This window comes from Papaver somniferum, unplaced genomic scaffold (assembly GCF_003573695.1).
Source record: "Papaver somniferum cultivar HN1 unplaced genomic scaffold, ASM357369v1 unplaced-scaffold_117, whole genome shotgun sequence".
Classification (NCBI taxonomy): Eukaryota; Viridiplantae; Streptophyta; class Magnoliopsida; order Ranunculales; family Papaveraceae; genus Papaver; species Papaver somniferum.
In genome coordinates this window covers 7,332,622-7,396,079 of record NW_020620714.1, presented here as the reverse complement: position 1 = coordinate 7,396,079, position 63,458 = coordinate 7,332,622, and the positions used below count along the sequence as shown (strand labels likewise).

The window sequence follows — 63,458 nt, the reverse complement described above, 5'->3', positions numbered from 1 at the left end:
AGAAAACAAAAAGAAAAACATAAATACTAAATTTTCTTTTCCTAAAGCGCAAGTGTGCAAAAACTCTTATCTCTTGAATTCGGGCACAAGAGACAAGATGCACCTTCAACACAGTTAAGATGTGTCGGGGTGGACAATAATTTGTCCGCTATATTAGTTTTGTACGGAAATTTCCTTCCCCTGTTTCATGGATCGTTTAGACTTAGTTATTTGTAGAGATCTAATTATTTCTTTAGGAATTAAATTCTTCGGAGATGATTTAAATTTATATACCTAATATGGATTTGACTTTAGAACAAGTTTGAGCTTCTTTGCTAGCCGATTTTCCCTCCATTGTAGTTTGTTTGCATATATTACTTTATGTTTGTACATAAAACACTTAGAAAGTTTGTGGCCATTTAAAGTAGAATAAGAACATGTGAATGTGGAGGAAGGTTCCGACATGGTATCTTAAAAATTGGGGGTCTAACAACACCTCCCAATATTTATCTTAGCAATCTGTATGGACTAACTCCGAAATACTTTCTAGAGAATCAACTAGACAGTCAGACTCAATCTAAGTAAAATTATCTCAAGGAGTTAATATCTCTCTCTTGTTTTGATTTACTCGAGCTAATATAAATCAGCGAGTCTTTAATCAAACAAAAGGAACAACTTGGATAGTACCAAAGACTAATATCCAAGGATCAATCAATATCAATCAACAACCAAAGGTCGGATTTCCAATTGATTGATTCAAATGCACAACCTGTATTATTTCAATTATATAAACAAATATAATGCGGAAATAGAAATAACACAGACACCAGAAATTTTATTAACGAGGAAACCGCAAATGTAGAAAAACTCCGGGACCTAGTCCAGATTGAAAACACACTGTATTACGCCGCTACAGACACTAGCCTACTCCAAGTTAACTTCGGACTGAACTGTAGTTAAACCTAATCAGTCTCCCACTGATCCAAGGTACAGTTGTACTCCCTACGCCTATGATCCCAGCAGGATATTGCGCACTTGATTCCCTTATCTGATCTCACCCACAACTAAGAGTTTCTACGACCCAAAGTCGAAGATTTAACAATAAACAAATCTGTCTCACACAGACAAGTCTATCAAGGATCAATATGTCTCCCATAGATAAACCCTAAAAGATTTTGTTATGTCTTTTGATAATAATCAAGGTGAACAAGAACCAATTGATAATCTAGTCTTATATTCCCGAAGAACAACCTAGAGTTATCAATCACCTCATAACAATCTTAATCGTATGGTAGCGAAACAAGATGTTGCGGAATCACAAACAATGATACGAAGATGTTTGTGATTATTTTTTATATCTTGCCTATCGGAGATATCAATCTCAATCCAATCAATCTGATTGTACTCATAAGATAGAAGATGCAAGATAAAATGACACAACTACGATAAACGTAGTACCGGTCTGGCTTCAAAATCCCAATGAATTATTTGAGTCGTTAACATGGTTTTAGTAGAATAAAACCAAAGGTTATAGGAAAACCTACTCTAGTATGCAAACTAGTATCACACGTGAGGTGTGGGGATTAGTTTTGCACAGATACTAGAGTTCCCTTATATAGTCTTTCAAATCAGGGTTTGAAATTAAGTTACCTTGGTAACAAAGGAATCAATATCCACCGTTAGATAAAAAGTATGATTTATATTCAAGATAATATTTCTCAACCGTTAGATCGAAAACTTAGCCTGTTATACACACTTGACAATGCCGTACCCAAACGTATGCACTTGTTGGTTCAACAATTGTTAACCAAATGGTTAGAGATGTGAGCATTCCATATCAACCATGTTCTTCTTCACCATAACTAGTTCAAATGAATTCAAATGAACTAGTTAGAGAGTTGTTCAATTGCAAGGAAATCTCATGTACTACACATGACACAATTGAAGCAAAGATGATTTGATTCACTCGAATCCGTTCATGAACTTTTATAGCCACGGTTTAAAAACTGCATTCCTTAGTCTTTTTAAGTTTAAGTTCAGAAATCATCTTCAGATATATAACCTTCTCAAGTTCGCAGACTAGGTTGGCGGACTTAAATTACCGGGCAGAGTTTACAAACTCCACCAGAAATTCTCGGGTATGAGAACTTCGCCAGTTCGCGGAATGGGTCCGCAGACTGAGTTCGCGGACTTAGTTTCACGCAAATAGTTTGTCAACTCCAGCAGAAATTCTAGGGTTTGAGAACTTCGGCTGTTCGCGGACTGAGTTCGCGGACTTGGCTCATGCCATTCTTCCGGTTCTCTTGATCAACAAAGTTCGCAAACTATGGTTCAAGGAATATGCCTTATACATAAATGTGTTTCCACAACAATGCTTATGTCCACCATTGGTTATGTAATCTAGCTATCTTTTCAATCATTAAAACATTCTTAGAGGATGTTACATAGTTGTTACACTATTTCTCGTCAAAGCAATTTTCAAGATGATTGAAACATATCATGACTTTCGTCACATGTTAAAGATAAACTTGGTTAAAACGAAAAGCTTACCAACTCATATTTAGAGATATAGATAGGCGAGGTATACTCGGCTCCAGATACAAAATGTGTATAATCAAAGTCTATATATATAGCATACGACTTCTTGTCTTAAAGAGTAGAAGATAGAGTAGATAGACTTTTGAGTGATAGATAAGTTCAAGTCTTCACATACCTTTTTGTCGAGAAGTTCCACCGGTTCCTTGAGTAGGTCTTCTACTTGTATGATGAATCGCCATGAATTCCTTGAGCTCCACTACACTGTCTATCCTAGTCCGAGGTTTAGCTATAATAGACTAGAAATCAAGACTTATAGTTTTGATCACTAACATTGACAAACATGCTTGAGATAGCAACGCATGCGAGTTCGACCGAACAATGCTCTAAAAGTAGCAAATAATGCTGCTAAACATAGTGATTTACCTAAAACTTGTGACAAATACTTTTCGTCAGATAGTGTAAAATCCATTTCATCTTCCAAGGTGGTCGAAGAATATTCTCTATAAAGAATATCAAAATTGATAAGAGTATTGATGCAATCATCAAAATTGATATTTTCACAAAGGAGTGCTATACTTGATTTTTCGTCTTCAGTCGAATCATAGTGATCAGACGTTTTTACAGCAAAACCTTGTTTCCAATGTATTATCTACGATTTGGGAACTCATTGGAAAAATGACCAAACCCTTTACAATTGAAGAACTGTGGCATATCCTCGTCATAGGTGTCCACAATATCCTTATTTTTAGAAGGAATGATATCGTGAGGCTTGACTGATGTTCTGGGTTTATCCTTGGTGAATCGTTTACTCCTCTTTAGCAAAAGATCTCTAAACTGTCTTGTGATCAGAGAGACTGAGTTGTCAAGATATTCATTTGATGATTCAGTCTCAATTGGATCATTCATTGGGTTTCCAACACTTTTAATTTTATCAAGTAGTTTAGTGTTCTTTTGTACTTTGAAAGCAATATCCTTTATAACTTCGGATGTATGCTCAGGAAAGCGTTCCAAGGTTATTTCCTTCAACGATGTCATGTTTCTTAGAATCGTATCTAGCTGGCAGAGATCTGCGAATTTTCATCACAATGTCCCTTTCAGGAATAGTTTTACCCAATGCAAAAGATAAATTAACAATTTCAGACACTTTGTGATTAAACTCATCAAATGAATCTTCATCATCCGTACAAAGGTTTTTCCAATCAAAATTTAGGTTTTGAAGCCTACCTTCTTTTTCAGAGGTATTCCCTTCAAATACGGTTTCTAAGATATCCCAAGCATCTTTAGACTTATTGCATGTAGTTATATGGTGCCGAAGATCTGGGGTAATATATGGCATGAATGATAGCATTTAAACCATTAGAATTTTTCTTTGCAGCAAGAATCTCTTCAGGTTCATATCACCAATATCCTTTGAAATAGTTACACCATTTTTCTTCACTTGGTCATCCATTTTTTCTTTTAGAAATGGCTAACCATTATCCATTCGCAATTAAAATAGATAATTACCGTTGGAACTAGTCTTTTCCCAGACTGATGTGGAAAGGAAATTAAGAACGACTTGATTATAAAGTCGTACATGAAAATAAATTGATGACTAGTAGTCTGGGTGTTGATAGATTAGAGATCTTGACGATCTTAGTGGCAATGCCATTTTCCGAGAAAGTGAGTAAGGGACTGGATAAAAAAACTGATAAACTCATTGTTTGTCTGGATAATTGTTTATGAGGTTGCAACTTTTTTCTCGAGGGATGAAAAAAATGTATTGCGTATTTTCACATGCGAAAATGATATATATATCTCTCCATCCCTTCCTCCACCTACGTATCATATAGAAATTAGTTAAATCCTTAACAATGGAACCCCTGTATTTCCATAAAAACCATAATGAATTGGATCTATGGCACAGATGGTGCCACCTAATATATGGTGGAAGAGATCGGTGGGAATCGTTTGGGGAAACATAGCAGCTTCGATTAATTCACGTGGAACAACTGAGCTTTAAGGCTGTTCAGCCGGGACCTACCACTTTTCTATGAAAGTAGTATTACTATAAGTTAAGGAGTGAGTCATGAGTCAATAAAGTAAGTTCGTCGAGATTCACACCACATGCATGTACTTACTAGTATTTTATTAGGGTGTGATAGTGTGAGTTTGGTACCATCCTCGACTAGCAATCCGGAACAAACATGTACGTGTTGGTGTACCTAAAGTGTTTAAATTGTTCTCGGAAGGGAATCGACCGTAGGGGAGTATGTAGGCCGCTAGTCAGCTGGTAGATGGAAGATTTTATACCAACAGGGTCACTGCCCAGTATAATTAATGGCTAGGAATTTTGCATTTTTGCTGTTTCTGGAAGCTAAGCTTTGCCAATGGAGTTGAATAAAATTATAAAACCATATGCAAACATCACACGTTCTTCTATTTCAATGTACGTATGACGCTACATAGTTTCAAAGCGAACACCATAATTTACAAGTGCTTCCAGAAAAAGAACAAAGATTTTTTTCTTTTGTCATTTACAAGTTAATAATTCATCTTCAAGGTGACACCGATAATACGTATTTACATGGAATGCAAGGTACAATCAACAACTTAATGCGAAGATTTCACCTATCTTTAAGGTAATCACAGTATTAAGTATCGACAACTCAACATATGTCATACATCTCATCTCTTCCAAACATAAACACTATGTGAAGAATGTGTCGTCCAAATTAAATTCTATTAAAGCAGTGACGGACACAGGAAAGATAAATTTCTTTTTAAGACCCGGGCTAGAAGCTTTGGTCGAGCAAAAGACAAAAATCGGTTTGTGGACTGGGAAGCCTACCTGGACTAAAGCCCCCTTTAACCCAGCCGTAGGTCTGTCATTGTTATTAAGCACAAAACGGTCGTCTATTTATGAAAAATCTTTACTAGTATCTCAATTAAATATTAGAATCTCCAAATTTATCAGTATAGTTGGTGGTACGATCTTTGCACACTATACATAAATGCATTCTCTTAATACACTTACTTTTTGATTATTAACCCTAATTAATCATCTTTCCTTATTACATTAATTTCTGTACCTTCTATTCATTCACATAAGAAATAGTAATAAGAATTTGAAGATGAATTTGGCAGATAAGAAATTAATTACTGGTTAAAAGAGTAATTAATCTTCAAGAGTCGTGTGCCTATAAAAGGGGCCAAACCCCGACCACCAATTCCACAACATTTCTCCTTACTCATCATCATCCCGTTCAGGCAATCTACTATTCATCCATCCATCATTTCATCGATATCTGAATCTCTTCTGCTATCTTCTTAATGGCTGATAATGTTACTGCTGAGGATATAAAAAACTTCTATCTAGATGGCAGAGCGTTATATAGAGGGATGGTAGTTAAAGGTAGTAAGGATTTTGTGGCATGCATATATGCCATCGCACTATGGATTTCTCTGGAAGCAATGGGGTTTCCGAATCTTGTTCAAAAACTCCTAAAGATACATGATATGGTGGTTGACATGATCCTAGATGAAGCAATACTTTGTTTTCGATGGCTTCAGTCAGTTACCCCGCCTGCACCGGTGGTAAGTTTGTCTGATATGCCATTAACTGAAGAGTTGATGGGGGGAAAATCATTAAATTTGTTATTGGTATATAGGAACAGGATGAATGTCTTAGCAAAAGTGAACCAGATCGTATTTGAATCATTTTCCATCGGTTTTGATGACATAATCCAAGAAGTATCTGGCATGAGCTTTGCCCAGTTGAACCTTCAACCTTTGATGCAAGATCAGCATGATTGCCATGTGTATCCTTATCACTATCCGCAACAAGATGCACCTGCTGTTGGCGGACCCTCGGTATATCATTCTGTTTTTCAGTGCAAACCATTATATGGTTTGCAGAGAACTGATGGCGTCCCTGTCGGAATGTATCCCGTCTTTAAACCTTCGGCGTTGATGTTTTCTGGTGGTTCTGCATCTTCCGTACCGATGAATCTTCCAAATCACACACTGCTCGGTGAGGAAGACCATCTTTCAAATATCAAGCGTGGTATATTCTTTACCTTTGACCGGGAAAATCCTGTTCAACAAAGGGAACTCGAAGGTTTTCTGGAGAGGTAATCTTATTCAACAATCAAATACCGTTGATTAGATTAATTTGTGTGTATTATATATGTCTTTTTACATATCTTGGTCACCAGATTAATTTACTTTGCAATGCAGATCTTTTGGTGACGGATGTATTCAGAAAGTTACAATGCAACAAGTTCCTAACGAGCACCCATTATGGGCATCCGTTATCTTTTATTCGGAAACCCCTGTCCTTGCAATCATGAAAGGCAGAGAAATCGCACCGATGACTATAAACGGGAAAAAAGTTTGGGCTGGGAAAGAATGGATGTGATCCAAGAGAGGGGAAACTAGATTCTGCAGGGATGTATTTCGAGGATCAACAATTTGTATGTTTATGTTTCTTTTTTTTTTTTTTTTTTCTGTTTTTGTTTCGCTAATTGTTTGAGTTTGGATTTCTTTGTGTAGTTCTTTGTACAATCATATAATCCAAGTGAGGGGATACTACCACAGCAGTGGCATAACACTTTCGGTGTATTTCATTTATCGGATTAACCTAAATTTATCATTTCATATATCAATCTACATTGCATTCTTTGTTCTCTTACATTTCCTTCAATCTACTTATGTCATAAGTATAATTCTGTTTGTTCCTATCACATGGTGATTCGCAGTGTCCAGCCTATTTTGACGTGAAATCTTAGATTCAGAAGAAGAAAAGATGAAGATAACAAGAAATTATATTGCTTATACAAGAGTAATCTCCCCCATCAAAGGAGAATTAATTTATTTTAACGAGTTAACCTGGAACTTTCTGCCAAAGTTTTTTTAATGGGTAAGGTTTGGCGTTGAAGAGTTCGGAACTCAGTTCACCGGTATCAATGACTTTATCACAATGACCGGTTAACCCAAATCGAACCTATAACTGATGGACCAAGAAAAAACGATCATGGACAACTCCATCTAAGTTACAATAGACTAACATAAAAATAACCAAAAAAAAGAAAAGAAAAAAGAACGAAACTGCAATTGCTGATTACATTAATGTCCTATGCATGTTACTGAGTATCAGAGACAAAGGATCTCTATCGAATATTTTGAAACAATCGATCATTTATGAGTATCGATAAGTGTAATGTTATGTAAGTAGAAATATCGATAATTCAAACTCAATACCAAACCTAAACATAAACAATGTATGAAATTATTCATTAAGTATCGACAACTCAGCGCATGTCATCCAAATTAATTTCGCATAAACACAAAATGGTATCTATTTATTAGAATATATAAGTAGTATCTCAAATAAATATTAGAACCTCCAAAATTAGCAATATAGTTGGTGGTACGCTCTTTGCAAATTATACATAAATGTATTCCCTTAATCTAGACTCTTAATTTTTTGATTATTAACCGTATTTAGTCATCTTTCCTTATTACATTCACTTAGATCTCCCTAACGCCCTATTTATTATAATCAAAACCAAAACATTAAGAGAAACCATAAACCACATCCTTATTACATTCACTTAGATCTCCCTAATTCCCTATTTATTATAATCAAAACCAAAACATTAAGAGAAACCATAGCACAACTTCTGCATTCCCTCTGTGAAAAAAAAATGGAGAAACCAAACTCAAAAACCTTAACAGAATCATCTCAAAAGAATTGCAATAACACATGCATCATTGGTATAATCCTGATTACAGATCAAAACATTTCTTTTAACCCATCTGAAGTGATCAACCAAATCATCAAAGAGATGGTTAATCTTATCTCAACATTTTCTATAGTAGTGCTTGCTAATGCTTGTTTTAGTTTCAAGTTTGAGAATGAAAAAGATAAGAAATGGGTCATGGATTCAAGGCCATGGCTACTCTTCCAAAACCAGTATCTACTTCTTTTAAAAGAGTCGTGTCCGAATTTACCTCCTTCTGAAACAGAGTTTACTACTTGTCCATTTTGGATTCGAGCCTACAACATTCCTCATTCTGTATCTAATACAGCATATTTGGGATTAAAAATTGGTCAGATCAGTGGCTATGAGGTTTTAGAAGTTGAGAGAAAAAGGAAGAGGAATAACTATTTGAGAATTAGGGTTGTTGTGGACGTTACCAAGAGACTAGCAACCGGTTTTTGGTTATGTGTCTCTAGGGATCTGAATGAAGTCATTTGGGTGTTATGTAGGTATGAAGATTTGCCTAATACAAGTTATAGATGTGGTTTGATAGGACACTCTGTAAATTCTTGTGTTAACGATTATTTAGCTAATGTACCCATTGATGAATAGTGCATTGTTGACTATATATATGTAGCTGATACTAGTGCTTATGAAGGAGCCGATCCGTCAAGAGTGTTAGCCGATGCTGACGCCTTGGAGGAGGATGGGGTTGAAAGTCAGAGAGGTTATGGACCTTGGTTGAATGAAGTAAAGGTTTTGATGATGATGATGACGACGACAATGATGATGATGATGATGAAACTAAAGTAAGTGACGAGGATGGAGTCTATACTGGTGATGATGAAGAGGAAGATGATTTTAGTAGCATTAGTTCCAAGAGAAGTTACTAAAATCACTGATTCACTTGTTTATGTTGGAATATTTTCAACGCCGCTAACCAAAGGGGGGTCCTGGGGGGCATCGCCCCCGGAAGAATTTTTTGAACTGAAGGTTTTATTTGGCCGATAAAAGCCTGTTCGAAAATTTCGAATCCAAAAGACACCATTGATGTCTGTTGATGAAGGAACCTGACGTTTCGTGAATAGAAACCTGTTGGCGAATAAAAAACCTATTCCCAACAGGTGCAAAACCCTTTATAAATAGCTTCTCCCAGTTTCGGTTAACATATAAGAAAAATCAATCTGTTTTCTCTGTTTCAAAAAGCATCTTCAGAAATCAGAAATCTCTTTGTGTGTTCTTGATTGAATCAAGGGGTACAAACCTTGAATTCAGTTTTCGTTGCAGGGCTTTCATTGTATCCTGAAGGCAATATTTCGCATACCTGTTGTAATCGCCAATTGTTATTGGGAAGGTAGAAATATTTGTCTAAAAGAAATTTATACAAGCCTTGAAAGTTTTGGAGTGCAACAATTTCTTCTCTGTGTCATTCATCCTTTGTGAAACCCATTTTTTTCCAACAGTTTATTGATGAAAGAAGTGGCGACGATTTCGTTATAATGGCTACGGAGGTGGATTTTGTTTAAGGGTCCGACGATATTGACGGCAGGGTGGTTCAAATCCTAACCTTACTGGTTTTTCTGTCTAATTTTACTTGCTTCTTCAACATCATATTTCAATCAAAACCTTTGAGTAAAACATTCTTAACTTTTCTAAAGCGGTTTAACTGTGGTTTGATGGATCTGGTGTTGAAGACGGTGGTACCGATTATGGCAGTTCTTTCCAACGTCAATTTCAAAGATTGGGTCGCGGCGGCGGCAATTTCAGTTGATCCCTGCTATAATTTTCCTTTGGTTGATTTAGGGTTTTGGGAGGGTATGAGGTTTTTGTGGGCTTTCATCTATGTGGGTTTTCCGTGTGGGTCCTTTTAGGGACATCATCTATGTGATTTCCATCCTGTAAGTGGGTTTGGTACAAGAAAAGGTTGTTCAAAAGGTTTCCATCTTGTTAGAACCATGATATTGGGCATACCAAAAACTTTCAAGGCATAAAAAGGACTAGTCCTAATTTGGGTGACCTTATAAAGGGTATCCTATGGGGTGGTTCAATTACCTATATGCCCTTAGATCCTTTAAATTACTAATCTATCCCTAGCCCTAATACAAAAACTTATAATCAATAAACATAAAATCAGTTTCATAACCAAAATCAGTTTCATATCCCTAACCCCTTCTTCTCCCTCTTCGACAACAGCCGAACCCTTCTTCTTCTTCTTCTTCTTCTTCCTTTTTTTTTCTTCATCGTATCATCGCGGAAATTAAATCGTCGATTCGTGAAAATTTAATCGACGATTAAACTCATCTATATAATGGTTCGTCATAAGCCAGTATCTCGTTCAAATCAATCGACTCAACAACCTATTGAAGAAGAAGAAGATTTAGAGAGTGAAGAACAAACTCAAAATCAACCACAAAATCAACCGGAAGAAGAGATTGAAGAAGAACCAACTCCGGAAATGAGAATAAGAAGGTTAGTTCTACAAACCCATCTCGTATTTGATGTTTTAGATTGGTTTGGTCGATTTAATTCGTCAAAATCATGTTTCTGCGGCGGTGACAGTGTATAGTTCGGCGCAAAACAAATCTTAGATGTGCACCGAGTTGTTCTTGAAACTGAACCCTGAAAGTGCATATGAACGGCTCGGCGTAAATCTGAAATCCGTTTTGAGCCGAACTTAGTGACACAGAGACTTATATTTAGGATCGGCTTATTCGATGGTGTTAGTTTTGTGCCGAATATGTTTTGTGAATTTCAGAAATTTTGCGTGTGCGTAGGATCGGCTTGTATGGTAGTATTAGTTTTGTGCCGAATAAATGTTGTTTGAATTTCAGAATTTTTGCATGTGCTTAGGATCGGCTTGTATGGTTGTATTAGTTTTGCGCCGAATAAATGTTTCAATTCATAAGTCTAGATTCGGCTTATTCGATAGTATTAGGGTTGCGTCGAATATCATTGTTAAAATTTCATAAATTTTACAAGTGTATAGGATCGGCTTATTTATATGATATCATGTTGCGCCGAATACATGTTTGAGTTCATAATCATAGATTCGGCTTATTCGACGGTATCGGTTGTGAGCCGAATATATAGGATCGGCTTATAATTGTTTTGTGGTATGAGCCGATTCACTCTCTGTGTAAGCTAATAAAAATTTCAAGACATGATTCGGCTCATATGTGTTATTTCGAGTAAGCCGAGCCTTCTTATTTTCTTACAAGTCTTTGGCTTTCCAAATCTCTTTGTTGTTCGAATTAGTCTTATAACTTTCATACTTGTGTCAGGACCAATGCCGCGGGTAGGGAGATGTTGAAAAAAATAAAGGCCAAACTTGGTTGCAAAACACCAATGACCGTGGAAGAACAAAAATACCTTATCAACAAGTGGGATGCAATCATCAACCAAGGACAAGGACCCGAGAAACCCGAACAAAGGTGGTGCTACCGTCCAACCCGGTAATGATGCGTCGGAAGATGAAGACCAAGGTGGAAGAAGAGGTGGTCCTGCAACTAAGAAGAGGGGTCGTGGTTATGTGCCCTTTTATGTTTCCAACTTCCTTTTAATGTTTTTCTTAAGTTTTAAGTACACTTTTATGGTGTTGCAAACACCTTTGCTTTTAGGTGCTGAACTTTGTTTTTAATGGTGCTGGGATTGGGTTATGGACACCTTCAATTTCATGTTTCAATGAATAGCTTAACAGTTAATTAGCTACTTACTACCTGCAATTTATAAAGTTCGGCTTATCTTGAAGTTTGAGTTATGCGACGATGGAAGGGAAAGAATTTCAAATACAAAGATCATTACCACATTCTTAGAAGGTTTCTCATTACCCGTTTAGGATATTAGAAATTAATTGAACCTTGTGTTCATGAATCATGTCAGGTTCGGATTTCTTCAAAAATATACTACAAGACGGTCTTGAAAGGGCAATTTCTTTTCTTCGTCTTCGTCCTATTCTTTCTCCCGGTCTTGAATTATGTCTACTGGATCATGTTGATTTTCCATGGGTCCAAGCACGATCTACAACGAATATCACAAGGTTAAACACTAGAAAGGGAATATAATAACAAGGTTCGGCGCATTCGATAATCACATTATGTGTCGAACTATAAACATTTACAGGTTTCGGCTTATACGATATCCTCAATATGCGCCGAACCACGAACAATATTTTAACCCAAAAATTAACAAATTCACGTTCGGCTCAGACGATAATCATATTATGTGCCGAACCTTGAACATAAGAGGTTTCGGCTGATACGATATTCTCCATATGTGCCGAACTAGTAACAATATTTCAACCCAGAAATTAAAAAATTATGTTCGGCACATACAATTTTGGATTTATAAGCCGAATTAGTAATGATTCTATTCCGGGCTATTCAGGATGTTGTTCGGCTTACTATGAAACTTTCATATAAGACGAACTAGTGTCTAACAAAAGGGTTGGAATTGGAAATTATAGGTTCGTCGCATGCAGTAAACAGATTCAGTAAGCCGAACCGTTCATCAATTGGTAGATTCGGCTCATAGATGTGAGCCGAACCTCAACCTGTTTCGCCGAACCATGATTCAAAAAACCTAACTTTTGATAATTGAGAGCTATAAAAGTGAGATTAAGTATAGGATATAAGTGTACCTGTGTGGGTTCCTCATCAATGTCTTCATCATCAGGATTTGGCTCTTAAAAATCATCATCTTGAGTTTGTGTTTGAGTTTGAGCTTGAGTTTGAGTGGGTGTAAAATCATTCTCATAATCTAAGAAATCAGCCACTTCTAGATCATTGTTGTAGTTGATATGTATTTTCCTAGGTTTTTTAGATGAATGATGACCTCTATCCTCCATTGAATCAAGAATTAGAATTTTCTCACTTTCTCCTTCTCTTTCTCTCCTTCTTAACCAAACCAAAACTTTGATTTTTTTTTTCCTCAAATTTTTCTTCTAAACAACTCTTATAATTTTGAAAATTATTTTAATCACTAAACAAAATATTTAATCACTAATCAAGATTATTAACACTAATACGTAAAGGGCAGATTTGCCATTAAAAAATTTTTGGGTTAAGGGGTTATCTGATTTTGCTATTTCACAACCTTTTTTGTCTTCATTAAGTATGCCTTGGAAGATTTTGGTATGCCCAAAATTATAGTTCCTTGTTATGGTTAAATAACAAAATAGCTGATATTCGTTTCTTTTCAGGGATATCCACAAGTCCAGCAGCATCAGAAGCCATAACTATTCAACAAGCAGTGCAATGAGCATCAGAATTAAACTTTTCTTCTACCAAGATTAGAGCGGACTGCAAAGTTGTTGTCTCTTTTCTGAACAAAAGAACATCTGCTTGTGATTGGATAACGCAAACTATTCTAAAGGATGTGTCATCTTTTGTATGCAATAATAGTACTGTCGATATTAAGTATATACACAGGGACTTGAATGGGGAAGCCGACAAGTTAACTAAGTAGAGTCGTGTGAAGAAAACTTTTTTTGTTCCGATTACCCTAGATCTTATATGTTGAAATGTAAAGTCTTGGATGGTATCGTAAAGGGTCAAAATATTATGTTGTATAACTGTTGATCTTTAATAAAGTTCCTTTTTATTAAAAAAAAAAAGTCTTGTAAGTGGGTTTGGTAAAAGAAAATTATGTACACAAACGTTTCTGTATATAAATTTATACTGATCAAAAAAAAAAAAAGTTCCAATAGAACTACATCAGAGTAGATCATCATGTAATACACTATAGCTAGGTTTGATAAGAGTCTAAGTATAATATTTTATTTTTGGGGAGGGGGGTTTAAAATTTATATTGCTGTTATCTTTTGTGTTATGGGGTACCCACGGGATGCTTTATTGGAAACCCTTGAGTTTGTGTCAGGGATTTTGTTTTTACTCTTTGTGATTGTATTTGACTAATTTTGACGGAGATGGAAGGAATCCCAGATTTAGGTAGGACTGCATTAGATTTTGACCAGACATTAGAGTGGTACTAATAGCCTGCTGCGTATACCCAGTGTGCTGGGGCTGTTAAGTTTCGTTAATTACTGCATACAAGAACAATGTGCTCACATCCGTTACTGTTGTTAAGTGGTAACACCTTGCTTGTATAATGAAAACCCTTCGAAATGTTTCTGAGTTTTCTTTGTATTCTTTCAAATGAAAAAACAACATGATTGTATCTGTTATGAATTGTCAAGTGTAATTTTAAATGGACCCAGATTAATGTAATACAAAGTGTAGTTGCAGGGAACCCACAACTAACGCCCTTTAACAATTTCTAGATCTAAACTTATTTAACATGAAAATGAAGATAAAAATGATGGAAATGTAAAATAAGACACAAGATTTATGTGGTTCGATCAATATGATCTATATCCACGGGGTTAGGATTCACTATGATTGTTGAAATTACATTTGGATTACATTGAGACTCCATTAATGAGTATTTGGAGCTCTAAGTTGGTGAAGGAAGAAGAAGGAGATAATAATAATAATACAAATTATGTTTTCTCTCTCTACAAATGTGTCATCTCTCTCCTTATAATACTTTTTCTCTCATACCTTTCTCTTTATATAGGTGTTTGCATAGTTGATGAGAGCTAATATGTAGTGGGTACAGCTAATATTCTCCTATTTTCGGATTTGACATGCAACACTATCGCACGCTCATACTGACGCTTCTCGCACGTACTTTTTATCCTCGCACAACTTTCATGATTTATTCGTGAGTTGGTGACGTCATCTTTGACATGCTTTGTGCGATGTCTTCGCTTGATTGTGAAGTGATCATTTCGCTTAATAATAATATGTGCAATATTCTGCCCCTACATTTTGCCTCTTTTTTCTTGAATATTGCTTGAAAAGCGATCTTTAAGAAAAAATCCGTTGTTGTAGTAGTCTTTGATCTTTGTTGATGAAGGAACTACGCGAAAGAATATGTTTCTTGAATAGTACGTACTTGCTTCTATTCTTTTGTGAAGTTCCGAAGTTTTGAGAAGTATATAAAAAGTATCACTTCTTGAAGTATGCGAAGTATGAAATATCCTTGAAGAAGTATAAGAAGTACTAATCCTCAAAATATAAGAAGTATTGCGAATCAATCATGCGAAACTATTGCTCCATGTTCTATGCCTCATGCTATGCTGTAATGCAAATAGGAATGTAGATTAGTATTCAACATTTATTTTTTCAAAAAATTTCATTTATGTGCAAGTTCAAATCGTTTTTGTTTGTTTTGATTTCCTTTGAATGACTTGTTTCGTCTCATTCGATAAATATCTTCCATGGAAATGATCCTAATGAGGTCTTATGCAGCCTTTGTAAAGGTCTTACTTGCCTGTCTGTGAGGTCTTATTTTGCCCCCTACTTCTCTCCATGTTAAATACCATATCATTTGAAGCAAAGCAAATGTTCAAGAGAAATTCTAATAAATTGTAATTGTGAAATCTTTGTAATTGTGCGATTGTATCGCGTTGTAGTAAATCAAATCAAAAATCTTTTATTTTCTGTAAAAGTAAAATGTTCTAGGAAAGTGGTACTTAACTTTTGTGGTTTGCTATTGTTATAATGTATGAATCGTCGCACAGCAAAAAGAAGTGAGACTTGAACCCTTGACTTGCCTCTGGCATTTATCGCACCATACCAACTGTGCTAACCCTTTTATGCGAAATATCTATGCGAAATAATCACCAACTCTCTTCTGTGCGAACCGTGCTAACCCTCTTGCGAAGTAATCAAAGACCAACTGCTCCTCTCGTTCGCACACTAACCCTCTGCGAAGTAACCAAAGACCAACTGATCCTCTACTCTGCGAAGATGAAAAATATGTGTTTGTTGGGATTCGATCACGCGACCACGAACACACACGCTGCTGCCTTAACCAACTGTTCAAGCACCTTCGTGCGTAATAAACGTATAACATCTTTTTCTTATTCTATTATTCGCACTGCGAGCAACCCTAGTAAAAAACATGAGTATGGTGGGAGGATTAGAACATGCGATGATCAACTCCTTATCTTCGCTCGTGACCATCTGTATTGACTTCATGTGTGCGAAGGGAACTACTATGTTTTATCCTTATCTTTTATACGCCTCTGGAAATGAGAAAAAAATGAAAAATATGTATGTGCGCGAATTCGAACCCATGACCTATTGCTTGTTCGCTCAACCTTGAACCATCTGTGCGAGTTTCCGTTTGTGATAGAAATCACAGCGACAGCTTCCTATCCTTATCTTCGACTTCCTTCACTTCTTCCACATTTCCCTCTCTTTCCTGTTGTTATTGGATTTCTGCGAACTTCAACATCATTTGTCTTCTGAAGATGAATTTCTTCCACTGAAATTTCATTTTTTCCTCTGAATTTTATATATCTGGTAAGATTTGTTGCAGGTAGGATAAAATCCTTTATTCTCTCCCTGTTTCTGGACGCCAAAATGTAGTTGTAGGGAATCCCACAACTAACACCCCTTTAACAATTTTTAGATCTAAACTTATTTAACATGAAAATGAAGATAAAAATGATGGAAATGTAAAATAAGACACAAGATTTACGTGGTTCGATCAATGTGATCTATATCCATGGGGTTAGGGTTCACTATGATTGTTGAAATTACATTTGGTTTACATTGAGACTCCATTAATGAGTATTTGGAGCTCTAAGTTGGTGAAGGAAGAAGAAGGAGATAATAATAATAATACAAATTCTATTTTCTCTCTCTACAAATATGTCCTCTCTCTCCTGATAATACTTTCTTTCTCAAACCTTTCTCTTTATACAGGTGTTTATATAGTGGATGAGAGCTAATATGCAGCGGGGTACAACTAATATTCCCCTATTTTCGGATTTGACATGCAACACTATCGCACGCTCATACTGACGCTTCTGACACATACTTCTTATCCTTGCCTAACTTTCATGCTTTATTCGTGAGTTGGTGACGTCATCTTTGACATGCTTTGTGCGATATCTTCGCTTGATTGTGAAGTGATCATTTCGCTTAATAATAATATGTGCAATATTCTGCCCCTACACAAAGTGTATATTTCCTAATGTTATGTTCATTTATGTGTAAGTTAATCCTCTATCAAGGTTTGTTTTAGTAATAAGTAGAACTGTATTAGGTTTTAACGAGACATGAAAGTAATATTAATACACTAGTATCCTGCTGCAATACCCGATGAGGGCTGCTGGTAAGGTACTTCGATTGTGCAATGTTAAAATTAACTAACTGGTACTAAAAAATGCTTAAAAGAATAATGTGCTCACATCCCGTATCTCATTGTACAGTGGTAACAGGTAACACCTTGCCAGCACTAAATTTTTTATCTATCTGTGAAAAACTTAATTTGGAATCAAGCAGATACTAACTAGAAAGAAAGAACAGTCCCAAGATTTCAATGGAAAACAAGGTTTTCAAAAGGACAATGGAGTGGACAATATTGGCGACGAGCTCCTTCGTCGATCAGCAATAATCTTGTCAAACTTATCCGAAGTTGATGATCTATTATCAATTTTACTCATCTTATCTTTCAGTGCCGTCATAAAGGAAGTTTGTCGTTCCACACATTTCAACAGATTGTTTATTTGACTACTGCTACTACTCTCCATCTTCTTTAAATCAGGCAACCGAAAACTCAATGCATCGGTCCAAAGTAATCAGAAAAAATTTCCTGACCAACTTTGGAAGAACTGAATATCGACGACATCTCTCTTCGAAGAATTAAGAACGAGAAAGTTGAGATAAGGACAAGAACGAGAATTTCGCGATGAGTATCAATATATTTAATCGGATAACTTAAAGAGTGAAAAAAAAACCGAGCAACTTAAAAAAAGTAGGACCAGGAGGGCTGTCTTAATTCTAAAACAAGGATGAATTGGGGGCAATGCAAGATAATTAGGGGCCTCATCCAATTTATACCCATCCCATAGAAGATAGAGGGCTTCCAAAATGCTCGTGAAAATATCAATTTAGCCTTCTCTAATAACTATCCTAAAAATCTCATTAACCACTAACCTCCACCCCCAATCTTCATTTCAATCAAAACTTCTTCTCCTCCCATTCTTCTTCTCCTCCGCTCCCTCCCTCCCACTGTCTCCCATTCCATTAACAACTTCTGAGAAAAAGAAATTCTCACCGATTCATCGTCGTAAATGAACTAAAACGCCCTAATCTAAGTTGGGTTTGTGTTTAATTTGATTTTTTGATTGAAAAATAGGTTTTCAACTGCCAAATTGTCGTTACAGTTCCAGGGTCGTTAACCACGGTTTTTTATTGCTTAACGATTTTTTATATGCATATTGAATTGACGAAAAATCGTTAACCACTAGGGTGTAGTAGATAACGACCCTAAACCTGGTTTTCTGCTCTAGAATAGTATCGTCCAGGAATTTCTAAATCGTTAACGATTCTTCTCGACGACCCTTTTTAAATACGAACGACTCTGTCTTATGCAGAACCACCTCTCTGTCCCAAATACTGATAGAGTCGTTGGGTTCCAAACGTATTAAGTTAACGACTCTGTGTGACCTAACTAGCTGGAGTCATCAATTATATCACACTTGGCTGACGATTTTTCATAACCTGCAAAAGTTGCAGGTTTGAGTCGTCAAAGGTTGTGTCAAGTAATTGACGACTTCTTAGAGTCGGTCGTTTATTACCCTCTCAACTTAACGACCTTCACTCCGAGTAGTTGCATAGTGTACATGAATCGACCACTTGGAGCATCATTCATAGAATTTGAAGAGTATAAGAAGTTTACCTGATTGTTTTGAGCTTCGGTTTCTTCATTTTGAGGATTGGTTCATTCATCTTGAGCAATAGGATTCCTCCACTGGAATCACTCATTTCAAATAATCCTAAATTTTCCCCCCAAAACTCAATTTCTTCCTCTCCACAACACAAAAACACAATTTTTCTTTTATCAATATTTTATCCCTAAATCTGATTTTAATCTAACTAAACTAATTAACAATCAATTAACACTAATGATTTGGGGATAGTTTAGCCATTTTTAAAAAAGTGCGATAAAGGATAACTCCCAATTACTATTTCATGACCTTTTTTTGTCATGTAGCTAGGGTCTCCAATTATTTTCCCAGAACCTCCAATTCAACCTTGAATAATACCAGCCATTTCTAAACAAAGGAAGGTTACACCACAGGAGATAACTCCCTTATAAGAAAACGTTCTAGTAGAGTTTGTAATGTATTTTGGAATCGAATCCCCAACTAATATTCTCGTGAGATTTTTTATAGTCAAAAGCAGATAGTAATTTCTTGTGAAGTCCATGGTAAAAGAAAAGTGATCATCCGCCATAAACTATGAGTTACAAACTTACGATCAACACAGAAGTGTAATGTTTAGCGGACTGGAAAAAAAAAAGAAAAAAAGAAAAAGAATAGTTGGGACTATTTAAAGCATCCATGCACAATGGTGAACGCTAGTATAAGCTAAATATACCGTTCCAATTTAGCACGCACTGACTATGGTGAGGGGGTAAATATGCATGGCGTGGTAACTCAGCCTACCGGTGAGGAAGGGTTTTATGCCCAATGTCATCGCCCTCGAACAATTGGAATAGAATTTGTGTGTAGTTCATATCATCATCTCAGTTTTCAGAACCACTGCGTGTGAAACTGTTGGCCATGCCACGTGACCCTCAACTATAATTATTTTTAATCTATTTTTTGTAAGACCCGATACGGGATACGGCCACCATACTCGATTAGATAAGGATAAGAATCACATATTAGAATATAAAAATCCCAATAATTCCATAAATACAAACCCGACATGCCCGACACGCATTATAGCTGTCTTTTGCTTGATACACTGAATGTCTACATCCGCAAGCCAATCAACTAAGGTTATTCTCTTAGCACCGTAATATTATAGCATGGGCAATGCATGGGTTCACGTGGATACTTCGACCAAAATTTGTCACACTCAATAGGAGATTTTTTTTTCTTTCTTTTTCCTCAACAAAAATGAATACACTGAAAAAACGGATCACTAGTGTAGTAAATGGTTTAAAACACGTCTAGTAAATGGTTTAAAACACGGATCACTAGTGTAGTAAACGGATCATCGAGCAACGATTCTGAAAAGGGGGTTTCATTTTTGATATGTTTGGGTCGAGGAGTTTGATTTAAGTACTCTACAATTTCCAAACATTTTAGTGTATGTAAAATTTGAAACTGATACCGAAGGATGTTGCTGATATTCTTCATGTAACACCCCCCTCATCCCCCATCCCCACTTGGTCCAGTAAGGACAAGAACCATAAGATAAGAACTGCTTACACGCATTATAATGGCTGTCTGTCTTGATAATACACATTAAAAAATATCCACTAGGTTCCCGTCCTCCAACCACCATTAATATCCCAACGAGGCATTCCTTAACTTTCACCTATAAATAAAGGCATTGAATCATAGATATTGAAACACACAACTTTGAGAAATCCTAAAACAAATTCTTCGATTTTTATTTCCTTTCGTTTACATTTTTTTTCTCTTTTCTAAAGGCAATCCAATCTGAACTATGGCAACAAACAAGAGCTCGTTGTCTATACTAGTCACGGTTTTGATCCTCATGGCCATGGTAAGTGAAATGGCAAATGCAAGTACTATTACAGTATGGGCTGGACCAGGCTGCAACAATCGTGCTGAAAGGCATTTGAAATGTGGGTGCTCAAATATTAATCTACAAGGTGGTTACGAATTTAGTTACGGAGGTCAAAGTGCTGCCATGTATTGGCAATCTAATTGCGAGGGTGCATCTCAGTTTATACTCCGCGGTGATTCCCGTAGCTGTGACGCTTATACATGGAAGAGTATGTTTATCCAGTGTTAAGTAATATCAAATGTGGTGGCTCTACTATATAAGCCACCAAAATATCGTATTGTGTGTTCCCGTTTGCATCAATAAATTAGATCCATGCCTACAAATAGCATGGTGGATGGTATTTGTGTTTTCTAAGAACTTTTTGTAAATCCTCGATGGATAATACTAGGTGAAAGTGAAAGGTGTTTCGCTCTGTAATGTGCTTATTTGTGATTGCCAGTGTTATGTTCTCACTCTTTCATTGATTGTGAAAGTCCGATACTATTATTCTTCGGAATACTGTTATGAAGAAACAAAGCCATGTTTCATAAATTATTAGCCAAAGTAGAAACCATACTCTCTGTATTTTCATCGTACTATGTCCCTTATCGGTCTCGCATACTGCAATAGTTTGGTAACATAAGCCATTAATTAACTAATAAACCCAATATGTAACTTGGAGTCGTATGAAACAATTTTAGCCGTGCCGACATTCTTTTCGCCCTCCTCATTCTTGAACACGGCATCTTTCAAGATTAATGTCCATACATCGTTATAGAAATTATAGGTACTAGTTGCACGCCCGTGCTTTGCACGGGCCCAAACTGGTTGTCCCAAATCAATTTTTTGGGAGAACTGGTCACCTGTGGTTCCTTGATCACTGGTTCTTTTGCTCAAGAATAATATGTGGTATAACTATGAGATAGATCGGTTGACTCGAATAAAATAACATTGCATTAATAAAGATAAAAGAATGGCACAAGAGCTTCAAGGTTATGGAATGACCACCCTTAACCTCTGTATATGAAGCTTTTACAACTTAACGTCATCCGAACAGAAACACAAATTTGAACTTCAACAAACTGTACTTTTGGTACTAACTACTACTACAACTCAACAACTGTTTCCATAAATGGTAAATTAAATTCTTGTAGGAACTCTAGTTAATCGTTAATCCCATCTCAGATCAACATAGTTTTAATCTTTTGCGTAATGTTTTAGTCATGGGTTTTTCATTTTATGTTTTTTTTTTCTCGTTTTCTATTCAGTCTTAAAAATCATTCTTTTGCGTAATCTTTTGGAGCGTAAAAATCATTCTTATGTATCCGGCACCAAAATAACTCTGAGTATGATTTCAAACACATATTATCAAACACTTGCGGGAATAATTCTAAATGTTAAACAATTCTAAAATTGCCTTTTTCTTAAACATTGTTCCAATTTTAGTTCCCAGTTTGGTATTTCCATTCCCACTTTTTGACTTCCCAAACCCATGCTTAATTTTGTTTGGGGATTTTGAATTTGTGAGTCCGCATCATCACACCCTACAAACGATGTAAATTGATATATCAAACCACAACTATAAGTTCTCATTGTGTCCATAGATTTGTTCTTCTCTGAACTTTGTAATTCATCTTTTTTCAGAATTGTACTCCACACTGAAAAAGCAAACTAAGAGCATATAAACTTGTTTTAGACTCGAACATTGATGAAAATATAATCGAAGGAAACTGACATCTAAACAATCTGGACATTAAGTATTCATAATTGATTTGAATATAACAATAGTGGTATCCTTTCTTCTTATCTCTCCTTGAAAAGAGAGAGCACATAAGTTGCAAACATTCATAATGATACATTATCAATGGCATGTGAACACCATCGATGTTGACATACGGAACTTAAAAGCCAAAACATCAAGGTTAGATACTTATATATCTGAAATGAAAGTATTCTAAGACCACTTTCAAACATTTACCAAGATTCAATTTACTTAACATTGTACATGGTGGAACAATCGATGGTATGAGAACAACAACAATGTAGTCATGCAAACTTTCAAGGTAAGAGCTAACACATATTCAAAAGAAACATGAAAAATATATATGAACTAATTAGTATTGGTAATCACTAAAAGTGCACATGTGAAGTGAAAGTACTCCAACAACATTTTTGTGTCAAATTATTTGTTGGTCGAAATATTCAACATGGCCAAAAGGAGCATGAGTTTGAAGTTGTTTTGTTGTTTTCCTATGTTTATTGTTTTCTACTAATGAGTAGTCCTCATATGAAGGGTTACCTATGTTTCTAATTTCTAAATATTTTTGTTCTTTTCCCTATGGTTCATTGTCGGATGTGTGCTAATGGGTCAAGCCTCTAATCAGTGCATATTACAAATGAAACTACATCAACAGAAGATAATCGTGTTACAATTCTAGATCCCATCCCTAGTCCCTACTATATTTTTATCTCTTCCATGTAAAACCTAGGGACTAAAAAAAAGTTACAATCAATATGAAAGAATATATGGTGCAACTGTTGGTGGTTCCACCTAAACATTTTAGACAAAACTACATTAGATTAACAACTATACCAAACCAAAAACGACTTTCTATATTTCGAATGGTATAATTTCAAATTTAAACAGGTAACAATTATACCTTTCTTTTAGACATGTTCTCTGGTAATAACACTGCTTCTCATTGTTTTCGTCTGGATTTATTAACAACACCCAGTAATTTCATAATTACAGCTCAAAAATATGAACATAAGTAAACAAATATGTTAAGAATACAATTCAAATTTCATAGGTGTAATCATTGTAAAATCACCCATTGGAAAAAGGATATACCTCACATTTTGAGCATATAGGTAGCAAGCGTTCGAGTTACTACAGTGACGGTTTTGAATCAAAAGGTATATTGATGCCCGTTTGAACCAGGAAATAAGAATATGCCCTCCAGTTTGTATAGATAGGTAGCAAGTGCTTCAAGCTCCTACAATGAGCTGCATATACAACTTTCTCATAAATCCAAACAACCTATGAGAACAGATTGATTTTTATCCTTCCCTTTCGTACAAACAACAGACCATACAAAGGTTAGAATGAGCGAATCAATCCAATTTAGAAACTGCGGAAACTAAAGTAAACACTGATTATATTGGATACATAAAATTAATCTGAGTTAATTATGCATATAATCAGTGATCCCATGATGCCAATCTAACTTGTAAGCAACTGAGAATTTGTAAAATATTTTGATTTCCCTGATAGTAGAATCCAACAGTATCTTGATATTCACCAACTCAGTGTTGTGAACTACCAATGACATTGTTGAATTAGGTATGACTCAAATTGCTTATAACCGAAGAAAAAATGGACAATTAATAGTTTGATTTCCCTAATATTAACATCTTTTCCATCATAAGACATGATTCTTGTGGTCTCCATTCAACTATGAGATTGTGAGAGAAATACACAAAACTATCTCCACAAGCAATCTTTTGATAAAAAGAGTTTTCAGGTAGGAAAAGAATGTAGGGTTACATAACCTACATGCATAGTATGTAGGATTCTCGTAGAAGCAACTGTCAACCCTAGGAAGGATATAATTGACAAATTTAACCCTCTTTTAATGATCAAACAGGGTAAACCTTTTCGACACAATTTGAATATGAAAAGGTTAACAGAAAACAAAAAGAAAAACATAAATAATAAATTTTCTTTTCCTAAAGCGCGAGTGTGCAAAAACTCTTATCTCTTGAATTCGGGCACAAGAGACAAGATGCACCTTCAACACAGTTAAGATGTGTCGGGGTGGACAATAATTTGTCCGCTATTTTAGTTTTGTACGAAAATTTCCTTCCCCTGTTTCATGGATCGTTTAGACTTAGTTCTTTGTAGAGATCTAATTATTTCTTTAGGAACTAAATTCTTCGGAGATGATTTAAATTTATATACCTAAGATGGATTTAACATTAGAACAAGTTTGAGCTTTTTTGCTAGCCGATTTTCTGTCCATTGTAGTTTGTTGGCATATCTTACTTTATGTTTTTACATAAAACACTTAGAAAGTTTGTGGCCATTTAAAGTACAATAAGAACATGTCAATGTGGGAAAGGTTCCGGCGTAGTAGCTAAAAAAGCGGGGGTCTAACAACACCACCCAATATTTCTCTTAGCAATCCGTATGGACTAACTCCGAAATACTTTCTAGAGAATCAACTAGACAGTCAGACTCAATCTAGGTAAAAGTATCTCAAGGAGTTAATATTTATATATTGTTTTGATTTACTCGAGCTAATATAAATCAGCGAGTCTTTAATCAAACACAAGGAACAACTTGGATAGTACCAAAGACCAATATCCAAGGATCAATCAATATCAATCAACAACCAAAGGTCGGATTTCCAATTGATTGATTCAAACACACAACCTGTATTATTTCAATTATATAAACAAATATAATGCGGAAATAGAAATAACACAGACATTAGAAATTTTGTTAACGAGGAAACCGCAAATGTAGAAAAACTCTGGGACCTAGTCCAGATTGAACACACATTGTATTAAGCCACTACAGACACTAGCCTAATCCAAGTTAACTTCGGACTGGACTGTAGTTGAAACCCAATCAGTCTCCCAATGATCCAAGGTACAGTTGTACTCCCTACGCCTCTGATCCCAGCAAGATATTGCGTAGAGCTGTCAAACGGGCCAAGCTAGGGTCAACCCGTCCCTAGCTTGCCAACCCGTACTAGGGTTAGGGTCAACCCTAGCCCTAGTACGATTCACAAACAATCTCAAAACCCCAACTCTAGCCCTAGACGGGTCAACCCTAACGGGTTGGCGGGTTGGCTTGTTAGTGTTATCAATTTAAAAATTAAATTTAAAATTTAGGATTGTTTAACTGATTATGTTTCCATCTTGTAAGTGGGTTTGGTACAAGAAAAGGTTGTTCAAAAGGTTTCCATCTTGTTATGGTTAAATAACAAAATAGCTGATATTCGTTTCTTTTCAGGGATATCCACAAGTCCAACAGCAGCAAAAGCCATAACTATTCAACAAGCAGTGCAATGAGCATCAGAATTAAACTTTTTTTCTATCAAGATTAGAGCGGACTGCAAAGTTGTTGTCTCTTTTCTGAACAAAAGAACATCTACTTGTGATTGGAGAACGCAAACTATTCTAAAGGATGTGCCATCTTTTGTGTGCAATAATAGTACCGTCGATATTAAGTATATACACAGGGACTTGAATGGGGAAGCCGAAAAGTTAGCTAAATGGAGTCGTGTGGAGAAAACGTTTTTTGTTCCCGATGACCCTAGATCTTATATGTTGAAATGTAAAGTCTTGGATGGTATTGTAAAGGGCCAAAATATTATGTTGTATAACTGTTGATCTTTAATAAAGTTCCTTTTTATTAAAAAAAAAAAGTCTTGTAAGAGGATTTTTTACAAGAAAATTATGTACACAAACATTTCTGTATATAAATTTATACTGATCAAAAAAAAGTTCCAGTAGAACTACATCAGAGTAGATCATCATGTAATACACTATAGCTAGCTTTGATAAGAGTCTAAGTATAATATTTTTTTTTGGGAGGGGGTTTAAATTTATATTGTTGTTATCTTTTGTGTTATGGGGTACCCACGGGATGCTTTATTGGAAACCCTTGAGTTTGTGTTAGGATTTTGTTTTTACTCTTCGTGATTGTATTTGACTAATTTTGAGGGAGATGGAAGGAATCCCAGATTTAGGTAGGAATCCATTAGTTTTTGACCAGACATGAGAGTGGTACTAATAGCCTGCTGCGTATACCCAGTGTGCTGGGGCTGTTAAGTTTTGTTAATTACTGCGTACAAGAACAATGTGCTCACATCCTTTACTGTTGTTAAGTAGTAACACCTTGCTTGTATAATGAAAACCCTTCGAAATGTTTCTGAGTTTTGTTTGTATTCTTTCAAATGAAAAAACAACATGATTGTATCTGTTATGAATTGTCAAGTGTAACTTTAAATGGACCCAGATTAATGTAATACAAAGTGTAGTCGCAGGGAACCCACAACTAATACTGCTTTAACAATTTCTAGATCTAAACTTATTTAATATGAAAATGAAGATAAAAATGATGGAAATGTAAAATAAGACACAACATTTATGTGGTTCGATCAATGTGATCTACATCCACGGGGTTTGGGTTCACTATGATTGTTGAAATTACAATTAGATTACATTGAGACTCCATTAATGAGTACTTGGAGCTCTAAGTTGGTGAAGGAACAAGAAGAAGATAATAATAATACAAATTATGTTTTCTCTCTCTACAAATGTGTCATCTCTCTCCTTATAATACTTTCTCTCTCATACCTTTCTCTTTATACAGGTGTTTGCATAGTGGATGAGAGCTAATATGTAGTGGGGTACAACTAATATTCCCCTATTTTCGGATTTGACATGCAACACTATTGCACACTCATACTGACGCTTCTCGCACGTACTTTTTATCCTCGCAGAACTTTCATGCTTTATTCGTGAGTTGATGACGTCATCTTTGGCATGCTTTGTGCGATGTCTTCGCTTGATTGTGAAGTGACCATTTCGCTTAATAATAATATGTGCAGTATTTTGCCCCTACATTTTGCCTCTTTTTTCTTGAATATTGCTTGAAGAGCGATCTTTAAGAAAAAATCCGTTATTGTAGTAGTCTTTGATCTTTGTTGATGAAGGAACTACGCGAAAGAATACGTTTCTTGAAAAGTACGTACTTGCTTTTATTCTTTTGTGAAGTTCCGAAGCTTTGAGAAGTATATAAAAAGTATCACTTCTTGAAGTATGAGAAGTATGAAATATCCTTAAAGAAGTATAAGAAGTACTAATCCTCAAAATATAAGAAGTATTGTGAATCAATCATGCGAAACTATTGCTCCATGTTCTATGCCTCATGTTATGCTGTAATGCAAATAGGAATGTAGATTAGTATTCAACATTTCTTTTTCAAAAAATTTCATTTATGGGCAAGTTCAAATTGTTTTTGATTGTTTTGATTTCCTTTGAATAACTTGTTTCGTCTCATTTGATAAATATCTTCCATGGAAATGATCCTAATGAGGTCTTATGCATCCTTTGTAAAGGTCTTACTTGCCTGTCTGTGAGGTCTTATTTTGCCCCCTACTTCTCTCCATGTTAAATACCATATCATTTGAAGCAAATCAAATGTTCAAGAGAAATTCTAATAAATTGTAATTGTGCGATTGTATCGCATTGTAGTAAATCAAATCAAAAATCTTTTATTTTCTGTAAAAGTAAAATGTTCTAGGAAAGTGGTACTTAACTTTTGTGGTTTGCTATTGTTGAAATGTATGAATCATCGCACAACAAAAAGAAGTGAGACTTGAACCCTTGACTTGCCTCTGGCATTTTATCGCACCATACCAACTGTGCTAACCATTTTATGCGAAATATCTGTGCGAAATAATAACCGACTCTCTTCTGTGCGAAATAATCACGAACTCTCTTTTGTGCGAACCGTGCTAACCCTCTTGCGAAGTAATCAAAGACCAACTGCTCCTCTCGTTTGCACACTAACCCTCTGCGAAGTAATCAAAGACCAACTGCTCCTCCACTCTGCGAAGATGAAAAAATATGTGTGTGTTGGGATTCGATCACGCGACCACGAACGCACACGTTGCTGCCTTAACCAACTGTTCAAGCACCTTCGTGCGTAATAAACGTATAACATCTTTTTCTTATTCTATTATTCGCACTGAGAGCAACCCTAGTAAAAAACATGAGTAAGGTGGGAGGATTAGAACATGCGATGATCAACTCCTTATCTTCGCTCGTGACCATCTGTATTGACTTCATGTGTGCGAAGGGAACTACTATGTTTTATCCTTATCTTTTATACGTCTCTGGAAATGAGAAGAAAATGAAAAATATGTATGTGCGCGAATTAAAACCCATGACCTATTGCTTGTTCGCTCAAACTTGAACCATTTGTGCGAGTTTCTGTTAGTGATATAAATCAGAGTGACAACTTCCTATCCTTATCTTCGACTTCCTTCACTTCTTCCACATTTCCCTCTCTTTCCTGTTGTTATTGGATTTCTGCGAACTTCAACATCATTTGTCTTCTGAAGATGAATTTCTTCCACTGAAATTTCATTTTTGCCTCTGAATTTTATAGATCTGGTAAGATTTGTTGCAGGTAGGATAAAATCCTTTATTCTCTCCCTGTTTCTGGACGCCAAAATGTAGTTGCAGGGAATCCCACAACTAACACCCCTTTAACAATTTTTAGATCTAAACTTATTTAACATGAAAATGAAGATAAAAATGATGGAAATGTAAAATAACACACAAGATTTACGTGGTTCGATCAATGTGATCTATATCCACGGGGTTAGTATTCACTATGATTGTTGAAATTACATTTGGATTACATTGAGACTCCATTAATGAGTATTTGGAGCTCTAAGTTGGTGAAGGAAGAAGAAGGAGATAATAATAATAATACAAATTCTATTTTCTCTCTCTACAAATGTGTCCTCTCTCTCTCCTGATAATATTTTCTCTCTCATACCTTTCTCTTTATATAGGTGTTTACATAGTGGACGAGAGCTAATATGCAGCAGGGTACAACTAATATTCCTCTATTTTCGGATTTGACATGCGACACTATATCACGCTTATACTGACGCTTCTCGCACGTACTTTTTATCCTCGCACAACTTTCATGCTTTATTCGTGAGTTGGTGACGTCATCTTTGACATGCTTTATGCGATGTCTTCGCTTGATTGTGAAGTGATCATTTCGCTTAATAATAATATGTGCAATATTCTGCCCCTACACAAAGTGTATATTTCCTAATGTTATGTTCATTTATGTGTAAGTTAATCCTCTATCAAGGTTTGTTTTAGTAATAAGTAGTCCTGTATTAGGTTTTAACGAGACATGAAAGTAATATTAATACACTAGTATCCTGCTGCACATACCCGATGAGGGCTGCTGGTAAGGTACTTCGATTGTGCATTGTTAAAATTAACTAACTGGTACTAAAAAATGCTTATTCGAATAATGTGCTCACATCCCGTATCTCATTGTACAGTGGTAACAGGTACACCTTGCCAGCACTAAATTTTTTATCTATCTGTGGAAAACTTAATTTGGAATCAAGCAGATACTAACTAGAAAGAAAGAACAGTCCCAAGATTTCAATGGAAAACAAGGTTTTCAAAAGGACAATGGAGTGGACAATATCGGCGACGAGCTCCTTCGTCGATCAGCAATAATCTTGTCAAACTTATCCGAAGTTGATGATCTATTATCAATTTTACTCATCTTATCTTTCAGTGCAGTCATAAAGGAAGTTTGTCGTTCCACACATTTCAACAGATTGTTTATTTGACTACTGCTACTACTCTCCATCTTCTTAAAATCAGGCAACCGAAAACTCAATGCATCGGTCCAAAGTAATCAGAAAAAATTTCCTGACCAACTTTGGAAGAACTGAATATCGACAACATCTCTCTTCGAAGAATTAAGAACGAGAAAGTTGAGATAAGGACAAGAACGAGAATTTCGCGATGAGTATCAATATATTTAATCGGATAACTTAGAGAGTGAAAAAAAAACCGAGCAACTTAAAAAAAGTAGGACCAGGAGGGCTGTCTTAATTCTAAAACAAGGATGAATTGGGGGCAATGCAAGATAATTAGGGGCCTCATCCAATTTATACCCATCCCATAGAAGATAGAGGGCTTCCAAAATGCTCGTGAAAATATCAATTTAGCCTTCTCTAATAACTATCCTAAAAATCTCATTAACCACTAACCTCCACCCCCAATCTTCATTTCAATCAAAACTTCTTCTCCTCCCATTCTTCTTCTCCTCCGCTCCCTCCCTCTCACTGTCTCCCATTCCATTAACAACTTTTGAGAAAAAGAAATTCTCACCGATTCATCGTCGTAAATGAACTAAAACGCCCTAATCTAAGTTGGGTTTGTGTTTAATTTGATTTGTTGATTGAAAAATAGGTTTTCAACTGCCAAATTGTCGTTACAGTTCCAGGGTCGTTAACCACGGTTTTTTATTGCTTAACGATTTTTTATATGCATATTGAATTGACGAAAAATCGTTAACCACTAGGGTGTAGTAGATAACGACCCTAAACCTGGTTTTCTGCTCTAGAATAGTATCGTCCAGGAATTTCTAAATCGTTAACGATTCTTCTCGACGACCCTTTTTAAATACGAACGACTCTGTCTTATGCAGAACCACCTCTCTGTCCCAAATACTGATAGAGTCGTTGGGTTCTAAACGTATTAAGTTAACGACTCTGTGTGACCTAACTAGCTGGAGTCATCAATTATATCACACTTGGCTGACGATTTTTCATAACCTGCAAAAGTTGCAGGTTCGAGTCGTCAAAGGTTGTGTCAAGTAATTGACGACTTCTTAGAGTCGGTCGTTTATTACCCTCTCAACTTAACGACCTTCACTCCGAGTAGTTGCATAGTGTACATGAATCGACCACTTGGAGCATCATTCATAGAATTTGAAGAGTATAAGAAGTTTACCTGATTGTTTTGAGCTTCGGCTTCTTCATTTTGAGGATTGGTTCCTTCATCTTGAGCAATAGGATTCCTCCACTGGAATCACTCATTTCAAATAATCCTAAATTTTCCCCCCAAAACTCAATTTCTTCCTCTCCACAACACAAAAACACAATTTTTCTTTTATCAATATTTTATCCCTAAATCTGATTTTAATCTAACTAAACTAATTAACAATCAATTAACACTAATGATTTGGGGATAGTTTAGCCATTTTTAAAAAAGTGCGATAAAGGATAACTCCCAATTACTATTTCATGACCTTTTTTTGTCATGTAGCTAGGGTCTACATCCGCAAGCCAATCAACTAAGGTTATTCTCTTAGCACCGTAATATTATAGCATGGGCAATGCATGGGTTCACGTGGATACTTCGACCAAAATTTGTCAAACTCAATAGGAGATTTTTTTTTCTTTCTTTTTCCTCAACAAAAATGAATACACTGAAAAATCGGATCACTAGTGTAGTAAATGGTTTAAAACACGTCTAGTAAATGGTTTAAAACACGGATCACTAGTGTAGTAAACGGATCATCGAGCAACGATTCTCAAAAGGGGTTTCATTTTTGATATGTTTGGGTCGAGGAGTTTGATTTAAGTACTCTACAATTTCCAAACATTGTAGTGTACCTAAAATTTGAAACTGATACCGAAGGATGTTGCTGATATTCTTCATGTAACACCCCCCTCATCCCCCATCCCCACTTGGTCCAGTAAGGACAAGAACCATAAGATAAGAACTGCTTACACGCATTATAATGGCTGTCTGTCTTGATAATACACATCAAAAAATATCCACTAGGTTCCCATCCTCCAACCACCATTAATATCCCAACGAGGCATTCCTTAACTTTCACCTATAAATAAAGGCATTGAATCATAGATATTGAAACACACAACTTTGAGAAATCCTAAAACAAATTCTTCAATTTTTATTTCCTTCCGTTTAGATTTTGTTTCTCTTTTCTAAAGGCAATCCAATCTGAACTATGGCAACAAACAAGAGCTCGTTGTCTATACTAGTCACGGTTTTGATCCTCATGGCCATGGTAAGTGAATTGGCAAATGCAAGTACTATTACAGTATGGGCTGGACCAGGCTGCAACAATCGTGCTGAAAGGCATTTGAAATGTGGGTGCTCAAACATTAATCTACGAGGTGGTTACGAATTTAGCTACGGAGGTCAAAGTGCTGCCATGTATTGGCAATCTAATTGCGAGGGTGCATCTCAGTTTATACTCCGCGGTGATTCCCGTAGCTGTGACGCTTATACATGGAAGAGTATGTTTATCCAGTGTTAAGTAATATCAAATGTGGTGGCTCTACTATATAAGCCACCAAAATATCGTATTGTGTGTTCCCGTTTGCATCAATAAATTAGATCCATGCCTACAAATAGCATGGTGGATGGTATTTGTGTTTTCTAGGAATTTTTTGTAAATCCTCGATGGTTAATACTAGGTGAAAGTGAAAGGTGTTTCGCTCTGTAATGTGCTTCTTTGTGATTGCCAGTGTTATGTTCTCACTCTTTCATTGATTGTGAAAGTCCGATACTATTATTCTTCGGAATACTGTTATGAAGAAACAAAGCCATGTTTCATAAATTATTAGCCAAAGTAGAAACCATACTCTCTGTATTTTCATCGTACTATGTCCCTTATCGGTCTCGCATACTGCAATAGTTTGGTAACATAAGCCATTAATTAACTAATAAACCCAATATGTAACTTGGAGTCGTATGAAACAATTTTAGCCGTGCCGACATTCTTTTCGCCCTCCTCATTCTTGAACACGGCATCTTTCAAGATTAATGTCCATACATCGTTATAGAAATTATAGGTACTAGTTGCACGCCCGTGCTTTGCACGGGCCCAAACTGGTTGTCCCAAATCAATTTTTTGGGAGAACTGGTCACCTGTGGTTCCTTGATCACTGGTTCTTTTGCTCAAGAATAATATGTGGTATAACTATGAGATAGATCGGTTGACTCGAATAAAATAACATTGCATTAATAAAGATAAAAGAATGGCACAAGAGCTTCAAGGTTATGGAATGACCACCCTTAACCTCTGTATATGAAGCTTTTACAACTTAACGTCATCCGAACAGAAACACAAATTGGAACTTCAACAAACTGTACTTTTGGTACTAACTACTACTACAACTCAACAACTGTTTCCATAAATGGTAAATTAAATTCTTGTAGGAACTCTAGTTAATCGTTAATCCCATCTCAGATCACCGTAGTTTTAATCTTTTGCGTAATGTTTTAGTCATGGCTTTTTCATTTTTCATTCTTTTGCGTAATCTTTTGGAACGTAAAAATCATTCTTATGTATCCGGCACCAAAATAACTCTGAGTATGATTTCAAACAGATATTATCAAACACTTGCGGGAATAGCTCTAAATGTTAAACAATTCTAAAATTGCCTTTTTCTTAAACATTGTTCCAATTTTAGTTCCCAGTTTGGTATTTCCATTCCCACTTTTTGACTTCCCAAACCCATGCTTAATTTTGTTTGGGGATTTTGAATTTGTGAGTCCGCATCATCACACCCTACAAACGATGTAAATTGATATATCAAACCACAACTATAAGTTCTCATTGTGTCCATAGATTTGTTCTTCTCTGAACTTTGTAATTCATCTTTTTTCAGAATTGTACTCCACACTGAAAAAGCAAACTAGAAGCATATAAACTTGTTTTAGACTCGAACATTGATGAAAATATAATCGAAGGAAACTGACATCTAAACAATCTGGACATTAAGTATTCATAATTGATTTGAATATAACAATAGTGGTATCCTTTCTTCTTATCTCTCCTTGAAAAGAGAGAGCACATAAGTTGCAAACATTCATAATGATACATTATCAATGGCATGTGAACACCATCGATGTTGACATACGGAACTTAAAAGCCAAAACATCAAGGTTAGATACTTATATATCTGAAATGAAAGTATTCTAAGACCACTTTCAAACATTTACCAAGATTCAATTTACTTAACATTGTACATGGTGGAACAATCGATGGTATGAGAACAACAACAATGTAGTCATGCAAACTTTCAAGGTAAGAGCTAACACATATTCAAAAGAAACATGAAAAATATATATGAACTAATTAGTATTGGTAATCACTAAAAGTGCACATGTGAAGTGAAAGTACTCCAACAACATTTTTGTGTCAAATTATTTGTTGGTCGAAATATTCAACATGGCCAAAAGGAGCATGAGTTTGAAGTTGTTTTGTTGTTTTCCTATGTTTATTGTTTTCTACTAATGAGTAGTCCTCATATGAAGGGTTACCTATGTTTCTAATTTCTAAATATTTTTGTTCTTTTCCCTATGGTTCATTGTCGGATGTGTGCTAATGGGTCAAGCCTCTAATCAGTGCATATTACATATGAAACTACATCAACAGAAGATAATCGTGTTACAATTCTAGATCCCATCCCTAGTCCCTACTATATTTTTATCTCTTCCATGTAAAACCTAGGGACTAAAAACAAAGTTACAACCAATATGAAATAATATATGGTGCAACTGTTGGTGGTTCCACCTAAACATTTTAGACAAAACTACATTAGATTAACAACTATACCAAACCAAAAACGACTTTCTATATTTCGAACGGTATAATTTCAAATTTAAACAGGTAACAGTTATACCTTTCTTTTAGACATGTTCTCTGCTAATAACACTGCTTCTCATTGTTTTCGTCTGGATTTATTCACAACACCCAGTAATTTCATAATTACAGCTCAAAAATATGAACATAAGTAAACAAATATGTTAAGAATACAATTCAAATTTCATGGGTGTAATCATTGTAAAATCACCCATTGAAAAAAGGATATACCTCACATTTTGAGCATATAGGTAGCAAGCATTCGAGTTACTACAGTGACAGTTTTGAATCAAAAGGTATATTGATGCCGATTTGAACCAGCAAATAAGAATATGCCCTCCAGTTTGTATAGATAGGTAGCAAGTGCTTCAAGCTCCTACAATGAGCTGCATATACAACTTTCTCATAAATCCAAACAACCTATGAGAACAGATTGATTTTTATCCTTCCCTTTCCTACAAACAACAGGCCATACAAAGGTTAGAATGAGCGAATCAATTAATGAAAATCCAATTTAGAAACTGCGGAAACTAAAGTAAACACTGATTATATTGGATACATAAAATTAATCTGAGTTAATTATGCATATAATCAGTGATCCCATGATGCCTATCTAACTTGTAAACAACTGAGAATTTGGAAAATAGTTTGATTTCCCTAATAGTAGAATCCAACAGTATCTTGATCTTCACCAACTCAGTGTTGTGAACTACCAATGACATTGTTGAATTAGGTATGACTCAAATTGCTTAAAACCGAAGAAAAAATAGACAATTAATAAGCCAAACGAAGAAGCTATGGAATCAAGTTTTAAAGATTATATGTCTTTCTCGTCAGTTGTTTCATGCTTAGTTAAAGACGTCCAAGAACTGGGAAACATCTTGAAAGTAGTTAAGTCGTATCAAAATAAAAATTCTCAGTCAATAACATCAATAACTAAATCAAAACATAAGAGAACTGAATTCGTGTTGAAAAATACAGAGATTCAAAAACCGGATAAACAGATAAAAATTCCATCTACAAAATAAAACACAATGGAAAATACTTGGAACAAAATCAATAATTTAAAGAAAAACATACAAAATTAAGAAGAAATCACAATGAAGAATAGGGTTCGGGTTAGGCTCTAAAAATTACAGAGGATTTTAACCACAATTGTATCAAGCTGGATATAAACAGGTTTAGAATAAATAAAACTTAAGACATCAAAAATAGAATTAGAGAAAAGGAATAAACCCTAACTCACACATGTTTAGAACCCATAAACCTTTAATCAAACATCCCTACCGCATCCATGTTTTATCACCTGTGAAAGAAGAATACATCGATTCAGAACATATCATAAGAAGATGAAACGGCGAAAAAAGAAAAAATAAGCCGGAAAATTACAAATTAGGTTTGGAATAAAGACTTTATACGTTGTAAAATAAGCTCTCGGTGTTATTGGACAAAATATTAGTGGTGTTAAAAATCCGGAGACTCCTATTGGCTGAGATACACTCTGATGGGGCCATAAGCTCTCAAAAGAGAGCTTTGTTCAGCTTTTAATCACGCGAGAGACAAATCACCTAAAATCATATTATTAATATTAATTAATTAATGAAGATGTCCTTTGATTGTGACTTTGCTCATAACTTGAGTTCTCAAAGCTTGAAGCATAGATCTATCAAATTGGAGAAGAACTTGAATAGCAAGTTGGGGACTAAGAGTTTCACTAAAAACCATCTCGTTAAGAGTTTCGATCACATTCCGATTGTAGAGCTTCTATATAGTTCAATCTTCGCCATATTTAACAACGAAAAGCAAGAAACCCGATCTGAATGAGAGAGCGATCTCGAGAATTATCTAAAATATCTCTTAGATGAAATTTCGTTAAAAGGAGAAAGTTGAGTTGAGGACAAAGACGTGATGAGTGATTGAATGGTAAACCGGGGTATATATAGGTCGAGTAAAATAACCCGAGTTATAATATATACACAAAATTGGTTAAAAAGATCAAAATCAACAATTTCTGGGTGAAATGGACAGTTAGATTTTGATATTGTTTAAATGGATAAAAATGTAAAAATAGGCAGGATATAACCAGTTTCATCGTGTCCATTTTCAAATATTTTTTCTTATTTTTAATTTACACAGGATGTATCCAATTTCATCCTTGCTATTTCTTAAATTTAGGCTAGGATGAATCCAGTTTCATCCTTCCTATTTTTTTTGGCCATTTCACCCAAAATATTTTTTACTCGTCCATTTGAACCGTGATTTAAAAATATTTGGACAAATGACCCATTTTCTGTAATATATATAGGAAATATATATTCCTTCGGTTTCCTAAAACCGACTTAACTTACTCCACAAAAATGGTGCCTAGCTAGTTTTTTAAGTCTAATTTTAGAGCAGTGGTTCTATTTCTACGGGCATACTCCCAATGGTATATGGTATATCTTCACACACTGATAGGTGGTGTGTCATGTTTTACGACTACGCAGTGGATTTCAAATTATTTACGATAATAATTCATTTCCAAGTAGATACCAATAGCATTTACATGGATAGTTAGCTCGTTTGATGCGACCATGCAAGGTACAATCAACAACGGACAACTTAATGCGAAGATTTCACACAAAATTGGTTAAAATGACCAAAACCAATAATTCCTGGGTGAAAAGGACTCTTAGATTTTGATACTGTTTAAATGGAAAAAAATGTAAAAATAGCCAGGATGTAAACAGTTTCATCCTGCCAATTTTCAAATATTTTTTCTTATTTTTTAATTTACATAGGATGCATCCAGTTTCATCCTCACTATTTTTTAAGTTTAAGCCAGGATGAATCCAATTTCATCCTTGCTAATTTTTTTTGTCCATTTCACCCATACTAATTTTTACTCATCCATTTGAACTATGTTTTAAAAATATTTGGACAAATAACCCATTTTTCTGCAGTTATACTAATTTTCACCAATATTAAATGTTATCGCAGTATTAAGTATGCACAACTCAACATGTGTGATAGATCTCATCTCTGCCAAACATTAATATTTTTCTGCAGTTATTACGATGCCTGTCATTACCATTTTGTTGTTGATAAGAATATCCGTCGTCCATATTAATTTCTCTTAAACACAAAACGGTCATCTATTTATGAGAATCCATTTTAGTGTCTCGAATAAATATTAGAATCTCCAAATTTATCAATATAATTTGGTGGTACGCTCTTTGCAAACTGTACATAAATATTAAGAGTCTTAATACACATATTTTTTGATCATTATCCCTAATTAATCAACTTTCCTTATTACATTAATTTCTGTCTTCAATTCATTCACTTGATCATTTGATAGAAATAAGAAGAAAAAGAGACGATGAATTTGGCACATAAGAAATTAATTACTGGTTAAAAGAGTAATCTTCAAGATTTAGCCTATAAGAAGGACCAAACCCCAAACACCAATTCCACAACATTTAGCCTTACCTGCCTTACTCATCATCATCCCGTTCAGGAAATCTGTTATCCATCCATCCATCATTTCATCAATATCTCAATCTCTTCTGCTATCTTCTTAATGGCTGATAATGTTACCGCAGAAGATATCAGAAACTTCTATCTAGATGGCAGAGCGTTATATAGACAGATGGTAGTTAACAGCGGTATGGATTTAGTGGCATGCATATATGCCATCGCACTATGGATTTCCCTGGAAGGAATGGGGTTTCCAAATCTTATTCAGAAGCTCCTAAGAACCCATGATATGGTGGTAAACATGATCCTGGATGAAGCAGTACTCTGTTTTCGATGGCTTCAGTCAGTTACCCCGCCTGCACCCGTAAGTGAGTCTGATATGCCATTAACTGAAGAGTTTATGGGTGGAAAACCAATAAATTTGTTACTGGTATATAATTACAGGATGGATCTGTTAGCAAAAGTGAATCATAGAGTTTTCGAATCATTTGTCACCGCTTTTGATGACATCATCCAAGAAGTTTCTGGCATGAGCTTTGCCCAGTTGAATATTCAGCCTTTGATACCAGATCAACATGATTGCCATGTGTATCCTTATCACTACCCGCAACAGGAAGCGCCTGTTGTTGGCGGACCCTCGGTATATCATTCTGTTTTTCAATGCAAACCACTATATGGTTTGAAGAGAGCTGATGGTGTCCTCATCGGAATGTATCACGTCTTTAAGCCTTCAAGGATGATGTATACTGGTGGTTCTGCATCATCCGTACCGATGAATCTTCCAAATCACACACTGCCCGTTGAGGAAGAACGTCTTTCAGATATCAAGCGTTCAATATTCTTTACGTTTGATCGAGAAAATCCCGTTCAACAAAGAGAACTCGAAGGTTTTCTAGAGAGGTAATCTTATTCGACAAATTAATTTGCGTAGATTATATATATATATATATATATATATATATATATATATATGCGTACGTTCTTATACTACTATATGTTATCACCAAATTAATTCACTTTGCACTGCAGATCTTTTGGCGAGGGCTGTATCCTGCAAGTTACGATGCAGCAAGTTCCTGACGATGAGCAGCCATTATGGGCATCCGTTGTCTTGTATTCTGATATCCCCGTCCTTGAAATCATGGAAGGAAGAGAAATAGCACCGATGACTATAAACGGGAAGAAAGTTTGGGCTGGGAAAGAATGGATGTGATCCAAGAGAGGGGAAACTAGATTCTGCAGGGATGCATTTCGAGGATCAACAATACAATTGTTTTGGATTACCTAAAGTCTTGAGTTCATAAATCAATAATAATAAATCATGGATATTTTGTAATCTTATACACTTTCCCATCTATATACATGGTTATGATCCAAGAGATTGGATTTACTAGATTCTTAGAACGATTTGGATACACAGATGTAATTCGAAGAACAAAACGATACAATACTTCCTCAGTTTTTTTTGTTAGGCTATTTGTTTGAGTTTAGGGTTCTTGGTACAATCATATAATCCAAGTTATGGGATACTAGCACATCAATGGAATAACACTTTCAGTGTATTTCATTTATCTGATGAACTTAAATTAATCATTTCATATATCAATCTACATTTCATTCTTTGTTCTTTTTTTTTTTTGATCAGTATTCTTTCTATGATTACTTAGATTATCGCATAGATTACTATATGGATGTGGTTGTAGGATTTCCTGCAACTAGACATCGATAACTCAAACTCAATACGAAACATAAACAAAAACTTTGTAAGAAACTATGTCCATTAAGTATCGACAACTAGACACCGGTTAGAGATCTCACCTCTGCTAAACATAAACATTGTATGAAATTATCCATTAAGTATTTACAACTCGATGCATGTTATAGATCTACCTCTGCTAAACATACACATTGCATGAAATTATCCATTAAGTATCGACAACTCAGCGCATGTCATCCAAATTAATTTCACTTTTTTTTTTGAAGTAAAGGGGTAAAATCTTATTGTCAAAGAAAAAAAAAAGCGTACAGAGAGGAGGCGCCTAAGCGCATACAAGAGAGGAGCAACAACATTCCAAACAAGAGGGAACATTAGAAACAAATGCCACCCATCCACAAAGGAAAAACAAATACATATCTAACTACATTGCTAGACTACGATTGTGTTCCTACAAACTTAGTGAATCTAGAGAAAGATCGAACTATTTCTTTATCTTTGTAGGGGTTCTCTTTCCCCTGCCCAAATCTTCACTGCCAGAGACTCCCGGCCAGAAGATCTTTGCTTGCTCTTTTTCTGTTTTAGAAGATCTCGAACTGTTGTAATATTTGACGATGCCTTTAAGAATGTGCTTGTACTCTTCAGGTTTGCTCTTTAAAACACCAGACTGAGTGAAGTGAATTAGCTTTTCTACAGGTTCAGCATCACTAAGAGGTCTTCCCTGGCATATTTCCTCCATTGTTTTTGTTTTTGTAGTATCTTTGACCGCTAAATTCTTAACTTTCTCTACTTCCATCTCTTCAAAATTTGTTTCATATTCCGATTCACCACTGGATTCTTCTTCATCAGTAGAAAGAGCACCTGAATTCTCCTCCATAACCGAGTTAATTGGAGGTTCATCCTCTTTAGTATTCTCATTTCCACTTTCTGTCTCCAATACACAAAAAGGGTTCAAATCACAAACTGGAATTTGCGCATTCTGATTGCTTTTCTTACCTGAACTTTTGGACCTTCTAGTATACCATTTTGAAGGATTAGGGGAGGTTATTTCCAGGCCTTGAGTGTTCTCTTCCAGAAATGTTGAGAGATCAATATGAACGTGAAGATGAAGCTACACGTGCAAGAGATGAAAGAGATAGGTGAAGGATAAGAAGAGAGGAGGCTATGCATCAGAATGCTCATGAAAATAGAACGAGGCAATAAAGATTAAAAAGACCTATGCGACAGGATTTAGACCAAACTATGAGCGAACAAATCCTTAAAGAGATGGCGGAGCTAAGAGAACTGATGACGGCGCGAAGAGATGGTGGACGTTGACAATTGGAGGAAGCAATAGAGGAAACGGAAAAAACACCTTTTTCGAGACAAATACAACTCACAACGGTACCACCCAAATGTAACCTACCAATATTCACTAACATATTTGATGGAAGTAAATGCACGGTACAGCACATAAAAGCCTATAGACAATATTTATTACAATGGGAAGAAAATGATGCGGTATTATGTAAACATTTTCCAGTGAGTTTCACAAGAGAAGCTTTGCAATGGTTTGAAGTGTTGCCAGTGGGAATTATTAGATCATTTCATCATCTACAGAACGTCTTTTTGGGACAATATATCAGCAATAATATGTCACGTCCAGGAATTGAAAAGGTGTTCGGTTTACGCAGGAGGATCAATGAGAGTTTGCGTCATTTAACCATGCGTTGGAGAGCCATGTGTAGCGAAATGGCAAGACTAGTAGATGAACGAAATATTATATTAGCCTTCGTCAATGCTATTTTTCCTACGGATTTATTATATACGCAGATCTTCAGGACAAAAGACATTATAACTATGGCAGAGTTGCGCGAATTTCAAGAAGAGTATATAGCTCTAGAGGAAAAACAAAGAGATATGGAGTCTTATCCAGTTGCGATGTCAAATGCAAATGAGGGGAATGCAAGTTTACTTCCAAGAACAACAAATGTTGTTGCAAGCACATCCTAAGGAAGTCAAGGAAAGAAAAAGCTGGTGGAATACCAAGAGGAAGGGTAAAAGATGGTAGTCATGGGTAGCAGAGGTCAAGAGGAGTTCAAGAGAGAGTACTAAGAAAACAAATTTCAAAATCGTGGAGGAAAAAATAAGATTCAAAGAATGGATAACCATCCTGAAGGTTATGGAGGCCAACAACCATATTATAATCGACGTCAAGGAACTGGTATAGTGGTTTGGGAGCAGATAAAGATGCCACATCTAAATACTGGAATAGACAAAATCTAGGAAGTTGTAATCTTAATTAAAGACATTCCAGAACCGCATAATGTGGGAGATGAACTACCACCAGGAACAAGAAGTAGAGAATTTTTTGCATATCATCACTTCCATGGGTACACTACAAACAATTGTAGAAATGTGAAGCAAATCATTCTGCGAATGATTGATCTGGGAAAACTAAATAATTTCCTGGTACAACCACCACCAGCACCACCACCACCAGAGGGGTACCCGCAAGGTGTAGATAAAAGAAGGAATACATACTTAATTGAAGTAGGAGCGAAGGCGAATAACTTATATTGTAATTCGATAATACATTCATTCAGAAGTATAGAGGATTTTCATGATAATATCCTAAGTCGAGTTCATGCGAGAGATACTGATGGACGAGAAATACTCAACCTTGCAAAGGTGACACCCTTGAGAGATTGGCAGAAACAACCGATTTCATTTAACGAGAAAGAGATGCCAGGAGGAGGAGAACCACATGAAGGCCCTTTGGTTGTGAAACTAGGAATAAATCCAAAAGTTAAAGTCAATGAAGATGAAGAGGATGATGCGAATACCTGGGATATAAATAGAATATTAATAGATTCTGGAAGTTCGTTAGATATTCTATTTTAACATACAAGACTATGGGTGGTAGAGATGAAGAATTAATTCCGTCAACTTATAAGATTTATGGTTTCAATGGTACAACAAATAAACCAAAAGGATAGATAACAATGCGAATTACTTTGAAGAGCATATCATCAGAAACCGTATTTTGCGTAGTTGACGTAGAATCACCCTATAATGCTTTGATTGGAAGAACATGTATCCATAGAATTCTAGCAGTCGCTCCAACTTTTCATCAGTGCATCAAATTTCCTATGCCCTAAGGTGTTGGAATCATAAGAGGAGATCCGATTGAAAGTAAAACTTATCAGGAGATTAATGTTGACAAATGTGAAGAACACGCAAGCAAGCGAAGAGATTGGAAGAGGTAGATAAAAGAAAATCAAAGGGGTGAAAGGCTAATGGTTGATGTTGTATCTAAAGATGGAGAAGCTAACAACGGTAATACAGTAACAGAATCTTCCACAAAAGAGTACAACAAGCTAAATAGAGAATCTATATTTCAAGAAGGAGAATGGTATTGAGGCAAAAACCGCATCATCAGAAAAGAGGTAATGAAAGCACAAAAAACGTGTGGAAGGTCCATATAAGATTAAGAAAGTTGTTAGCAACAGAATGTATGAATTGGAAGATGAAACGGAAGGAAAGGCCTCTACTGAATTATGGAATCAAATATACTTAAAGAAATATGAATTGTGCGAAAATCATCGCACGACAGGGACTGAAGAGCTTATGCGAATTAATGTGTTGGAAAACATTTGTGAACTCAAGAAAATGCAGAAAGCGAAAGAAGCATGCGAGTAATCCGAGAAAACTTTTTTTCTTCATGGGTAAAAATATAATAAGAATTCTATGTACTAGAGTTATGTAACTCAAAAGTAAGAATGGAATGAGCAATTTTATTTCTTTATGATGATGTCATGACAAGAAAAGGCAAAAATAAGACCTTAATATTTTGAATCTGTTTCGTTGGGAGAAACTTCAGCAAGTTTATAAGTTGAAAAGGAATATTATTATCAGTACAGATTTTCTTGATTGCCGCATCAGGAATTCGGATAATATCCTTGCTATTATTAGACACAGTTACAATCAGCATTTTCTTTAGTCTCTGATACTTAGAGTTGCGAGCGGCTAAGTATGTCTGTAGACTTTCAATTTTCTCAAGATATTTCTTCTCACCCTCTGTGAAGGAAGACCAGAATGTTAAAGCTGTAGGAGAATGTTTTTTCAGGAATAACAAGTATAAAAGAATAATAAACAACCTTCTTTGTTAGAAATGATATCCTTAACCAATGCGGTATGGTCAGATTCAAGGCTCACATTCACAGCTAAACCCTCTCTAGCATTATTTAAGACTTGATAGACATATTTTTGTGTCTGATATAATCTCAATTGTATATATTGTTAGTGCTCGATTTTGTATTTATTTTGGCTTTTTATGTCTTTGTAGGTGTTTTTGGAAAAATAAGATTTTGCGGCGAAATTGGCTCGAAAAGTTGTCGGAAAGAACTCGGAGGACATTTGGATAAGGGCCACCCACCTGTTATTCATACCCCATCAGAGGATAGGGGGCGTCCCTTATTCTTCCCCATTTAAACATATTTTGGCGGGAACAAATTTACAGAGCCGTGACTTCTCAGTTTGGATTTGAACGATAATCTCTCATGGATTTTTAGTGGAAGTACGTGGGTATGGGCCTGTTAGGATTATGGATGCTAGCTAATGGACTTGGACGCGGAAGAAACATGATTATTACACGTTGATTTGTTAAAACAGGGAAGAATACTCACTCAGATTCTGTTGGTTCTATTCTTGGAAATATCGTGAAGTAATGGAGCCATATATTTTGTTAGATTCGTTTTGATCTTCATATAGTTTTTGGAGAGTTTGGAAAGAGCTAGAAGCCGCATATAAGAGAAAAATAAAAGGAAAGTACCGTGACCGGCGGAAAAAAAAGAAGAAGTTTTGAGTTTTAATCGGCTTGTGGTGGATATAAAAGGTAGAGGAAGTCATAACATAGAAGAGAGAGACTTTGGGGGTCGTACGGAGGCTTTGGGGATAGTTGCAGAGAAGACCAGGGAGCTGCAGAAAGTTTCCTGCTGCTGCAGGAAGAAAAAGAACACGAAGAACTTTATGCTGCTAAGGACAGTCGCAAAAGAAGGTTGTAATCATACGACACAGAAAATAGTCGTACATTAGCAGTCTTATTTTATCTGTCACCTTCGTAATAGTCGATCTGTAATGTTTATAACTGTTGCAGTTTCGCAGTTTTGTTCTTTTTCTCCATATTTCTTTAGTAAAACACCTTCTTGAGCTATGGATTATTATTTTGTGCATGTTTTTGATATGAGAAGCTAAACCCCAACACTGGGATGACGGAGGAAGCCATATTTCATACGTGGTAATTATATTTAATTCTTTTTATGACTTTTTGCATTAATTTAATTGTTTTATGATTTTTCTTAATTAGTTGTGAATTCGTACGATGATGTATGCTTGGTCTAAGTGCTTTTGATGCATCATGCTAGTGATTTACAGTTAATCTTTTTAAAATCTACCATGGAAAAGAATTAGAGTCAATAAAGAAGAGCTATAATTGTCTAAGAATTGATTTTTGAACCACATGGTATGAGGTTTGGTGGAATCCTGAGTCTCAGTAATCTCTCGACATTGTGACAAACCTCGTTTATATATTTTCTTTATTTTTATTCTTTTCTATTATTAAGTCTGAAATTAAGTCTACACAAGTGTGAGTTGAAAGAACTTTATTTACCACAAAAAAACTACATCAATTTTTGGCGCCGCCGACGCGGACTTGTTTTTAGGGTTTTAGATTTATTTTTATTTTTTATTTTCTTTTTGTTTTTATTATTTTTGTCTTCTTTTATGTTTTTGGGTATTTATCTTGTGTCTACAGGTTCTGGATCATAAAGAAAATTGAGCCAAGGAGTTTGGTGATTTCATAAAGACTTGGAGCTAAAGATTAAAGCAAAAAGAACAGAAAAGAAGAAAATTTTATTTTAGACAATTTTAGTTTAGGGTTTGTTTATTTTATTAAGAAAAAACAAAACTGTATTAGGGTTTATTATTTTTGTAATTTTTATTTATTTTCTTTTGGACTTTTGGACTTTTGGACTTTGGGACATTTTTTTTTATTACCCTGCGGAAGGGTACTTTAAATATAAACTGTTTGCAGAGAAGGAGGACAATTACGATATTGTCTCTGCACCTTGGGTTCGTACACTAGACATCGGAGTCAGTGGCCCGAGTCGACTACAACCAATTCATCCCCCGTCTGAAACGGGAGGTAAGATTCTAAACACTCGCGAATCCCTGTCAGCGAGTTACTGGACTCCTTCGTATGCATATATGTTGAGGACTGAATACGGACATTTATTTTTCTAGTAAAGGGCAAGGCCTGGCCATACAAGATAAGGGTTCGTATTTCATCGTCGTTATCTTCTTGCCGCTTTAGGAACACGTAACCTACGCGAACCTAAGCCTAAAATTTTTACTAGAACGAGACCGACAGGGTAACGAGCTTAACAAGAAAGTCATTCGAAAAATATTGGTTACTCTTTTAAGCATACTTCTAAGTTCTTGACGGTTTCTGTAAGTTGAATTCGTGACTGCGCCGCCTTGTAATACCGGTGAGGCCTTGGGTATCAAAGCTTCCCTGGCCTCTATTCAACTTACGTTAACTCGTATTGATTCCAGAAGGGTTTTCTTAAATTGCAACGAATTCCCGTTCGAAGGATTAGAAGATGGTATAGAAACAATCTAAGTGGAACCATCATGCTTTTTGTTTGCTAGAAATCAATAGGTTTGATTTGGTTGAGTCGTCCTTGATCTGTCTTTGCTTACCCTTCCAATTTAAAAAGTTTTATTGTATGCCTGAACGTAAAAGTGACGCACTAGGTAGATTTGTTAAAGAGAAACCTAGTAGTTCGAAGTGTCTCGATTACCTTAATCTAGAAAGTTCGGCTTTTGAAGAGTCTGTTTTTGAACGTTCTTTGACTGAGGAGAGAATCATTGTTGCTTCGATAGCGCCAGAAATGGCAACTTTGAAAGCTTTGTTGAATCCAACTAGGACTACCCGTCCTTCGTGTATTAATTTAGCTGAAACGGAGGCACCCTATGAACTGAAACCTGGGACCTTACAGATAGTGAACATACTGTCGTTCACCCCTCAGGATCTCACCTCTCAGAACTAGTAGCTGAAGAGACTGATGATGTGGATTGGGTTCCTGAAAGGTATGATTTTAGGCCTAGAGCCCCAACTATTAGTACCAACAAAGAAGGAATCAAACTTTAATGACATAATGGAGGTTTTTAAGAAAGTTACCATAAACTTTCCCTTATTATATGCAATTAGGAAAATTCCTGCTTATGTCAAGTTCCTTAAGGATATGTGTACGCGAAAGCGAAAACTTAGCGTCCATAAGAAAGCCTTTTTAGCTAGTCACGTAAGTTCAATCATTCAGAACACCACAACTCCAAAATACAAAGACTCGGGTTCTCCTACCATTGCTTGCACAATAGGTAACTTCCGGGTAGAAAAAGCTTTACTTGACTTAGGAGCCAGTGTGAACTTACTGTCATTTCATGTATACTTACAGCTAGGATTTGGTGAAATGAAACCTACTCAGATGACACTAATGTTAGCTAATATGTCTATTAAAATCCCTCGAGGTGTTATCGAGGATGTTCTTATTGAGGTCGATAAGATTATTTATCCAGTAGATTTCGTGGTCCTAGATACCCAACCTGTCCCTGACCCAGAGAACCAAATACCTTTGGTATTAGGTCGCCCATTTTTATCTACGTCTAATGCGATCATTAACTGTCGAAATGGTGTGATGAGTTTATCTTTTGGTAATATAACTATGGAGATGAACATTTTTAATGTCAATAAGCAACCTCATGAGCTAGATGACACATGTGTTGAGGAGGTGAACATGATAGAAGCCTTAGTTCATGAGTCATTACCAAAAATATTGTCTGAAGACCCATTAGAAAGTTGTCTATCCCATTTTGGTTTAGATTTTGACGACGATAGCACTATTGAACAGGTGAATGCTCTATTAGATTCTACCCCTGTGTTAGACACTGATAGATGGAAATCTAGGTTCGAACCGTTACCAGTTTCTAAGACTACCCTAATTCCTTCTTTAGAAGAGCCCCCAAAGTTGGACCTTAAACCACTACCCGATACTCTAAAGTATGTGTTTTTAGGCACATCTGAGACTTTACCTGTGATTGTAGCTTCCAATTTGTATAGTGATCAGGAAAGTAGGCTAGTAAATGTACTTCAAGACAATAAGGAAGCTTTAGGGTGGACTATATCAGACATTAAGGGTATAAGTCCTACTGTGTGTATGAATCAGGTTCATTTAGAGGAAGACTCCAAACCTTCTAGGGAGATGCAACGTCGACTGAACCCTAACATGAAAGAGGTAGTTCGAAAAGAGGTGCTTAATTTGTTAGATGCGGGTATTATTTACCGAATTTCAGACACTAAGTGGGTCATCCCTGTTCAGGTTGTCCCCAAGAAATCAGGTATCACTGTAGTACAGAATGATAATAATGAATTAATCTCAACCCGAATGACCACGGGATGGCGTGTGTGTATTGACTATAGGAATTTGAACAAGGTCACAAGGAAGGATCACTTTCCCCTTCCTTTTATCGACCAAATGCTAGAGCGATTAACTGGACATAGTCACTATTTCTTCTTAGATGCCTACTCCGGTTATAATCAGATCGTTATTGCCCCAGAAAACCAAGAGAAAACCATCTTTACCTGTCCCTTTGGTACCTTTGCGTATAGACGCACGCGTTCGTTCTATGTAATTCCCCTGCAACTTTTCAGCGTTGTATGATGAGCATATTTTCTGATATGGTAGAACGGTTCTTAGAGGTCTTTATGGATGATTTTTCAGTGTTTGGTTCATCTTTCTATGAGTGCTTGCATCATTTTTCATTAGTTTTGACTAGGTGTAAGGAAAAAAATTTAGTGCTTAATTGGGAAAAATGTCATTTCATGGTTAAATCAGGAATTGTATTAGGGAACATCGTCTCTTCAAAGGGTATAAAGGTCGACAAAGCCAAAGTTGACCTTATTAAGACTTTACAGGTCCCAAAAACCGTAAAAGATATTAGGTCATTCCTAGGGCATGCAGGTTTTTACCGTCGATTCATTAAGGATTTTAGCTTGATTTCTAGACCTCTTTGCAATTTTCTTGCAAAAGATGTTAAGTTTGTCTTTGATGATGCTTGTTTAGAGGCTTTTGAGAATCTTAAAACTTTACTCACTACTGCCCCGATAGTCCAGGCACCTAACTGGAACCTACCCTTTGATATTATGTGTGATTCTTCAGATTATGCTATAGGCGTCGTTTTAGGACAACGAGAAAACAAATTACTTCATGTGATTTATTATGCTAGAAAAACTCTGAATGATGCCCAAATAAACTACACAACTACCGAGAAGGAACTTTTATCCATCGTGTTTGCCTTGGATAAGTTTAGGTCTTACCTATTAGGTTCTAAGATCATAATCTATACAAATCACGCTGCTTTGAAATACCAAACCTAGATTGATTAGATGGATCCTATTGTTACAGGAATTTTCCCAGACATTAGAGACAAAAAGGGTGCAGAAAATGTAGTAGCAGATCACTTGTCTAGGCTAGTTGTTAGTTCCCCTAGTGATTCCATTCCTATAAGGGATAGCTTTCCTGATGAACAATTGTTCTCTGTTTCCCAATCACCTTGGTACGCAAATATAGTGAATTATCTTGTTACTGGTCGAACCCCTCAACATTGGGGTAAGCAAGATCGTTCTAGGTTTTTAGCCGAGGTTAAGCATTTCTTTTGGGATGATCCTTATCTGTTTAAGTATTTTCCGAACCAGATTATTAGGAGATGTGTATCTGAGAGTGACCAGTCTAGTATTATCTCCTTTTGTCATGAACATGCATGTGGGGGTTATTTTAGTGCTAAGAAGACTGCTGCTAAGATTTTGCAGTGTGGATTTTACTGGCCTTCGTTGTTTAAAGATTCTCATATTCATTGTGTTTCTTGTGAGCGTTGCCAGAAGTTAGGAACCATTTCCCGTAGAAATATGATGCCTTTGAACCCTATTTTAGTTATTGAGGTCTTTGATGTGTGGGGCATTGATTTTATGGGTCCATTTCCTATTTCATTTGGTTATCTTTACATACTTGTCATTGTAGACTATGTGTCTAAGTGGGTTGAGGCGGTTCCATGTAGAACGAATGACCACAGGGTCGTAGTCCAGTTTTTGGAAGAGAATATACTTACACGTTTTGGTACACCGTAGCTATAATTAGTGATGGAGGTTCACACTTTTGTAATAGACCATTTTCTCTTTTAATGAAACAATAAGGTATTACCCATAAAGTAGCAACCCCATATCACCCTCATACTAGTGGTCAGGTAGAGGTTTCCAATAGGGAAATTAAACGTATTCTAGAGAAAACAGTTAATCCAAATAGGAAAGACTGGTCGTCGAGGCTTACTGATGCCTTATGGGCTTACTGTACTGCGTTTAAGACACCCATTGGAATGTCACCTTATCGTTTCGTGTTTGGAAAGGCATGTCACCTTCCTGTTGAGTTAGAGCATCGAGCCTATTGGGCTATTAAGAACTTAAACTTTTCACTTGACAAGGCATGAGCTCAAAGAAAGCTCAAGCTCAATGAGTTGGACGAGATTCGTAGAGATGCATACGATAATGCTAAGGAGTATAAGAACAAACTGAAACTTGTGCATGATAGGAATATTTTACGAAAGTCATTTTCTCCAGGTCAAAAAGTTCTTCTGTATGACACTCGTTTGCATATATTCCCCGGGAAGTTGCGCTCTCGGTGGACCGGTCCTTTTGTGATCCGTACTGTTTTTCCTCATAGCGCTGTTGAGATTGGGACACCAGATGGTAGTAGTTCTTCGAAGGTTAACGGTCAGCGATTGAAGCCCTTTTTAGAGCCTTTTCCTACAGGTGATGTTGAGGAGGATCCTGTTTACCTTGATTGACCATCGAGGCGATTTTGTATGTTGTATAATATTTTTGTAGGTTTTTGGTTACACTTCACCCAGGTACTATCTTTCCGACTTCTCTCTTTATTGTTTCCTCTTGTTACTTATATTTTTGGTACTGTTCTTTGATTAGAAACATTGAGTACAACTTTAGATTTAAGTTTGGGGGTGGGGTAGAACTTTTTGTTACCTTTTCGTTACAAGAAATAAACTCCAGAGCCTAGAAATTTATCCCTATTAAGGATGGCACTAACCAATCTAAGTGGATGGAAGCATTTTGGTTGTAGGAGTTGAGGAACCAATCTGACTAGATGGCAACATCTAAAGAGTCTATTCATAAAAGCACAGAGCTCAGGTGTTAGAAATAACATGATAGTTTCACCATATCTCGTTAAGTCCTTTTCACTTCTGTTTTTATTTTGTTTTGTTTTTAAACTATGTTTCTTTAGGTGATTAGGTGGGGCTCACGATTCAAGTTGTTACCAATGCTAGGGTGAATTAGAGTGATTGAGATGCAAAAAAAACAAAAAAAAAAAGACCAGACCAACTGGAATAAATTCAATAAAGTCGACCACTGGAACCCTTGTATATGCCAGTTGTGTTGACCTAGAGTTAGGATTATCAATCACCGGTTCCCTTGTATATGCCAGTGTGTTGATATTAGTCAGACTAGTATCTCAGTCCATTAAGATAGGTTCATTTTGGTGGAGGCCTTCAGACAGATATGAGAAACACCGTTCACCTAGTAAACATCAAAACCATTTATGTTTTTTTATATCCATCTTCTTGATCTATCCATGTGATTAGTTTTGAATCCGGATAGTGATGTCCATAGTGCGAGTATCTGAGTAGAGCTCTCTCATTTTATATGAATTTTAGTATGCTTGAGTATGAACTCGTGTACATCAATTGGAATTTCGCATCAGGGTACTTCCTCCTGTAGTCAATAAGTATGCCAACCAAGGAGATTCTTTAGTGCCTTCCAAGGTTTTGTGTAGATAGCTAGGGTCTGGAGTATAAAGGTTTTGTGGGTATACCTCTGGTAAGCCCTCCGGAGACAACATTCTGCCACTAGGGACACCTAGGGGTTTAAAGGCTTATTGCATATGCTAAATGCAATCGACGATGCCTGCGACAGTGAGTTAGGATTTTATTTCTATTTTATTTTTGCTCGAGGACTAGCAAATAATAGGTTTGGGAGTATTTGATAGAAACATTTTTGTGTCTGATATAATCTCAATTGTATATATTGTTAGTGCTCGATTTTGTATTTATTTTGGCTTTTTATGTCTTTGTAGGTGTTTTTGGAAAAATAAGATTTTGCAGAGAAATTGGCTCGAAAAGTTGTCGGAAAGAACCCGGAGGACATTTGCTATTCGGATTCCCATTTTGGATAAGGGGCACCCGAATTGTTAAGGGCCACCCACCTGTTATTCATACCCCATCAGAGGATAGGGGGCGTCCCTTATTCTTCCCCATTTAAACATATTTTGGCGGGAACAAATTTACAGAGCCGTGACTTCCCAGTTTGGATTTGAACGATAATCTCTCATGGATTTTTAGTGGAAGTACGTGAGTATGGGCCTGTTAGGATTATGGATGCTAGCTAATGGACTTGGACGCGGAAGAAACATGATTATTACACGTTGATTTGTTAAAACAGGGAAGAATACTCACTCGAATTCTGTTGGTTCTATTCTTGGAAATTTCGTGCAGTAATGGAACCATATATTCTGTTAGATTCGTTTTGATCTTCATGGAGTTTTTGGAGAGTTTGGAAAGAGTTAGAAGCCGCATATAAGAGAAAAATAAAAGGAAAGTACCGTGACCGGCGGGAGAAAAAAAAAGAAGTTTTCTCCGAGTTTTAATCGGCTTGTGGTGTATATGAAAGATAGAGGAAGTCATAATAGAGGAGAGAGAGACTTTGGGGGTCATACGGAGGCTTTGGGGGTAGTTGCAGAGAAGACCAGGGAGCTGCATAAAGTTTCCTGCTGCTGCAAGAAGAAGAAGAACACGAAGAACTTTATGCTGCGAAGGACAGTCGCAAACGAATGTTGTAATCATACGACACAGAAAATAGTCGTACATTAGCAGTCTTATTTTATCTGTCACCTTCGTAATAGTCGATCTGTAACGTTTATAACTGTTGCAGTTTCGCAGTTTTGTTCTTTTTCTATATATTTCTTCAGTAAAACACCTTCTTGAGCTATGGATTATTATTTTGTGCATGTTTTTGATATGAGAAGCTAAGCCCCAACACTGGGATGACGGAGGAAGCCATATTTCATAGTGTGGTAATTATATTTAATTCTTTTTATGACGTTTTGCATTAATTTAATTGTTTTATGATTTTCTTCGTAGTGGACTTAGTGGGCTTGACATCAAGGGGGTCACACATGTGCGTTTGAGAAGAAATGAAAGTTAGGTTTCTTCGTAGGGTAAATTTATTAAATATCCTTAGTTTTGACACCCAATAAATATACCCTTATACAACAATATAGATTATCTTAATACCCTCACTTACAATATTATTTTCCATTTAAAAATACTATTCATTAAAAAATAGATTTTTTTATTATTTCACATCCACCAGCAACATCATTTCACCACCACCAACAGCACCGCCGCCACCGTCGCCGCCGCCATCAATATTAGGTGTCAACAACTGAAGTTGATCCAAAAAATCAAAAGTTCAAAAATATTTGTCAAATTTGGTTGTTGATTCCATTTTTGTATTGTTGATACACAAACATTGGTTGTTGACTCCCTAGACTAAGGTCAATTTCTATTGTTGATACACAAATATTTGTTGTTGACTCCTTACACTAAGATCAATTTCTATTGTTGATACACAAATATTGGTTGTTGATTACATTTTTCCATTGTTGATACACAATTGGATGTTGACTCCCTAAACTAAGGTCAATTTCTATTGTTGATACACAAATATTTTTTGTTGACTCCTTACACTAAGATCATTTTCTATTGTTGATACACAAATATTGGTTGTTGATTACATTTTTCTATTGTTCATACACAAACATTGGTTGTTGACTCCCTAAACTAAGGTCAATTTCTGTTGTTGATACACAAATATTTGTTGTTGACTCCTTACACTAAGATCAATTTCTATTGTTGATACACAAATATTGGTTGTTGATTCCATTTTTCCATTGTTGATACACAAACATTGGTTGTTGACTCCCTAAACTAAGGTCAATTTCTATTGTTGATACACAAATATTTGTTATTGACTCCTTACACTAAGATCAATTTCTATTATTGATACACAAATATTGGTTGTTGACTACTATTTCTATCATTCTTTATCATTCGAGCCTCACCACCACCACAACCACTATAACAACTTCCATTACCACCAGTACAATACCAAATAAACACAATTCACCTAAACCATTACCAGTAAACAATTGAAACACAATCAAAATCACAAGATCATTGACACCAATACTAGTGCAATCAAATGTTTAAATCAAATGTACATTGAAAAAAGATTCAGTCATTGTCGTCAATAGTTGATGGAATAGTATTCAGCAACTTGTCGTCCAACCTCACCACCACCACCACCATCACCGCCAGCAGCGTACAACATTTCCAACACCACAAACAACCAGAATCACCATTATCTTCATGACCAACTTTAATTCATCATTCCAACCAGAACCAACACAATCTCCATTATCAAAATTCATCGTTTTAACCTCACCAGCACCACCAACACCACAACAACCATAACCACCACTATCTTCAAGACTGATTTTATTTCATCATTCGAACCTAAACCAACACAATCTTCATGACTGATTTTATCTACATACTACCACCACCAGCACAAACTCAAACTAGAGAAAGAAGATAATCAATTGATAGATTGAAATACATACCTCCTTCATCGCCCTCGCCACCACCATCATTGTAGATATGGTATCTTCCTTCACCACCACCATCATCTTCTTCTAATAAAACAACAGATTTGATATCCTCCTTCATCACCGCCACGACCTCCACCTCTATTATTATCGTCATCAACAACAACTGACGCAATGTTTCCAGATCTGAAACTAGAATCGATTCTTCAGGTAGATTGTTCTTACCGATTTTGTAATGAAACGGTGGTGATAGCAGTGGTGGTTGCGATGGCTGAAAGAGAAATATTCTTTCTTCACGTCATGAATCCTAAGCGCAAAAACATCGATCTCTCTTCTTCACCATCCGTCATCACATGAGATAGCAGTGGTGGTGGCGATGGCTGGAAGATAATTTTCAGATTTGAATTATTTTTTTTATTTCCATTGTATTCTCTATTCGTAGTGGTGGTATGTGGTAATGGTGGTGGTGGTGATGGCACTGGTGTTGGTTGTGATGGCGACGGAGATGGTGGTGGAGAGTTTAGATTTGGATTTCTCTCTTCTCTGAATGTTCGAAGAGACGGGCTTCACAAAAGAAGAAGGAAGTTTAAAGGAGGAAGGGCTAATGCGAAAAGAAGAAAAATGGTGATGGATCCATGATGGCTCTGTAGTTGCAGAGGGGTATTTTTATTGTCTCATGAGGGTATTTGTGAAGCCCGTCAGAATTAAGGCAGCATTTATATAATTCCCACTTCTTTAGAGGGGAAGTTCGGGCTTCCGCCGGTGAGCTGCTACATTAGTTTTGTTACCGCAACAAGTTCGAGAACAACTCTTGCCGACTGTTATCCTATGTTCTTATGGCCGTTCACTATAGGTCAAGAGCCCTATCTGAAGCTGAGAAGAAGAAGAAACAATGGAGTGTAATTCTGGCGTTTAGGACCAGAGAAAGGAAGAGATTGAGCTGTTAAAATCACGTATTCTGTTGGGTGTTTTGGTAAGTCAGTGACTCATACTGTGAAATGATTATAGCTCAAGGTGCAGGCTGAAGTGGGTTTCAATTGGATGACATTTTGGTAAAGATTTCAGGCAGTATAACTGTGAAGAACTGAAGCTGTTACTGACCATTTTTATGGGAATATATGAAGGGGATTGCTGCAGTATTAATATGTTTGAATGATTTTATGATTGTGGTTTATGTTTGAATGTGAATTCTGAATAGGGAAGGAGGTATAGAAGGTCTTGGAGATCAACCTCAATGTTGTATCTGCATCATTGGCAGAATGCAGACAAGTGTATAATTTCCTGAACGAGTAGTTCTTCACATTTCAAGCTAGGCTTATCCAATTCTACCATGGGTCTGGTGAGTGTTTGGAAAGGGTTAGACATGATTCGAAAACAGGAAAGAACGGGACTTCTTACTGCCGTTGAAATGGGAAGAGGAACATGATAAAGATAAACAGAGAAGGATTGGAGGCAGTCTTTGAGTTCTGTGAGAAGAGTGAAAGAATGGGCTTGATGTTATTTTCCAGGGTAAGTCAGTTCGCAGAGTCAAGAAGGAAGGAACATTATACGAGTTTTCTTGTCCTGAAATTCAGCGGAAACTAGTGAGCTTCTGCCATAGTTCAGAGCTACACGAAAGATGGGTCTGGTGAGTGCTGATTCAAAGGGTTAACAACATGGTTTCGAAGTTGAGAAATACAGGGAACTTGTGTCACGAGATTGGTGGAACTTGAGTTGTATTTAGACTCCAAAACAGCACTGAACCAGCTAGGATATTGAACCCGTCACTGCCGTTGATTTTCAGTGATCAATGGGTGAGATTAAAGAGTATTCCGAGAAGAAATCTGGTGGGATCAGAAGTCGGTGTGGGAAAGACTTAGCTATAAAGGAAGGAGAAGAAAGTTTCAGAAAATTATCATCTCATACCCCCGTTACCAACTGCCGCAACCCTAGGTTTTCAGCGAGCTTTGCTCGCTGAACCACCACCATCACCACCTGCATATACCATCCATCCTGCATAACCACCAGTTCACCTACATTCATATGCATCTCATACATACTTGCATCTTCACCAACATGCTATCACCTGCATACACCCGCCAACAGTGTCAGCTGGAGTTCAGTTCATTCTACATCAATATTTGCATCCATCACCTGCACTCCACCAGCGCAGCAGACTCGCAGGCAACTACATCAGAAGCAAGCTTTACACTTCGCCGCCACCATTCCATATCCAGGCTACAGTTCCAATACCACCAGCAGCGAGCTTCCTTGGTTCACTGTTGTATTACCACCTGTTCTCATAACTCCACCAGTTACTTTGGTTTGCTTGTGTAGTTTCTTTTATTTTGCTGATATTCTTCCATGATCTCCAGTAGCTAAGCCCCTTGATTAGGGACGATTTGGACGCCCAAACATGATTTCCAATTGATATTTAAACTGCCTTTCTTCTTGCAATTTATCTCGTTATTGCTTATTCTCTGCCGTGCCAATAATGTTTATGAATTATTCTTGAATCGTTTAAGTTGCAAATTGAATGGTTGATGGATATTTCTACTGCTAATTAAGACCTCTTCGACCCGTAATTGTCTAGAGATTTTTAGTACAAGTAGCGTTATATGAATATTGATGATGGGACGTTGTTAAATATTCGTATGTATTGAATGACACTAGCAGATGAATCGAGTTTATGTGTTTGTCACTGGGAATAGCTTATCTCACGAAACTTATTGCACTTGTTTAAGTCACATCTAGAGAGCGTAATTGTAGGAAACTTGGAAAGTAAAAACCGGTAGTCGAGCGCTTCCGTGTCCGGTGGAATTAGGAGATGATAACAGAATAGTTGAGCGTACTAATTATTCTAGGGTTATTAGTAATGAGTACTTTGCAGAAACATAGCTATATCAATAAGATTCACGTTTTGTGACCGAGAAAGAGTCCTTGATCATTCTCATTATCATATTTGCATTTGTTTCATTGTCTTGCATTATTCATTCAGAAATTGAATCGACAACTTGTGACTCAGCTCTCCCTTAAGAACGAACCTGCTTGTCATTGTACTACTAGTTAGTGTAAGAGAAGTAAGGAATTTATTTTTCCGAGTTCAACACCTCGTCAGTGGGCGGGCTCCTTCACCGTCGAAGCATAAAATTAACATCGCGCAAATTGGGGGATATTAAAACTAATTGGGGGATATAGGAAAAAGACAAAAATGGGATTTAAATAGTAAATCAAGGTCACCCTCTATCCGGATAATTTATATAATTCCTAATCTACCCATTACTAATCATGTTTAGTGGTTGATTATAATTAACTTAGTTAATAGATTAGTTTGATAGTGATCAGCTTAAGTCATTGTCATTGAATTTTTTGATGTAAAAACATTAATTCAAGATATTTAAGATCATGAAGGTTTTGGTGAAGAATCAACCCAAGAAAGTAAACAAGATGAACATACAAGTGCTCTAATTACTTATATATAGTATTGAAATTTGACTTCTTTTTCTTTGAATTCGCCATTATTATGCCCGAAAAACTCAGTCCCAGCATGGTAAAAATATGAATACCATGCCGACAGGGATAAAATCGGCATAGTATTCATATTTTCACCAAACCGATACACAATATCCCTTAATTTTGAAATTTTAAGTACACTGCCGGCTTAGAAAGTTCATCATCGAGCATGCCGACAACAATGTAGGCATGGCACATTATTTAATTTTCTATGCCGGCACATGATGCAAGATTGTTTGTATGTTTTTTTCCTAAAATAGGCATGGCACACTTGAGAATCGACCATGCCGGCCTAAGCAAGTTTTGGGACATATTTTCTGAGCTATTTTGGCCTCGGCATGGTATTCAAACCAAAAACTATGCTGGCACTAGATATCAACATGGTATTCAAAGTAATAACTATGTCGGCACCAGATATCGACATGGTATATTCAAACTAAGAACTATGCCGGCACAAGACACCGGCATGGTATTCAAACTGAAAACAATGCCGACACAAAACTGTAATTGAAAATTCTCAGTTATAATTTTTGATTCTAACCTAAACGAATTATTTTGAAACAAATCGATGATCAGGTTTCTTTCAAGGAGGCATATTTCTATATAATAAATTAACCATCAAATTTTTTTAAGCAACGTTCAAATCGTGTTGAAATCGATGATGGAGAAACTAAAAATCAAAGAAAGAAGCTGATAAAGAAGGAAAAGAGAAGAGAAGGAAAAGAGAAGAAGAAGAGAAGTTGAAACACTAAAAGGTATTTTAGTATTTTCATACCAAAAAAACACCCCTTAGCAAACACTAACGGATTGAAATAGTAATTCATATCCCCGATTAGTTCTAGTATCCTCAATTGCGCGTTCAAAATTAATTATCACTTATATTAGACATGTAAAAAAAAAAAGGAGAATTAACTGAATTTTCTCGATGTAGCGACAATTTAGAAAGCTGCATAAGTGTATAACCTACAGAAAAGTGAGCTGATCCAACCAATCTTTGCTTGCACAATTTAAAGAGTCACTAGTTTATCTAGCCACCGAATTAAATTGCGTCTAATTGGATTTGAACCTATACCAAAGGTTCAGAAGACCTCTGTCCCATCCATTAGGGAATGGATGCCTTTTTATCCCGTATTTTTCATTTTTTGCTTTACTATCTTTGTGTTTGTAAAAAGGGAACCATATTAAAAAAATTAAGATTAAATGACTTATTAGGACTAAGTAAGTCAAGTAGGTTGAGATGAATGCATTATCCTTCTCCCAGTTGCTCTGTGAAGATGCCGTTGTTAGGTGCTCCATTTTCCCATTAAGCTCGAATCTAAATATGTGCTGGAGAGATAGCATTGTTCCATACACTGATAAGTGGCGTATGGATTCTCGAGAAGAGAGGAGCCGTGATGGTCTCCCGTAACTTCTCGGACCCTAATTTTTTCGGCTTCGCTTTATTTGTAATGGTGATAGAGAAATGTGTGAATCCTTACCTTCTTTATAATTGATACTCCCTCCATTTTAGGAAAAGTGATATTTTCACTTTTTTCAATTTAATCTATTTTTAGTTAAAAATGAAAATGTGAAAGTATATATTTTCGTGACAAAAGATCATGCTCATATTGTTTTTTTTTAGTAACTGTTTTACTTAATAATGAATCCATTAATAAGCATTTTGCTTCTTATAATGAAATAAAAAATTTTACACAAAATATGTTTAAAAGACCAAAATCTATAATTGCTGGGTGAAAAAGACATCTAGGTTTTGATACTGTTTAAATGGACAAAAATGTAAAAATAGCCAGGATGTAAACAGTTTCATCCTACCCATTTTTAAATACTTTTTCTTATTTTTAATTTACATTAGGATGCATCAGTTTCATCCTCGTTATTTTTAAGTTTAAGTCAGAATGAATCCAATTCTTTTCTTGCTATTTTTTTGTTGTCCATTTCACTCATAATAATTTTTACTCGTCCATTAGAAACATATTTTAAAAATAGTTGGACAAATGATCGATTTTCCGAAAATTTTATTTATATGAATCCAAATTTGTTGATGCCCTGTTTGAAATCGTACGACTTTGATCGACTCCGACTCGTTGTTTTTGTATATTTAATTGAGACAATGTAGTTTTAAAGAAATTATACTGATAGTTATAATAACCGTCTAACCAATTTTTGCACCATTCGTTTCAAAAATTGAAGTCTTTTTTGTATTCCTTAGCGAGTGGGTAGTTGTGCAACGGGCTTTGTATTTCTCACCGGCATATAGCCCACTAATATGGATTTTTAGAAACGCATCTATGTCCAGTCCTGTGAACGGCGGATCGGGTGTCCACCCGTCGAAATACAGATTAGGTCGAGTGAAACTTGCAAATTCGATTTATAAACGAATCATTCTAAATCATGTATGGCGCAACAAGATGTGAATACTATGGGCTCAATTAATAAGCTTTGAATTTGGATTGCCAGAAACCAGAATCGAAGAGAAGCAAGTAAAGTTACCTGATGATAGGATCGCAACATATCCACTACTCTATTAGTTGGTTTCTGTAGTTGTTTTCAATTGTTAACCGGATTCCAAAGTTCATACTTCATTACTACTAGTCAAGTTCATACTTACTTTTAGTAATCATGGTAAAACAAGACAGTGTTAGATAGAAACAGTAAATTTTTAGCTTGTTTATCCAACTCTCCAACCCATCTAAGGGAACACTATTTGAGTAAGTAACACGAAATCTTGAGAAGAAATTATTAAACAAGAAGCTGTATCCATACATCACGTGATTGAAACTTTAAATCTAGACGGTAGAGAGAAGAATAAAATAATGGTTGCTGATATAACACAGATGCCTCTACTCATATATCCCATCTTTTCTTGACCCTGAAAATCAATGCAGTGGTTTTTATATCATCTTGAGGGACCTGGACCATGAACTGCATTTTCATCTTCATTGGGGCAGTCTTTGCTGTGCCTTCTTCATCTCCAACCTGTAATAAAACAACCAAAACAATCAAGCTTCTGAGGATCAATCAATAGTTTTGAGCAACCTAACATGAATAACACCAGTTCACTGTTCACCAACAGAACCTAAAACAGTTGCACTTTGGAATAAGGTACGTGAGAACTGAGAAATAAGAGTAAGGGATATTTACCCAAACAGATGCCCAGCCTAGTCGCACAGCTGAATCATAACCAGCTTTCAGTTTGAGGTCCTTCCCAACGGTGTGCTTGTAAACAGCGCTCCATTCACTCGAATCGAAGTTGTACAGGTAGCTGTCCATGCAATCAAGTTAGCAAAATAACTGAATAAATAAATACCATTAAAGTAATAGTGTTCGAGAAAGATTTCTATGAGGGAAAATTCTCACCTCAACTTGTCTGAAGGACTAAACCGCCTCTTGAATGCAAAGGCCACGGCATTTGAGGGGAGGGATATTCTTGGGATGAATGAAACTTGCTCATCCTGCCTCATAAATAAAAGAGTTAAGGCTTAGCAAGGATACGCTATGAACCAAAGGGTTAAACCCTCATGGTTGAGTTGTGCATAATTTACACCTTCACTGGGTTCCCAATACGAGTTCTGATGGATTCACCAAGAATAGCCCTCAACAATTTAACTTTTTTAGAAAAGTTACCCACAGGAAAAGATTGGTGGACTAAAAAAAGTTTTGGGTGCTAGAAAGTGCATAGGTAAATACAATGTCTCAAAAAACCACATCCATTGTCTAAGAATTTAATTCAGAGCGACGCAATAAAGAAGATATGAAACTGCATATCTAGCTAATAACTACAGAAAACAGCTTCGCAGGAGAACAACAGAAAATTACCTTGTATGAGTACCTAAGATTCAAATCATCATCCTGGTACTGTGCAGTGCAAATTCCATTCAAAAACTGTCCTTTCACAATCCCACTAACTGACAGCACTTTCTTGAGTTCCTCGGCCTCTTCTTCTCTTTCCTCCAAGGAAACTTCACCAGCAGGAAATCTAAAGGTTGCCCTTGGCTGCAGTCCAGATAGGAAAAATGAATACACAGAAGCTTGCAGCTTGAAAATAAAGACGGAGGCGCTCATATGTCAAAGACAACAAGAAGCATGTAATAACAGGTTCACTCACCAAACCAACAGATGGAACAGCAGATGATAACTCGAGTTTATAGGAAGGATCGGGAAGACTTGCAACCATGGCCACCTCTCCTTGTTGCGCCTACGAAATCAAATTGAGAGAAGCTAAAATAACTAAAGAAAATAGATAAGCAGAGTACAGCTTCTTACACCAAACAGTGACATAAACAAATATTTCACATGCAATGCAGCACTAGACATGGTTATGGAAGTGTCAGCCGGGATCAGGTACAGCTTATTCCAAAGTTACTAATTGAGACCCCGCTCGTGTTAAAAACTACATTTTCATTGTCTTTCTCGAGCACTGAGTGACGAAACACCTTTACCTCAATTACAGCACTTAAATTGTTGCATTTTCGTAGCATATCCATACCTACAAAAAATACATAATTCAAGAGGCCAACCTATAGATAGGGTGGGAGAGATCTTGTTTAACACCTTTCTGGGTGTTCAGTTTCATATTTCTCCCTGTATCACTACGGTCTAAAATACTTGTGTCCTAGGTGGTATCTCTATTCAGACAATAAGATATGAATAACAATCAATATCAGCATAGCTTTCTAGTCTCTAGATAGCTTTATATGGTTCCTATAAAACTAAATTGACGCTACAATTGGTTGCAATAAATTAAGAACAATTCAAGCACAAGCAGATTAGACTCTTGAGTAAAGCCATAATAGAGACTATAACATGTATATTTGTACTACAAGAAACACGCACCTTCCTATGATGATACCT

At 36.1% G+C, this 63,458-nt stretch overlaps 4 protein-coding genes and 1 pseudogene across 4 annotated transcripts in view; 3 read left to right on the top strand and 2 right to left on the bottom strand.

The window, feature by feature from the left end:
• The first annotated feature begins 20,800 nt into the window (after positions 1-20,800).
• LOC113329750 (antimicrobial peptide 1-like) lies at positions 20,801-21,112 on the top strand. The gene has a single exon (XM_026576587.1). The coding sequence runs from the start codon at positions 20,801-20,803 to the stop codon at positions 21,110-21,112; it is 312 nt and encodes a 103-aa protein (XP_026432372.1).
• An 11,356-nt stretch (positions 21,113-32,468) lies between these two features.
• On the top strand, positions 32,469-32,780 carry LOC113329749 (antimicrobial peptide 1-like). The gene has a single exon (XM_026576586.1). The coding sequence runs from the start codon at positions 32,469-32,471 to the stop codon at positions 32,778-32,780; it is 312 nt and encodes a 103-aa protein (XP_026432371.1).
• A 402-nt stretch (positions 32,781-33,182) lies between these two features.
• LOC113329748 lies at positions 33,183-36,901 on the bottom strand (annotated as a pseudogene).
• A 1,775-nt stretch (positions 36,902-38,676) lies between these two features.
• Positions 38,677-39,786, top strand: LOC113329747. Its single transcript, XM_026576584.1, has 2 exons — positions 38,677-39,473; positions 39,603-39,786. Exons 1-2 carry the CDS (start codon positions 38,677-38,679, stop codon positions 39,784-39,786), a joined length of 981 nt encoding a protein of 326 aa, XP_026432369.1.
• A 21,441-nt stretch (positions 39,787-61,227) lies between these two features.
• The window catches only part of LOC113330055 (outer envelope pore protein 37, chloroplastic-like), a 3,436-nt gene continuing 1,205 nt past the window's right edge, over positions 61,228-63,458 (bottom strand). Inside the window, exons 2-6 of the mRNA XM_026576920.1 lie at positions 62,713-62,802; positions 62,424-62,600; positions 61,965-62,059; positions 61,749-61,869; positions 61,228-61,583 (exon numbers count right to left, since the gene is read on the bottom strand). Coding sequence (XP_026432705.1) covers positions 61,452-61,583; positions 61,749-61,869; positions 61,965-62,059; positions 62,424-62,600; positions 62,713-62,802 — 615 coding nt within the window. The 3' untranslated portion in view covers positions 61,228-61,451. The remainder of the gene's footprint in view (positions 61,584-61,748; positions 61,870-61,964; positions 62,060-62,423; positions 62,601-62,712; positions 62,803-63,458) is intronic.

Coding starts and splice junctions, on each gene's coding strand:
- LOC113329750 (XM_026576587.1), top strand. CDS start 20,801: ATGGCAACAAACAAGAGCTCGTTGTCTATACTAGTCACGGTTTTGATC.
- LOC113329749 (XM_026576586.1), top strand. CDS start 32,469: ATGGCAACAAACAAGAGCTCGTTGTCTATACTAGTCACGGTTTTGATC.
- LOC113329747 (XM_026576584.1), top strand. CDS start 38,677: ATGGCTGATAATGTTACCGCAGAAGATATCAGAAACTTCTATCTAGAT. Junction 39,474..39,602: donor CTCGAAGGTTTTCTAGAGAG/GTAATCTTATTC, acceptor TTTGCACTGCAG/ATCTTTTGGCGAGGGCTGTA.